General features: G+C 46.5%; 1 protein-coding gene across 2 annotated transcripts; it reads right to left on the bottom strand.

The window, feature by feature from the left end:
* Nucleotides 1-13,766: 13,766 nt before the first annotated feature.
* LOC137434101 (GTP-binding protein Rheb) lies at nt 13,767-67,630 on the bottom strand. Of its 2 annotated transcripts, none has more exons than XM_068126775.2 (8): nt 67,421-67,630; nt 54,510-54,581; nt 47,514-47,581; nt 43,851-43,933; nt 43,489-43,545; nt 39,710-39,757; nt 17,661-17,742; nt 13,767-15,078 (listed from the first exon to the last, which is right to left on the bottom strand). In XM_068126775.2, exons 1-8 carry the CDS (start codon nt 67,470-67,472, stop codon nt 14,986-14,988), a joined length of 555 nt encoding a protein of 184 aa, XP_067982876.1. In that variant the 5' UTR covers nt 67,473-67,630; the 3' UTR covers nt 13,767-14,985. The 2 variants fall into 2 exon arrangements, with proteins under 2 accessions (XP_067982876.1, XP_067982877.1); XM_068126776.2 differs by lacking the exon at nt 67,421-67,630 and adding an exon at nt 59,880-60,016.
* Nucleotides 67,631-72,089: the final 4,459 nt, after the last annotated feature.

The raw sequence follows: 72,089 nt of genomic DNA, 5'->3' as shown, positions 1-72,089 counted from the left end.
AGATGCCATGGTCTTGTCGGGAATGACTTGTGATGGTATGAAAATGTTTATTGGTCGTGCTCTGTCGTGCATATGGGAATGCTCCACTTGGGTCTCTGTGACTTGATATGTGCTATGGAGGGCAGGTAGCCCGTGAAATTGGAGCTGGACCAGGTGACAACCACTGGGAGACGTGGTCAATTATATCGGGGTTTGGATTTGGTTCAGTGGAATTGTCCATAAGGAAGGCCTGCTCGGTTTTGTCTTCTTCTCTCCCCACCCAAAGGAAACCATCTTGAACAATGCAGGGGCTAAAAATTGAAAAATGTTGTATGCAGAAATTTTGTACATACATCACTTTTGAAGATTGCAACAAAGCGGGTAGAATGGTGAGGATTAAAGGTAAAGTGAGTTGCGACTCGCCTCCCACAGTCGCATTAGGTGTGTGATGGTTAGCGTGAAGGCCAGCATCTTGGGTTCCTGATGGAGAACCTTGACAAGAGCCAAAGCTTCCAGGGAGGGGGCTATATTACGTGAAAGTGGGGGGTGGACGTGGTGAGGTGGTGAGAGGGAAACAGGGATCCATTGTTAGTTCGTGTTACGAATATTATGGACCATGTGACCCATAGCATTGATTCCTCTTGTAATAGATATTTGTGTAGAGGTGTCATATTGTAAAACATGCAGAGAGGAGGCAGTGAGTGTTAACTTTTAGACAGTACAGAATAAGCTTATTGGTTGTGTAAAACCTCCTGTTTTTGAGCGAAGCCAGGTGAGGACTTGGGGAGAAGACACTGAAAAGTGCTATGCACTTTTAAAGGCAACATGGCGGACTATTTGGGCAGACACATTGCAGACCATGGTGGCGAGGTCGGCTGTAGAACCCTGGCTCAAGGCAGAACACTGTGATGAGGCAGGAGGATGGTGATGAGGAGAGAGATTTTGCCTCTACCATGGTCAGATCCCAACTCCAACTCAAATTATAACCCAAAACTACCACTCCAACTCCAAAACAAGAACTAGAACAGAACTGTAATACCAGAACTGTAATACCAGAACTAGAACAGAATTGTAATACAGAACTAGAACAGAACTGTAATACCAGAACTAGAACAGAATTGTAATACAGAACTAGAACAGAACTGTAATACCAGAACTGTAATACCAGAACTAGAACAGAATTGTCATACCAGAACTAGAACAGAATTGTCATACCAGAAATAGAACAGAACGATAATACCAGAACTAGAACAGAATTGTAATACCAGAACTAGAACAGAACTATAATACCAGAACTAGAACAGAACTTCCGCACGAGGGCGTGAGGTTACCTACCTCGTAAACTTTGGCAACGCACTATTGGGCGACGCGTCACGCTCGTTGGATGTCTGTCTCTGTGGGCATGCCATGTTTTGGGCCATCACACCACACGGGGAGGTCCCAATAATGTCTTACGCCTTACTCCAAGGCTCCGCAGCTGATCTCACCGCCATGGCCTGCCGTCCACTTGCAAAACAGTCCGTGCGGTTTCCTCCTAAAGTGCAATGTCCTTTTCACCTGTGCCTCTATGCCCAATACCTCACTGGGCCTTACTCAAAAACTGGTCTTGCACAACAAACTTATGCCACACCATATTCATGTTAACACTCACTGCCTCTTCAGTGCAAGTTTTACAAGATGACTTACTCTGACGTTTTCCCTGTTACAAGACTAATTCCTTAGTATCTCTCCCGGGTTACTCCCTCCTCCGGTATGATAGACCTGAGCCTCGTCCGGGAGGTGGGGTTGCTATCTTTATCAAAAACTCTCTTCCTCACTCGCCCTGCACTGCACTCTCTCCACCTCACCCCCAGGAATACCTCTGGCTACGGCTTCCCCTTCGCTCCCACCTCTTGTTCATATGTGTGTTGTACCGTCCACCAAACAGTGATGGCTCCATCTACATCTCGCTGTCTGATAATATGGACCTACTTCTATCTACTCATCCCAACTCTCTCTTCCTCATATGTGGTGATTTCAATTGTCACCATGCCAGTTGGCTGGGTGTGGGTACCTCTCTCACCAGCCATGGCTCATCAGCAAAGGACTTCTGCGACTCACTGGGACTGACACAATCTGTCAATTTCCCGACCCGGATCTCAATCAACAGAGCATCTTCTCTTCTGGACTTGGTCATGACTAACTTCCCTGAAAATGTCTGCTGCTCTTCTTCTACTCCAATCGGCTCATCTGACCATGTGCTTGTTAAAGTGGACATCTCTGACCATCCTCAGGGAGCCTGCTCAGCGTCGACGAGTCTGGCATTTCACTCAGGCCAACTGGCACGGTCTTCAAGCAGCCATCAATCATCTGGACTGGTCTCCCATCTCTACCACCTCTGACATCAACTCATCCTGGGAATTCTTCCAAAGTAAATTGCTCTCTCTCATGCACAGATTTATCCCATCTCGTCTTCAGTTGTCATACCCTTCCTCCCGTCCATGGTACACGGAATCTTGTGGTGAGGCTGTTGCCCAGAAACAACTTGCCTTCGTCTCCTGGAAAGCAAATCCAACGGAAGGAAATTTCATTTCCTTTCACAAAGCCCAAAACAAGTGTGTCCACCCTCAGGAGAGCCAGGAAACAATATCTCTCCGTTCTCAAGACCGAACTCTCTTATCTGTCTCCCTCTTCCAAATCCTGGTGGCGTCTGGTCAAATCTTTTTTTTTCTTTTTTTTTGTATACAAGATCGAGGCTCGTGAAAGAGCTAACATTAATCACACAAAAAGACAAACCGACACACGAAACAAAAAACAAGGGGAGCGGCAGACAAGATGGGGAGGGAGGGGGAAGGACACAAACACAACATTTGAGAGCAGGGACATCGGGAGGACTTGGGGGGAGGTGGGAGAGGAATAAAACATATGAACACTGCAAGGACTCTGGGGTGAATTACCGGGGGTAGAAAAGATCAAGGTTTTCGATGGGGGAAGATAAGAGATGGTGGTGAACAGCTGTTTTAAAGACCTGGAGGGAGGGGTGGGATTGAAGGGAGTGGGGGAGTTTGTTCCAGAGGCGGGAGAAAAGGGGAATGAAAGAGTGAAGGTGAGCAGAGAGCCTAGACTTTGGCAGTTTAACCATAAGAGGGTTGCAGGCAGATCTTGTGCGACCTGAAGGAATATTGGGGGGACAGAGCACAGAGAGAGCTGGGGGAGCAAGGCCGGAGAGGAGTCGGTAGAAGACAGAAAGACCACCAACCTGCCTGCGGTGAGTGAGTGAAAGGCCCTCGGAGTTGACTACATCGCAGGAGATTCCAATGATTCTGAAAGCTTTGGCCTCAACAGCGTGAAGCCGAGCAAGGTGTGAGGCAGGAGCACCAGCCCAGAGGGGGGAACAGTATTACATTGAGCTGTGGATGAAAGCCTTGTATGTGGTGAGGAGCTCAGGTGTGCCAAGGAAGGACTTCGCACGATGGAGGATGCCCAGTCGGCGACTGGCTTTGGAGGCCAGCTTGGAAATGTGGTTTTCCCAAGAAAGATCATGGCAGATAGTGAGACCCAAAAGCTTGAGCGACAGAACTTCTTGGAGAGGATTGTTGAGAAAGTAGATGGGAGGGTTGTCCAGTCGGTCCTTTCGGAGAGACATTGTAAGTGTGTGAGATTTGTCAGGATTGAAAGACATGTTACACTTGTTTGACCAGTCTGTGATTTTGTCCAGGTCTGCAGAGAGTGAGGAGGCTGCAGACTGCCGATCTGAGGGATGAGGAATGGAGCGGCAGATAGTGGAGTCATCAGCAAAGACATAGAGAGGATTTTCCAGAGAGTCGGAGAGATCATTGATGAAGACCAGAAATAGCACAGGGCCCAGAACACTACCTTGGGGAACTCCAACCAGAACAGGAAGGGAAGATGAGAGAAATCCATTCAGGGCCACACGTTGCCTACGACCAGAGAGGAAATCCGCAAGCCATGAGTGGAGATTTCCCTGAATACCATAGGAGGTGAGTTTGGTGAGCAGAGCTGGGTGCCAGACCGTATCGAAGGCACGTGATATGTCAAGTGAGACAGCTCTGATTTCCTGTTTGGCATTGAGGACCTCCATCCATTGTTGAGACAGCAGAAGCAACATGTCCAGAGTAGAATGACCTGGTCTGAATCCAAATTGATGATCAGAGATCAAGCCATTGGAGAAGAGGAAGGATTTGATATCTGAAGCAATGATGGATTCCATGACTTTGCTGATAATTGGGAGCAGGCTGATTGGTCTGTAGTTGCAAGGATCTGTTTTTGCACCTTTTTGTGTAAAGCGGTAATGTTTGCTGATTTCCAAGATGCTGGCAGATGACCTTGAGCAAAAGAGAGGGTGAAAAGAACAGAGAGAGGGTGAGATAGAGCGGCAGAGCAGGATTTTAGGACCCGAGGGCTGATGCCATCTGGTCCAGTTGCAGAATCAGAGTCGATGTTTGATAAAAACTTCTCCACCTTGTCAGGAGAGAAGGACACAGAGTCCAGGAGCAGTTGGGTTCGACTGGGAAAGGTGGGAACAGAGAGAGATGGGTTTGGGACACAAGATTTTGAGGCAAACACAGAGTTGAGGCATTCGGCTTTGTCACGTGCGGTGTCAACTGTGTAGCCATTTGAGGTAAGGGAGGGGATGGAGGGGGAACAAACACCAGAAACGGATTTGACCAGACGCCACCAGGATTTGGAGGAAGGAGACAGGTTTGAGAGTTCAATCTTGAGTGTGGAGAGATAGTGCTTCCTGGCACTCCTGAGGGTAGAAACACACTTGTTTCGAGCTTGGTGGAAGGAACTGAGATTGCCTTCAGTTGGATTTGCCTTCCAAGATGCAAAGGCAAGTTGTTTCAGGGCAACTGCCTCACCACAAGATTCAGTGTACCATGGACGGGAGGAAGGGTAAGACAACTGAAGACAAGATGGGATAAATCTGTGCATGAGAGAGAGAGCAGTTTGCTTTGGAAGAATTGATGTCAGAGGCATTAGAGATGGGAGACCAGTCCAGTTGATTGATGGCTGCTTGCAGACCGTGCCAGTCGGCCTGAGTGAAATGCCAGACTCGCCGACGCTGAGGAGGCTCTCTGAGAATGGCCAGAGAGATGTCCACTTGAACAAGCACATGATCAGAAGAACCGATTGGAGCAGAAGAAGAGCAGCAGACATTTGCAGGGAAGTTAGTCATAACCAAGTCCAGAAGAGAAGATACTCCATTGACTGAGATCCGGGTCGGGAAATTGACAGATTGTGTCAGTCCCAATGAGTCGCAGAAGTCCTTTGCTGAGGTGCCATGGCTGGTGAGAGATGAACCCACACCCAGCCAGCTGGCATGATGACAGTTGAAGTCGCCACATATGAGGAAGAGAGAGTTTGGATGAGTTGATAGAAGTTGGTCCATGTTGTCCGACAGAGAAATGTAAATAGAGTCATCACTGTTTGGAGGATGGTACAGAACACATATGAACAAAAGGTAGGAGCGGAGAGGAAGCCGTAGCCAGAGGTACTCCTGTGGGAGGGATGGAGAGAGGGCAGTGCAGGGAGAGTGAGGAAGAGAGTTTTTTTATAAAGATAGCCACCCCACCACCAGGACGAGGCTCAGGTCTATCGTACCGGAGGAGGGAGTAACCAGGAAGAGATATTAAGGAATCAGAGACATCTTGAAGGAGGAAAGTTTCTGTTGAGCAGATCAAGTCTGGATTTTCAGAAGCAACCTGAATGGAGAGATCAATCAGGTTTGAGCGAAGGCCCCGGATGTTTGAGGTCCATACCGTTAGTGAGGAGAGAGGGGGAGCATCGGGTGCAGGAAAGGGGAGGGGAGGGGTAGGGTCAGATGAAGGGTGAGAGGGGGATGTAGGAAGAGCAGTTGATAGTGTGTCAGAGATTACAGAAGAGTTACAAGAAAGGGAAGGATGAGGAGGACAAAAGGTTTGATGGTGATGGAATGAGGCACAGTGAGAGTTTGTTTGAGGGGGGGCAGAGGAAAGTAGAAGGTTGGGGGAGGTGGAGGTATGACATAGAAGGGAGACGAAGTGGGGAGGAGGCAGCTTTGAGAAGGAGGTGGGAGGAGGGAGAATTTGGGAGGGATGGTTGGGGGGGAGATTTGAAGGGGAGGGGCAAGGGTCCGGTATGAGGTCCGGTTGACTTCCGCTTCCGGTCCGGTATGAAGAGGACGCAGGCGTCACATGCTCGCCACTTCTTCGACTGGGCCACTGTCAGTTGCTTTCTTTTTTGGTGGTCGTGCGGATTTTTTGGCCATTGAGTCTGCCCTCTGCATAGCCCCGGCTCTGCTCCCTGCTTCGCCTGCCCGGCTCCTTCGCCTGCTCGCTGCTTCCTCGGGCACGCTGTCGTGGGTTGTGACCATCGCAGCGGTTTGGTGGCGGTTTCCCGCCGTGATCTAGATTTGTAGCGGCGGCGGTCGATTTCCGCTGCATTTGCCGCTTTGCCGTGATCAACCTTGGCCTCGTGATCGTCTCTTTGCTCCTGCCTGCCCTCTGCTTGGTCACGGCTCTGCTCCTGGCTTCACCTACCTGGCTCCTTCGTTTCCTCGGGCCCGCTCTCGTGGGTTGGGACCATTGTTTCACCTCCTCAACCTTGGCCTCGTCTCGTCTCTCTGCCCCTGCCTGGCATGGCTCTGCGGTACTCTGCCGCAAGGCTCCTTCTGCGCAATACCCGCTCCACCCCATCATGCATCTCTGCCATCAAATCAAATGGACTCCTCCGACGACCCAGGTACATTCACCGTGGCTCCGGTCGTAAGTTTGTTTATTTGCAATCAGGTCACTCCATCCCCGTCCTCTGGTCGGCTCAGCGCACTCTCACTCTTCGTCCCAGCGCACCTGGTCACAGCAACGCACACGATCGCACCTCCTGCCTACGAACCCTGGCTAAATCACCTGAATTCATCCCTGCTGTTCAAAACAACATCAAGCTCACCCTGTTCAACACCCGGTCCCTCAACAACAAATGCCTCATCCTGAACGAATACATCCTGGATAACAAACTGGACTTTCTCTGTCTCACCGAAACCTGGCAACAACCTCTGGACTACTACACACTCAACCTCACCACACCCAATGGATATTCCTACGTCAATAAACCACGCTCGGAGGGCCGAGGTGGTGGAATTGCCGTTATCCACCGTCAAGACATCAAGACCAACCTCATCTCCATCTCATCTGCTCCATCATTTGAACACCTGGCTTTTAAACTGTCTGGTCGCACGCAGTCAGTCATGGCTGTCGTCTACCGCCTGCCCAAACCCCACCCATCATTCCTGTCTGACTTCTCCTACTTTCTGACCCAGCTATGTTCCCTCTCCCCCTCAATCCTCCTCCTTGGTGATTTCAATATCCACATGGACTCCACTGACTCCACAATAACCACTGACTTCACTGATTTACTCACCTGCTTTAACCTCACTCAGCATGTCGACTTTCCTACCCATATCCGTGGTCACATTTTGGACCTTGTCTGCTCCACTGGATTAAATTTGCACCATCTCTCTGGCTCCGACCTCACCCTCGCTGACCACTTAGCCATCACTCTGACCATCAACATCCCCGCCCCAACACCAAGGCATTATTGCACTATCAACTTCCGTAAGCTAAACGCTCTTTCACCTACCTCATTCTCATCCACCCTCTCTGAAAAAATGTCCACTTCTCCCTTCATTGACCTCCACACCCCTTCCGACCTCACTGACTACTACAACCACACTCTCTCCTCCTGCCTTGACCAGCTTGCGCCTGTAAAAACCAAAACAGTTTCTTTCACCCATTCTGCTCCCTGGTTTACCCCTGAACTCCGCCTGATGAAAACTCGTGCTCGCCAACTTGAAAGACTCCGCAATAAAACGGGTCTCACAGTTCACTCCCAAGCCTACAAGGACCAACTACAACACTACAAAGATGCCCTCTCCCGCGCCCGCTCCGCCTACTACTCTCAAATTATCCACTCTGGCTCCGGAAACCCAAAAGCACTCTTCTCGACAATAAACAAACTCCTCCGCCCCCTGAACACCACCACCCAGTCATTCACAATAGACAACTGCATCTCCTTCTTCTCTTTCTTCCAACGCAAAATTGACGACATCTACAACAGCTTGACCACCGCCGCACCCGCTCCCCCTCCAACCACCTGCCCCCCCTTGTCCTGCCATCCCCTGTCTCGGTTCTCCCCAATCTCCCCTACTGACCTCTCTGAACTCCTCATAGGAATGAAAACTGCCACCTGCACTCTTGACCCCATCCCCTCCAGCTTTGTCAAGGCCTCCCTCCCTGCTCTCTCTCCACTTATCATTGCAACAATAAACTCCTCCCTGTCTACAGGCATCGTCCCACCTTCCCTCAAAATTGCTGCTGTTACCCCCATTCTAAAAAAACCTGGTCTAAACCCTGACACCCTAAATAACTTCAGACCCATCTCCAACCTACCCTTTCTGTCAAAAGTTTTGGAACGCGCTGTAGCCACTCAACTCAAACATCATCTCTCTGCCAATAACCTGTATGAAACATTCCAATCCGGATTCCGCTCCAACCACAGTACTGAAACTGCTCTCCTCAAAATCACCAACGACCTTCTCCTCTCCTCTGACGCTGGCAACCTCAACATTCTCGTCCTCCTCGACCTCAGCGCTGCCTTTGACACCATCGATCACACCATCCTCCTCACCCGACTTGAATCCACCTTTAACGTTACCGGCACTGCCCTCTCTTGGATTAAATCATACCTCTCTGACAGACGACAGTTCATCTCCATCAATAACTGCAAATCCCCCACTGCTCCCCTCCCCCAAGGTGTCCCCCAATGTTCAGTTCTTGGCCCCCTCCTCTTCATCCTTTACCTGTCCCCCCTCGGTCACTTACTCCGCCGTCATGGTCTCCAATTCCACTGCTTCGCCGATGACATCCAGCTTTTCATCTCCACCAAGTCCGTCTCCACCGACACCCACTCTATCCTGACAAACTGCATCACTGAAATAAAATCCTGGCTTCAAATCAACTTCCTCAAGCTTAACTGTGATAAATCTGAAATAATCATCATTGGCCCAAAAACGCTCACAAAATCCACCCATAACTTTGCCCTCAACATCGACAGTATCCCAGTATCCACCTCCCCTCACATCCAGAATCTTGGCGTCATCTTTGACCAAACCCTTTCCTTCGACAAATACACGAAACAGATCACAAAGTCAGCGTTCTTTCACCTGAAAAACATTGCCCGTCTCCGCTCATCCCTCTCCTCCACGGCTGCAGAAACCCTCATCCACGCCTTCATCACCTCCCGTCTGGACTACTGCAATAGGCTCCTCTATGGTTCACCCTCAAAAATCACCAATAAACTCCAATACATTCAGAACTTCGCTGCCCGTCTACTCACCCATTCCCGGACCCGTGACCACATCACCCCCGTCCTTTACAAGCTTCACTGGCTCCCCATCCCCCAGAGAATCCAGTACAAAATCCTCCTCTTGACATACAAAGCCCTCCATAACCTGGCCCCATCCTACCTGGCTGACCTCCTCTCCAGACACACTCCCACCCGCAACCTCCGCTCTGCTGGTACCAACCTCCTGACCCCCTCCATCCGGACCAAATTCAGATCCTGGGGGGACAGGGCCTTCTCCATCGCTGCTCCCACCCTCTGGAACTCACTACCTCACACCATCAGAGACTCCTCCTCACTCACCACATTCAAAACATCACTAAAGACCCACCTGTTCAACACTGCATTCAACATTCAACCCACAGCATTTAACCCCTGACTATCTCTTCTCCTTCTCCCTCCTTTTGCTTTAAATATTTCCCTATTGATTCTTGTCTTTTTGCAATTGTTGTTTTCATGTGCATGCCTTATGTTTTGTTTATGTTTTCCACTCTGTCAAAGCGCCTTTGGGCTTCTGGAAAAGCGCTATACAAAATAAATGAATTATTATTATTATTATTAAGGGGGGAGTTTAGAAAGTGGATGATTAATGAAAGATGAACATATATAACAAATTGGGTTTGTTGTGATTTTCAAGTTAGCGATTCGTTTAAGAACGATGGAGGAGGGATGGAATGAATGAGAATTTAGAGCATGGAGTGATTTGGAATCAAAAGAGATTGAATATTTTTTTGAAATGGAATGAGTTGAAGAGGAAATTGAAAGGAGCCTTTTAAATAAGAAGAAAAACAGCGTGTTGTAATAAACCACTGAATAAAACACTGAAGGGGATAGTTGAAACATATTTAAACAGAACTGTGAAGAACAATCTTATATTCACAAAAATACCAATGGGGAGAGGAAGCCTAGAGCGACGACCACGAGTCACTTGAACAGGGCAAAAGGTGGAAGGCAAGGGGAAAATGGGGGCGGGGCGAGACAGCGCACGTGGGCAGAGGCAAAAGCACACGAGGAGAAAGGGAAATAAAAGTTTTTTTTTGTTTGTTTTTTTGTTTGTTTTGGGGGGGGGGGGGGTGTGGGGGTTACAACGTTAGACAAATAGTAGATGTTTGGTGAAGCTTGGTGGAGAAGGGGAAATCAAAAAAGCTAGCAAAACAGCGAAGGAAGGAACAACCTTCGACGGGGGAAGCCTTAGGCTGTAAGGCCTTGCTCGCGACGCGGCAAACAAACGATTAATATATGAAAGATAAACACCGAGAAACTTCCAAGGGGGACACTATAAGTTCACACACCGAACGATAAATACAGTTTCGACAAAATACAATTGTGAACAGACTTAACTTTGAAAAACGTGGAGACCGTGTGGACCATTGAAAACCCCTGCCACCGTCTCCAAGATCTCGCCAATTTCTGGTGTTTGTTCCCCCTCCATCCCCTCCCTTACCTCAAACGGCTACACAGCTGACTCCGCACGTGAAAAAGCTGAATGCCTCAACTCTGTGTTTGCCTCTAAATCTTGTGTCCCAAACCCATCCCTCTCTGTACCCACCGTACCCATTCGTACCCAGCTGCTCCTGGACTCCGTGTCCTTTCCTCCTGACAAGGTGGAAAAATTTCTGTCAACCCTCGACTGATTCTGCAACTGGACCTGACGGCATCAGCCCACGGGTCCTAAAATCCTGTTCTTCCGCTCTTTCACTCCCTCTCTCTGTTCTCTTCACCCTCTCTTTTGCTCAAGGTCAACTGTCCTCATGCTTGGAAATCAGCCAACATCACTGCTTTGCACAAAAAAAGGTGCAAAAACAGATCCTAGCAACTACAGACCAATCAGCCTTCTCCCAATTATCAGCAAAGTCATGGCATCCATCATTGCTTTGGATATGAAATCTTTCCTCTTCTCCAATGGCTTGATCTCTGATCATCAATTTGGTTTCAGACCAGGTCACTCTACTCTGGACATGCTGCTTCTGCTCTCTCAACAATGGATGGAGGTCCTCAATGCCAAACAGGCAATTAGAGCTGTCTCCCTCGACACATCACGTGCCTTCGATACGGTCTGGCACCCCGCTCTGCTCACCAAACTCTCCTCCTTTGGTATCCATGGAAATCTCCACGCATGGCTGACGGACTTCCTCTCTAGTCGTAGTCAACGTGTGGCCCTGAATGGGTTTCTCTCATCTCCTCTTCCTGTTCAGGCTGGAGTTCCCCAAGGCAGTGTTCTGGGCCCTGTGATTTTTCTGGTCTTCATCAATGATCTCTCTGACTCTCTTGAAAATCCTCTCTATCTCTTTGCTGATGACTCCACTCTCTGCCGTTCCATTCCTCATCCCTCAGATCGGCAGTCTGCAGCCTCCTCACTCTCTGCAGACCTGGACAAAATCACAGACTGGGCAAACAAGTGGAACATGTCCTTCAATCCTGACAAATCTCACACTCTTACGATGTCTCTCCGAAAAGACCGACTGGACAACCCTCCCATCTACTTTCTGAATAATCCCCTCCAAGAAGTTCTGTCACTCAAGCTTTTGGGTCTCACTATCTGCCATGATCTTTCCTGGGAAAACGACATTTCCAAGCTGGCCTCCAAAGCCAGTTGCCGTCTGGGCATCCTCCGTCGTGCGAAGTCCTTCCTTGGCACACCTGAGCTCCTCACCACATACAAGGCTTTCATCCGCAGCTCAATGGAGTACTGCTCTCCCCTCTGGGCTGGTGCTCCTGCCTCACATCTAGCTCGTCTTCACGCTGTTGAAACCAAAGCGTTCAGAATCATTGGAATCTCCCGCGATGACGCTATCTCCGAGGGCCTTTCACTTACTCACCGCAGGCAGGTTGGTGGTCTTTCCGTCTTCTACCGACTCCTCTCCGGCCTGGCTCCCCCAGCTCTCTCTGGGCTCTGTCCCCCAAATATTCCTACAGGTCGCACAAGATCTGCCTGCAACCCTCTTATGGTTAAACTGCCAAAATCAAGACGCTCTGCTCACCTTCACTCCTTCATTCCTCTTTTCTCCCACCTCTGGAACAAACTCCCTCACTCTCTTCAATCCCACTCCTCCCTCCAGGTCTTTAAAACGGCTGTTTACCACCATCTCTTATCTTCCCCAATCCAAAACCTTGATCTTTTCTACCCCTGCTAATTTCACCCCAAATCCACTTTTTTGAGGTGACTTTTGACTTCTTTCCTGGAAGTCCTTGGTGTCCTTGCGTTTTATACCTATCCTGCCTCCCCCCAGGCCCTCTCCCTCCCACACATCTCCCGATGTCCCTGCTCTCAAATGTTGTGTTTGTGTGCTTCCTCCCCTTCTCTCCCCATCTTGTCGACCACTCCCCTTTTTATATACTTTGTTTGCTTGCTTGTTTGATTTTTTTGTTTGATAAATGTTAGCTCTTTCACGAGCCTCGACTCTGTATACAAAAAAAATAAAAAAATAAATCTAAGCTACATGGTCAGACGGTCCATGCTATTCTTACCACAATCTGTATATGGTGGTCACCCTGCCCCCCCCCTCCCTTTTCCATGTAACAATACGAAAAGTGATAATACTTGAAGAAGGGGATGGGGGAAACAAATGCCCCATCAAATTTAATATTGATCATTTTAGATGCAAGAAAGTACAAATACATTAATTGTTAGATGTCGAGAATGTTTAGAGTTACAAATGCCATGAAGAAGTAGAAACTAAATTGTGGTATGTCAACCACAGAATAGCTATTTTGATATCAGGTAATGTGACATTTTCTTAAAGAATCAGCTGCATGGACAGGCATTTGAGACTCTGAAAGGATGAGAGGTGTTTGTCATTATGAAAACATTACCCCCATCCCTGATCCCAAAGGATCACACAAAAGTGGCACAGTGAATCTCATTTTCAAGCTGTAGTGGAATGTGGAGGAGTTAGTGCAGTGGTGTAACAATTAAGATTACAGCGGATGAGAATTCGAGGCTGTCAAATAACTTGGGGAAGTAGCACAAACATCGTTTGTGCTACTTCCCAAAGTTATTTGACAGCCTCGAATTCTCATCCTCTGTAATCTTAATTGTTGACATGTTCCCTCCACAACGCTCCTGCGGTATCAAGGTATTCTGACCAACTAAGTTGTCGATTCGGTAGGGAATGCCTGTCGGAATAATAGCTTAAGGAATAATGGAGCAGTCTTTTAGTTCGCACAGAAGAGTTACTGGAAGAATGTGTGTGCATCCGAGAAGATCTGGAGAGGGTCGGATCGCCATACTTCGAGTCTGCACATGACGTGGCCAAATTAATATTCTGTCATGCGATTAAAAAGCACAACATATGCCCTTTACAGCTAAGGATCGACGATTCATGAGACGAAATACTCGTACAAGGAATAAATAGATTAAGCTGTTGCCTAACACCGTGGGCTAAATAAGGCATTACGCTTGTATGCAATGAAGGTTGACTTGAGTTTATTTTACTTAACGAGTCAAACTTTAGCAAAAATCAAAATAACCAAAAGAGATTCGTACATCAAAAGTCAAGTCGTGTTCTCAGGACACACTAAAAGTTAAATTGAACACGATGGTAAGAATGCCTAAAACATAAACAGTGGTATACAGGAAGTGACGTGTGTTTAACACTCACCATTGTTGGCGATCAGTTTTCTTTGTTTGCTTGAGTGCTCTTTATTAGTCCAGACATTGCTCTTCCATGAACCTTGTTTTGACGAATAATAATAAAAAACAGGCCACTGTGGATAACGTCTTTTCATTTGTCCAGACCAAGAGAAGGCTGGATTGTAATTGGCATTAGTCATCAAAATCAATTCAATGAGCATGTCGTTTGTGTGCTCAAAGACCAATTAAATAACATAACATGAAAGAAAACAAGAAATAAACACGACACCATTGGAATGATCATTTACGAGGAAAGTTTAAAGATGATAAATTGACACTATTTAAAAAAAAAATTTAAAAAAAATCTGGAAATCTCAGCTTCTTCTTCACAGCAAATATGGAAAAGAAACGATTATTTTACAAAGCACTTTGCACAAAAACAGTTAGGTTCTCTCAAGTATGTGCTGGGAAAAAAGAAAAGGGATTTTGTTTGAAAATAAACCAGGTACAAATTAAAAACAACAAAATAAATAATAACATTGGCACTTCGATTTGGAATTTTTTTCCCCATTCCCACCACTGTCAAGATCACAATGGTGCGAAAGCATTGGAGGTTTATTTACAGATATAAACAAATCATTTGACAATCATACAAATGTAAACACATCAAGGTGTTTACACTGCACATGGTGAAGGTGGCTACATTCGTAGGAAACCTCAATATGCCCCGGCAGAACAATTAAGGCTAAGGCATCTTCCCTCTCTCTGTATATACTTTATTTTTACACAAATAACCTTATTAAAAAAACAAAAAAACCCAAGATTAAAACCATATCACCATCAGTATCGTTCAAGTAAATTAAACAGTAAGTAGCAAAGTTTATCCGTAAGATAAAAGGCCACAAATGATTTGAGGTTCCATTTCTAAAATTTGTCTTTTTCATCTCCAACTCCAACCTCTCTGCCTTCCTTTAATGCACAAAACCAAAGCACAACCACCTGGTAGGTCATGCCACAGCAACACGGCCAAGGAGCCTTCCGTTTGCACGCAAGGTTCACATGAGCTTGCACGAGCTCTTTTCTTTGGGCATGCTGCCATCCGCTCGGTCTATCTCCAAGATCATTCGCTTGAACATTTCCACCACAGTCTGCGGGACACACAGGACGCATGGGGAACAGGTGCCAAATGTGACTGAGAACGTACGGATTTTATTTACACTCCCGATATCAAAAAAATTTTTTTTTTTTCTATACAAAGTCGAGGCTCATGTAAGAACCAACAAATAAAACACAAAAACAAACAGAGACACATAAAACATAATAAAGGGAGGGGGAGAGAGAGGGAAGCATACAAGCACAACAACAACAGTAGAGAACAGGGACAACAGAAGATCTGTGGAAGGGAGAGAGCTGGGAGGGGGAGGGGGGGGGGGTGGGCGGGGAGGGAAGGGAGGGAGAGGGAAGGGAGAGGTACAAGGTATAAAACAAATGGACACCATTAAATTAAATAAATATTTAAATAAATAAAGATTAAATTAATAATTTACCATAAGTTAGTCGAGTTATACCATGTTAATCATAACAGTCAACACTCGTTAAGATGTTTTGATAAAATAAAACGCGTACATGAACTATAAACCTAACACACAGGCACCAAAGCCATCGATACTGGTCGCCATAACAGGTAATTTCCTCGAGTGAATCTCGTACCTGTGGGTGCATCATTGTTAACTTTATGGGAGGCCATGGATAAAATGGGGAATGGTGAACATGATTGTACAATATTGGGAGATATGAAGGGAAGGTTTGAAGTCTGATTCACCAAAGTGGGGTGAAATCCCATCCAAATCTCCTCCAAACCTCCTGTGCAAATCAATGGAAAGATTGCCAAGTGTGATCATGAAGATCAGTAAACGACCTGAAACTGCAGACGGTGCTAAAGGTGAACGGCTAATGATAACGTTATCTTTTCTTGGATATCGACGTGACATACGAGTCAATAGGAAGATTGTCCGAGTACAAATTTCCAATCCAGGAAATGTGGACGCATAGTCTGTAGCAATTTGTCAACATCCAGGTAGCACCACAATATCATAGCAACAATGATCTCATTCACTCATAAAACCATCTGGATTTTCAACTGAGTTATTAATCTTTTTATTTGCTATACAAAAGAAAGATTCATGGAAGAGCAGGGTGATGGTGGAGGTGAAAAGGCAACGTATTGACATAAGGATAGCGGGACCACACTTGGACAAGCCAATCGAGGGAACAAATTAATGAACAGGTAAAAGAGGTGACAGAGAGGAGAGGAAACACAGTAGCCTGTAAGTAAGAGGCTTTGTGTTTGGAAGGGTCAATGGGGAGAGAAAGGATAATGGGTAGGGATGGGGATGACATGAGATTGTGGTGCACCACGTGCTTCACACCCTGGAGGAAGGATGGGATTGAACAGCTTTGGGAAGATGGTTCCATGAATGGGAGGAAATCAGAAGAGGAAGAATTTTCATGACATGCTGCCAACAACCAACCACCTCGACACACACATTCTGTTCCCACACAACTCTGACAACTACATTTTCGTTCTCACTTCTAATATGCATTTAAATCTCAGTCTTAACCGATTCCAACACACAAAAGGTGGAAATATTTCAATTGCTGGTGTTACGGATCCGTCACTTCCGTCTTTGTTGTTATTATATACTTGTAGGATTTTTAGTGTCAGGTAATTTTGTTGTTAAGATTTTTGTGTGAAATGGAGATGACTTTAGTAAAAGGTAAAAATAAATGTTTGTGGAGGAAAAAGGAAAACGCGGCAAAGAACCGGAAGGTGGATGAGGAGGAGAACGGCCATGATGGAGATACAGCCGTGAATCATGTCAAGGCTGCGAGCGGACTTTTTTGATACTGGTCGCGAATGAGTTGAGGCTCCCCGGGAAAGGGATTTCCCGCGACAGTCATATATTGCGAGTGCAATTAAACCTGCGTCTCAGGTTTTATCACCAAGTGTGAGTCTTCGTTGGAGAAATCAAGCACCTCAATTACGGGCCTTTACGCCATTTTGTCCTAGAAGAAGAAGAGGCTGTCCGCTTGGTGCATCTTGTTTTGCCGTTGGGATTTCCATATCGACCTCATCGTGTTGATTGCCGTTGGTTTACCTATCGGCTCAATTCCCATATCGACCTCTCACCTCGTAACTCATCCACAATCGCGCCGATACCTGCCTATTGATTTGCCATTCTGCACGACCTCGATCTCCAACCAGCATGGGGATCTGTGCACGGACTACGGGGAATGTTACATTCCACTCACGTTTGGCATATCGTGAGTTCATTGCTTTAAGAGCATTGGGGAATGATGGTACCATCATATGTATTGTTCATTTGATGCAAGTGACATTTTCATTGTACTTTCTTTAATAGTGTTATTATTGTGTATGTGAGAGTTCTTAATGCAATCACTTGTTTTGTTCTACAATTGCGTTGGTGTGGTTTTACCATGGTTTATTAGAAAACGCAAAATAACAAATCTTTCTGCCGTGTTCCCGCTCCAGACTCTGAGGTGCACCCTAACCGGGGTTTGGGGAGGTAATACGTAACACTGGGAACTCCAAGTTATTTGGAAAAGCAAAGGACATTATTTTATAAGAACAGCAAAAATAAAACAACTACTGTCATAAACCAAGCATTTCAAGAGTTACAAAGTATCATCATGAAAACTTTGAACTTGCCTGATTCTCCTTGGCAGTAGATTCCATAAAAACCGCATTCCAAGAATTGGCAAGGCATTTTCCTTTCTCATGGCTGATGACCCTGCCAGGAATATAAACATTTCCAGCACGTTTCCTCCTCTTCATCACATTCACGACTCCTCCATATGCATGGTCTAAGTCTCTAAGATGCTTCCCTGACACGGCTTTCAAAATGGAAAATTAAAACACAAAAGCAAGTCCACTTGTGGGTATTCAAAATACTAGGGCATCAAAATATACCACCAGCTCACCCCCACTCCAACCCCCCAAAGCACCCCTCCCCCTCCTAACACCCAATGAGATCTTGCAAAAAAATCTCATATTTACAGTGAATTTGTATTCAAATGGAGAAACCTTCTCTGTTAACAGCGTTTCTCATTGAAGGTGTTCAGTTTCTCTCATTCTACATTCATGCTCAAAATGTCGAACAAAAAACAAACAAATCATATGTATGTTCTACATTCAAAATACACAACTCGGACCTTCAACAAATCTCAATTTCAAAACAGAAAATATGGGAATCCAGGAGAATAAGAACACTTTATTGTAACAAAATGTATTTCTGTGTTTGTAGCACACGCACATTCCATTTGTGGGTTCGATGAAACAGGAATTTTTTAAAATATCGCAGAGAATGTAATGTTGAACAAGCAAATGGAAGATTATTAACACCATCAGAGACAAATTTCTTCCTCTTCGAGTATTGGAATGTTCATAAGCGTGGGAAATTCAATGTGCCATAAAACCTCGTTTCGCTAAACTGACTTATGACCTTAATTGGCTAACTGGGTGTGCTTCACCTGTTTAGAAAAGTTGGAATACAGGAACAAACGTAGTGTGAAAGGAAACCAATGTGCCAAACACATGATGGGCAAGAAACACTAGCATGGCTTCTCGCATGCCGGGGAGCGTTCATGAAGAATTGAGTAATCTATATAAAATATACAATGATATTCGGTCAGAAGAACAACACTCTCAGACATCAGGTTGTACAAAAACACAATACCAATGTTGCTTCAACAACAATAAAAAGCTCATTTTACAAGATATTACCCAAATAGTGTGTTTTTAACATTTAACCAGTGGACAAACACAGGGCAATATCCTTTTACGGGGCAATTAGGACATTTGTACAAGGCTATAAACTCTAAGTCAGTAACGAGTCGTTAAATACATCTTTTGTATGCAACACAAGGCTGCGGGGTAGCATCATTGGCTGAGGGCATGGCTGTGCCGCTGATGCAGTCACCGCTGTAGGTTATGGGAGTAATGTGCAATTTGTTCAGGGTGATGGCAAAAACTCGCCAACTCTTCACGAAGGACATCGTGGGATCTTTAACGTCCACAGACTAATGATGGCAGGTAGAACTCCAGTTTATAGTCCATCTGAGAGACGGCACACACATCGAAGAATCAACTTGCCTGTGAAACATCAGGGTGACAGTTTATAGCTGGGTCGGGATTCAAACCCAGGCTAGACAACTTGAAGGTGAGTGTGCGTACCTCTAGGAGAGGAAACCCTGCTAGGAAACAATGCATGAGAAAACTGAAGCCCAAAGCTAATAAGAATCCAACAAACAAATATAAAATTTAAGACAAAGACCAAGAGGGTGCTGAAAACAAACAAAATAGTTAATGATTGCAAGGAAGATTAAAAATAAAAAATAAAAAAACAGTTTTGAAAATATCTCCAACATATTGTTATGAATTTTGGGGTAGAGTGATATGTAGATCAGGTAGATCTGTGTAGTATCATGCTCTGACTGTCCTTAAGAAGAAGAACCATCTCGAAGTACACAAGCAGGGACCTGTCTAGCCCGGATGTCGGATTAAGTGTATCTTTGTGATCATACAAGGATGATCCTTGTACTAACTAGAGTAGGGATTATGCTAATTCCCCTGTGTGTGAGACCTGTGATTTATCCATTGTCCCATATGGCATGACACCAATAGACACTAGGTAGGCCGAATAGCAGCACACACACTAATTAAATTTCCCCCCGACAATAAAATTCGCCGGAGGCCAGTTCGGGGCGCTGCCGAAAGAACCGCAGCCAGCTCCATCACCGACTTGCATAGCAACACTCATCGCTCAGGCAGGCCGAGAGCCACGCCCTGAAGGACTCGTGATTGGTCAAGGTAGGGGCAAGAAGCTGGCCACTGATTGGTGGAAGGAAGACACAAGGCAGGACGAAGGCCGCCGATTGGCAGAAGAAGGAAGGACTGGTGATTGGCCAGGGGTGGGGCAAGAAGCTTCCCTCGGATTGGTGGAAGGAAGGGAGCAAGAAGCGAGATACTGATTGGCCACCGAGCAATGGCATGAGAGAGAAGTGACGCGGCCATTGGTGAAAAGTGCCGGTGACGTCACGAGACGAGCGATAAAAGGACTTGCCAGCCGGCATTTTTTTTTCCTCGTTTTGGATCGCTTCTCGTGTTGGATTTCCTCTCTTGTTCTGGATCCCTCTTGCCCTGGACTTCCCTTGCATTCTTGACCCTGGACCCTTGCTTTTTGGGCGACGACGGACGTTGGAGAGATGGTGGAGCGCTGACGATTCTCCTCCCCTGTGTTCACGTGCGAGTGACGAGCGTACAAGCGAGGCTTGCCGCTGCAGCGTACCCTGGCCGAGCAGCAGGGGAACAAGGACGCGGCGAGGCCTGGCTCGCGCTAACGACTGGGCGGCCTTCCTCCCGCCAACACCACAGCGGAGTTGAGATAAGCCCACACACACACACGACCCCATTATTTTCAGTTAAATTCTCCCTTGTGTGTTTTAGAAGTCTGGTGTGGGAGTGCTCCATTTTAGAAACATTAGTCAGTAACCGGCGTGTTTTCTTGTTCCCGGCATTCCGTTGTAAATAAACCCTTGTATTATTTTCCCCTGTATATTCTAAACCCGTTCCCGCTTGAGTTAAATTCCTACAGGATTGAAGGAAAGCGCTGCCGTGCTTTTACCGTCAGGTAAAAGCTTCCCGCTTCTTCTTCTCGCTTCTTCCCACGCGTAGATATAAAATCCGTATTTGATCGTCGCCTCGAAGTTAACGCTCAATTTGCCATCTGTGGCTAACTCTTGGTCTTAACTGAGAGCAGTCACACGACAATATTATCCATGGACTCGGGGGCAAAAAAAAAAAAAAATTTGTATTTATATAACACTTTTTGCCAATGGATACAAAGCAAAATGTATCAAGTTCCCCCTGAAAAAGATAAACTAAAAGATTTCTGGAAATGAATTTTTGCCAAAGATCAAACAGAACAACAAGAAGGCGGAATGGATCCAAAACTTGGAAAAGAAAAAGCAAAATCTAAAGAAATGCCCCCATTGATTAATTGGTGAAGAGATTTAAAAAACAACTTGCAAACATTCAACCTTTAAAATTCCTGGCCTGGATGGCATTCCAAACTTTTGTTTAATGCAACTAAGTGCTCTCCTCAATCACTACACCCGAGCATTCAACTAACTTATCCATGAAGAAAAGGTAATGGATGAATGGATCACAGAAGGTAACATCTTCCTCATCTGAAACCTGAAGAAATCCAACTATCACAAATATCGACCAATAACACCCATATATCCAACGGGAATAATCACAGAAATTATGTTCCACCTCCCAGAGATGTCAACAAGCCACTTGAGCAGGCTCAAGAAAGTCTCTAGTCTTTGAGGGCAAGTCTGAAATCGAGTCTCAAGTCACCGTAGCATTACTTCAGTTTTCAACTCCGGTCAACTACCAGATAGGATGAATATAGGACGCATGCTGATGCTTTAAAAGGAAAAAAACATTTTTACCTCGGCCACCAAAGCCTGGTGTTGGCTTAGCGGTTAGGGTGCCGGCTTGGGATCCTCGGTTCGAATCCCGGTCGATCGCTGAATTAACGCCAGGGGGGTTGACTCAGCCTGTCATCCTTCCGAGGTCGGCAAATTGAGTACCAGCTTGCTGGGATGAATGATCCCGGTGTGTACCCCGGTTTAGAATAGGTACACCGTATCCCTGCGCATCGTAAGAGGCGACTAAGGGTTGGCGCCAGGAAGGGCATCCGGCCATAAAAACATTGCCTCAAACAGGGAACCATGATTGTCATGGGGCCCGCAAGGCTACCCCCTGCTCTAGCGGGGAAAATGGCCTTAAAACAATCATTCATATATTCATTCATTCATTCATTCCACCAAAGGTGGATGGAGGTTATGTGTTCACCCCTGTCTGTCTGTTTGTTTGTAAACAAGATATCTCAAAAAGTTGTGGACGGATTTGGACGAAATTTGCAGAGAGATAGTGTATGTGACACGGACAAAATGATTACATTTTGGTGAAGATCCGGATTCGGATCCGGCTAGTAGAATTTTTTAAAAGTGATTCTTCACCATTGGGAGATAGGGCCAAAAATGACATATAGCAGGATATCTCAAAAATTGTGGACGGATTTGGACAAAACTTGGTGGAGAGGTAGTGTGTGTGACAAGGAAGAATCGATTCAATTTTGGTGAAGATATGGATCTAGATAGAAAAATGTAAGTGATTCTTCACCATTGAGGGATGGGGCCAAAAATGATATATATCAGGATGTCTCAAAAAGTTATGGACGAGTTCCGACATGGACGAGTTATGACAAAACTCGGCGCTGATTAGATTTTGGTTCAGGTCTGGATCCAGATACGACCCATCAGTGGGATAAAAACCATAAAACCATAAAACCGGCCATAAAAACATTGCCTCAAACAGGGAACCATGATTGTCATGGGGCCCGCAAGGCTAACCCCCGCTCTAGCGGGGAAAATGGCCTTAAAACGATCATTCATTCATTCAGTCGATACAAAACATAAACTGTTCACCTGGCGGAGGTATGCTCTCTACTGAGTGGCATTCTTTATTTTGTAATTAAAATGCCATGCCAAAGAAGGCATCCGACCTTTGTTCATAAAAGATACTCGCACCCAGATAAAATTTTTTTTATAATAATCTCGTTCAAAGTAGTCCCCTTGGGCTGCCACACACTTCTCCCAACGGTTCTGCCACTGTCGGAAGCAGCGCTGGAACGCCTCTTTTGGGATGGCGCGCAGCTGGTCCGTCGCATTCCGCATGATGTCTTCTCTGGAGTCGAAGAAGACGGTCAGCATGACTTTGACATTGCTGCGGACCTGCCTTGCTTTTTTTGGCCTCGGGGATGTTGGATGCTTCCATTGTGATGACTGCAACTTGGTTTCTGGGTCGTACCCATAAACCCAGGACTCATCGCCAGTGATCACTGTGTTGAGGAAGCTGGGATCGCTGTTCACAGTCTCCAGCATGTCCTGTGCGATCTCCAAACGGAGTTGCTTCTACTCAATCGTTAGCAGCTTTGGTTACGAACTTCGCTGAGATTCTCCTGAAGCCCAAATCCTCCTTCATAATGGAATGAATGGTGTTGAATCTTGCGGATCGTTTCCACTTGGGAATCGCCAAGCTTTACACAAAATTTGATGCAGTAGGGTTGTTCAAGTTTTTCCGCCATTTTGTCAAAAACGAAAATCTGACGGCGCTCACTTACATTTCCTCACTCATCGGCGGTCTGCCGTCGAATGACAGCTTCTGCAGGTGGGAAAAAATTCACGCGTGCGCATTAGGATCGCCTACATACATGCACCAATCAACGCCTCCCTAGCTTCTTTTTTTTTACGCACGAAAAATAAAGGTCGCGATAGCAGATAAACGCGATAGCTGAGTTCGCGATAGCCGAGGGTTGAGTGTATATATATATGTGTGTGTGTGTGTGTGTGTGTGTGTGTGTGTGTGTGTGTGTGTGTGTGTGTGTGTGTGTGTGTGTGTGTGTGTGTGTGTGTGTGTGTATGTATGTATATATATATATATATATATTATATTATATATATATATATATATATATATATATATATATATATATATATATATATATATATATATATATATATATACAGTGAAACCTTGACTTACGAGTTTAATTCGTTCTGTGACCGAGCTCGTAACTCAATTTGCTCGTTTCTCAAATTAAATTTCCCCATTAAAATGAATTGAAATGCTATTAATCCGTTCCAGCCCCCCAAAAACCACACCAATTTTTTTTGAAATATATATTTAAAAATATCTCGCGCTTTATATTTCACCTGTATGCAGCATACAAGTTGGCAGGATGGCCTTTGGAGGTACGCACACTTGACTCTAAACTGTCCAGCCTGGGTTTGAATCCCGACCCAGCTATAACCTGTCATGTCGGTGTTTCACAGGCAGGGTGATTCATCAATGTGTGTACCGCTAAACTGGGCGCCCCGTTTGCGTCCCATTAGTTGTTGGATGTTAAGGATCTCACCGTGTCTTCCACAAAGAGAAGGCGAGCTATCGCCGGCACTCTGAACAAGTTGTGGCCTGGCATGCTCTTCTCCTCTGCCGTTATATACGTCCTCCTCGGCATCTTTTTCCAGAAGAGCCCTGTCTCGTCACAGTTGAAGATTTGCTGGGGGATGTATCCTTCGGCTTCTATCAGTTCGGCAAAAGTTATAATAAAATCTTCAGCTGCCTTCACATCCGAGCTTGCTGCCTCACCATGCCTGACGACGGAGTGAATGCCGGTCCTCTTCTTAAAATTATCAAACCATCCCCGACTGGCTTTGAATGACTCTTCCGATGCCTCGTCCGTTGATGTTCCCACCGTCTGCTGCACCAAATCCCCGTAAATGTCTCGTGCCTTCTCACAGATGATGCTCTCGGTCACGGTATCTCCTGCGAGCTGCTTCTCCGTCAACCACACAAACAACAACTTCTCCATATCTTCATGGACAGAGGTCCGGAGCTTTGAAATAATCTTAACGCCCTTGGCTGGCGTTATAGCCTTTATCGACTCCTTCTGCTTCAAAATCGTACATATCGTAGAAGTACTACGATCGTACTGCCTCGCCAAGTCGACAACACGCACACCTCGCTCATGTTTTTTGACGATTACGTGTTTTATATCCAAGCTCGCTCGATCGTAACTCAGATCTCGGCTCGCATCACAAAGCAAAAAATCGACCGGGGGCGACGGCTCGTATCTCGGAAAACTCGTAAGTTGGTGCACTCGTAAGTCAAGGTTTCAAAAAAAAAAAAAAAAAAAAAAAAAAATATATATATATATATATATATATATATATTTAAACCTTGACTTACGAGTGACTTTTATATATATATATATATATATATATATATATATATATATATATATATATATATATATATATATATATATATATATATATATTGTTACGGACACGACTTAGATGTTGCTTGACCAAGCGGAATGGCCGCCGTGTTCGCACAGTTTACCCGATTACACTCGAACGTTGGCCGAATCGCGCTATGCTAAATCAATGAAGGAAAGGACACAACGGCTGGGATTAATGCAACGACACAAGGGGTACAGTTCTCAAGACCTCCGGAGGAGGATATAATATTGGTGATGCAGAAACGGGTAGATTACACGGTAAGAGGTAAAGCACAGCAAGATGGGCACTTAGACACAGTCTTATCTATCCCCGACAGACTACAGACAAACGGGACAAGACGGACTTACACGGGGATTGATGGCAAGGAAGGGCAGGCAGTCGATAGCTCAAGGTGCACCTTGGCTCAGGGGCAGAATCAAACGCGGTCCGGTCCAGAGATGCGGGGAGGTATTCAGCGCTTGGAGGTGGCGTCTTCTCTCTCCGTGGTGTGGGCGCATCTCACGTCACCCCCCTCTTCCTGCGCATGTCCAGCGGGGAGTGACACGCCCTCGGCTCGTTAGCTCCGCCCCAGATGGAATCGGTCCGCCGCTTTTATTGGGTGCGGGGGGTTACCGGGCTCCGCCCTTGACGAGGAGCTGACAGCGAGCCCCTGCGTGGTAACCCCGTCGGAGCACATGTTCAATGGCGGCTAACCAAGCCGGAGTGAGGACGCACACTCCCCGCGCCGCCGCCGCTGTTATTGTTGTTGTACCATGAGGAAGAGCTGCGGAGAGGTATTGGGAGGTCCTAAACTTTCTAACGGTGCCATACAATCACATTCTGGTGCAACGGAGAGTCAGAATTAATGGAAACGAGTCCTTAACTGACATAGACTAAGAATAACTAGCAAGATGTCCTATAGTTGTCTACGTGAGATGCGGTGAACCTGGATGCGACATTTAATGGGGGAAATAGGGGAAGATCGGGGCTACAGAATGTTGTTTACAGACAATGGGACTAGGGAATGGGGGATTGGGGATAGTTGGGAAGTATTGGGGAAATAGGGGAATATTTACAAGCGGATATGGATGGAGGCCAAATCCCATATCCGCAACATTGCACCCTTCTCTACCTCGGGGCGTCCCGACCCGATAAATTTTTACCTACGTTAGTGTGGCACTCAGATGTAGTTCCCTCTACTATTAACTCAACCCTGAGTGCGACAGTTTTACAGATGTTCACAAATGAGTAAATATGTCCCCCTGCGACGTTGCACCCTTCTCCTCACAGAAACACACCCACAGGATAACCGAATCGCGGAAAGAATCCTCAAACTAAACATACAGCCGGTAGGGAGCATTATTTACACAAGACTACACTGATATTTACACTACGATCCAGGACCTGTTTTTGGAGGAACACATGCAGATGTTATGCATAGAGAGAGCACGCATGCCAGCATCGATACACCAACCCACGAGTGCCCTGTGGCCTTACGGCCTTTAATAATGTGCAGAGCACCCCATCCAAGCACAAAAAGCACCACCCCATCATGTACAGTCAGCACCATCCGGTGCACCAATAAAGTGTTCAATGTCACCGGTGGTGTCGCAGCCGGCCGATGTTCTGCCGCTGGTCTTGCCTTCATGTGGTGTACTTGGCCTTCTGGCTTCTTTAAAAATAAAGAAAGGCGCCAACCGCGTCCATTTCTGAATTGTGGCCGTCAGGGGGGCCAACTAAAAGTGGTTCACCTGTATGGCATAGGTGCCACGTTGACCCATAGGTCCATCCACGGGTGGTGCTTGCCCGCAAAAGAACTGCGGTCCATGGTGGGCGGCCACAAAAATTGCGGTCCATATGGTGTATCGATCCAGGCAGCAAGCAGCGAAAGTACAGGCCCACAACTGCGGAGCCAGCACCTCTCTCTCCTCTCTCTCTGCCCCAAAGCCAGATCCTCGGAGGTGGGAGACAAAAGAAGACAATTGAGTAAGGTGGTAAGGGCGCAAAAGTGCACGCAATACAAGGTAATGCACACTGGGGGCACATGGGAACCAGGTGAGACAGGTACGTTCCTACTGTACGCCCCCCCCCCCACCAGGTAACCTACCTTGCCCCTCCCTTACCCCTCCCTGTATCCACAAAACACAACACTACCCATAAACATCTACTTTACAAATCAACAAACGTCCCTACTGTCTTCCCCGTTCCTCCCATAAACCAAATTCGTCTTCTCTCCCTCCTAACCAATCAAATTTGCCATTTCCAACTCTCATCAAAATTTGCCATCTCCAACTCAACATCAAAATTTGCCATCACCAATTCATCATCAGTCCCTCCTAAGGAGGGAGAGATGGAATCACCCCAATGTCTCATCCACGTCGTGATGCGTCTCACAAATCCACACAGCAATTCTCATTTCCTGCACACAGAACAAAGAAAACACAGGTGTGGAGTCATCATCATCACCTCAGGTAAGTGGCTGCGTATGGTGCGACAGGTTCATCAATCCTAACTATTTCCTAAATGACTTTAACAACTTTACATTACCCGGGGTCTTTCTCCTGCCAAACCATTGGCCCACTTACACTATGGGTTCTAAAAACCAATTCCCATTGCCCAATCTGTGGTGCCTCTCAATTTGGGGTCTCACTCCCCCGATTCATCTCCCGGTGCTCTCGCACAATTTCTGGGCGGTGACGTGTAGCTCTCCCAGCAGGTCTACCCACCTGCACACCTCCACCACCGTAGTTGCCACCCGAGCTTACCTGCTCCTCACCCTAACCTAACTAACTGGGGAAGGCCCCCTCGCACTCTCACCCCCTCAGTGCCCTCTCTGGCACGGGCTGCCCGATCCACACCCGGGATCCTCAGGCACCCACTGACACTAACGGCTCCCAGAGCCCACCTGCGGCCTCACCTGGCCAACATCCTCACAGTGGTGGAGTGCCCAAACCAACTACACACACTAACAGGCTACACGCCCAGCCATTTCCACAACACTAATGCACCCATCCACAATACCATTCTGCAACCGCACCACAAATGCCAATATCCAACCACAATTTACCTATACCCTCTACCTAACACTTACACTACCCGCCCCGGGTACTCGTGAAAGGGGTCCACTCTTCCCCCATCCACACCTTCGCACCATGCACACCACTCCGTACCACTTACTCCATGTACTCCACACACCTGTACTTGCACACCTGTGCTCTCATACTTGGTGCCGCCTGCACCCTTCTCTCCCCAAGCGCATTCGCGCTGATCCACACACTCACTACTCCACACACTGCTCCACACACCTGTTCAGTTGCACACCTGTGCAATCACACCTGTTCAATTCTCAACCACACGGCATCATCTCAGCTAACTACTCCCCTCTGAAACTTGCGCTTCCCAGTCGTCCCTTTAAACTATTGCGCTCCCTCGTCATTATAATCCACACTAATCTACCTGCGTCCCCACTACAGGTATCAGTCACTAACTAACCTTAACGTCACCTAATGTCATCTTCGCTAGATCCCTATCACTATAACCTAACCCACCCGGGCTAGTTTTCACTGCCATCACCCCATAAACTATAGCGCATTTGCCCCACCATGGGAAGGGTGGCAGGGATGCCACCCTTACCCACCGGGCCCATCGCTCATCAATCCCCCAGTCCTCTGGCACTAATAAGCCCCCCTTATTCAGAGGTACTGGGTCCCGCCTCGGCATCTAAAGCCGAGGCAATCCACGGGGGCGCCTGCTCGCCGGTGTAAGGCCTTATCCGGTCGGCGTGGACGATCCGAGGGAGGGCTCGTGGCCCCATTTTGATTTTTACTACCACGTCACAGACTTGCGACAGGACGACCCCCGGGCCTTGCCAGGGAGAGGTGAGTTTCGGGCACCTACCCTTCCTCCTCCGGGGATTGAAGAACCAAATCTTCATCCCCGGAGTGTACTGACTCCCCTGGCTCCGGTGGTCGTACCTGCGCTTCATCTTTTCCCCCGCCAGATGGAGTTGGCGGCGGGCGAAGGCATGGACTAGCTCCATGCCTTCCTCTAGGTGACGTGCGTACCCCTCCCTCGGCGGGTTAACCACTGTGTCTGGCACGGGACCGCATAGCAAGTCGGCGGGAGCCCGTAACTCCCGCCCATACATAAGCAACGCTGGACTGCATGCGGTGGCCCCGTGCTGGCTGGTTCGGTAGGCCATGAGCAAATAAGGGAGATGTTCGTCCCAGTCATCCTGACGGGTGGCGGTGAACAGTGCCAGTTGTTGGATTAAAGTTCGGTTGAATCTTTCCACCATCCCGTCAGATTGAGGTCTTAAAGGCGTTGTTCTGGTTTTCCGAATTGACAGGAGACTGCACACATCTTTTAGCAATTTGCTCTCAAAATTTCGTCCCTGGTCGGTGTGCAACTCCTGTGGAATCCCATGCCGGCACACAAATCCTTCCACGAAGGCCTGCGCTACCACCCCTGCTATTTGGTTGGGGAGGGCGTAGGCCTCCGGCCACTTGGTGAAGTAGTCCATCACAACGAGGATGTACTTATTACCTAGGCGGGTGCGGGGTAGTGGGCCTAGGATATCCATGGCCACCCGCTCTAGGGGGGCCCCCACCTGGTGTAATTGAAGGGGGGCCCTCATCCTCCGCGCTGGTCCCTTTTTGGCAGTACAGGCGTCGCATCTCCGACACCAGTCCTGTATGTCGCGCCCCATATTCACCCAATAAAACCTCCGGCGTACCTGCGATGTCGTCTTTGTCCTGCCCAAATGGCCGCCGGGGCGGGTACCATGCACCTGTTGCAATATATCGGTCTTAAATTTATTTGGGACTACCACCAGCCAGGAAGTTTTATCAGAGGGAACCTCCACCCACTTGCGATACAAGATGTTATCCTTCAATTCCAGGGTTTTCCACTGAGGCCCAATATGCCTTGGTCTGCGCCCCGAGGGGGGTGACCTCTTCCCCCTTTGGTCTTTGCCCCAATTTGACCCAAATGAACACTGGCCCCAGGACAGCATCCTCCTGCTGGGCCGTGCTCCATGCCAAAGTTCCGAATTCCTCATCTGCGGTTAGTGGCAAAATTGGCCCTCTCACCCGGGTTGCCCGGACAACGAGGGTCGGGTCCGAATCGCCCAATTGTTCCCTCTCCTCGTGTCTCGCACAAAATTTGCAGTTTTCCCCCAGACAAGGACGCCGAGAGAGTGCGTCCGCATTACCATGGGCCTTCCCGGCCCTATGGGCCACATCAAAATCGTACTGCTGCAACTTTTCCAACCACCTTGCAATTTGGCCCTCTGGTTCCTTGAACCGAAGGAGCCATTGCAAGGAGGAATGGTCAGTTCTAACCAAAAATTTCCGCCCGTACAAGTACGGGTGGAAATGGTTCATGGCAGCCAGCATAGCCAATAACTATTTGCGAGTGACGCAATAATTTCGCTCGGGCCTACTTAAGGCCCGACTATAGTAACCAATCACTCTCTCCACGCCCTCCTGTGTCTGAGACAAAACTGCGCCCAATCCTTCCTGGCTCGCATCCGTGTCCAGGGTAAATGCCCCGTTGCTAGTGGGGTAAGCTAGAAGGGGTGCGGATGTTAGACACCCCTTCAATTTTTGGAAGGCCTCGTGGCACTCCCGTGTCCAATTAAATCGCGTCCCCTTCTCCGTAAGCCGGTGGAGGGGACGGGCCAACTCCGCAAATTTCGCCACAAAGCGCCGGTAGTAGGAGCAGAGTCCCAAAAATCCCCGCACCTCTTTGATGGTACGTGGTGCGGGCCACTCCTCTACCGCTTTAATTTTGTCTGGGTCCGTTTTTACCCCCTCGCAACCGATGACGTGGCCTAAATAGGCCACCTCCTTGGCAAACAAGGTGCACTTACTCGGGTTCAGCTTCAACCCTGCCTGTCTGAGGCACCCGAACACCTGGTCCAAATTAGCTACTGCCTGGGGGAACGTTTTGGCACGTACTAGGACGTCATCCAGGTACACCAGGCATGATTGCCATGGCATGCCGCCTAGTACATGTTCCATCAATCTTTCAAAGGTGGCGGGGGCGTTACACAAACCAAACGGCATCACAGTAAACTGATACAGTCCCTTACCTGTGGAGAATGCCGTTTTCTCCTTCCCTGCCCTATCCATCTCCACCTGCCAATACCCACTCTTGAGGTCCAAAGTTGAGAACCAATTTGAGCCCGCAACGGCATCGAGGGTGTCATCAATCCTTGGCAGGGGATATGAGTCCTTGAGTGTCACGTTGTTTAGCTGGCGATAGTCCACGCAGAACCGCGTGGTCCCATCCTTCTTTTTGACCAGCACAACAGGTGACATCCAAGGACTTCCCGAGGGCTCGATCACGCCTGCGTCGAGCATTTTTTCAACCTGCTCGTCAGCTTCCGCCCTCTTGCTCCAAGGGAGCCGTCGGGCGGCCTGACGAATAGGCCGGGCCTCACCGGTGTGGATCTGATGTTTCACCAGGCCCGTACGTCCAATATCCTCGGTGGACAGGGAGAAGAGGTCCAAATGGGACCCAACCAGTTTGTGTAAGGCCTCCCTCTGGGTACCTCCCAACTCTACGCTACTACGATTTACCATCTCGCAAATGGGATCGGGCCAATTCCTACTTCTTATTGAAGGCTCCCCCCGGGGTTGGCTCGGCTGGACGTTCTCGCCCCTCACTGTCGCGACTTCCTCAACTGGGGTGCAGCCAGCTACCCTCGTGCCCCTTACTATAGTGCGTGGTTCTGTACTTATATTTATTACTCGGACGGCCACTACCGGTCCGTCCGTTTTTACAAGGGTGCGGCCCACGATTAAACCCGGTATGGACTGCGCTGCCACCGGTTCGACCAGGCCGCAGGACTCCTGCCATGTCGGGCGAGCTGCCCACCGGGCCGGCACTATCGCCTCGGCCCTTGGGGGAATGGTCACGGCCTCGGAAGCCTCCAGCTCCGCTCTCTCGGCCGTGCTCACTCCCCCTAACGGCAGCTCTTCTACTCCCACCTGCAGGATCCCCCGGCACAAGTCGATTTTACAACCGCTGGCAGTCAACAAATCCAACCCTATTAAACATGGGTCGCACACCTCCGCCACCCAAACATCTATCTCCCTCCTTACCGACCCTAACTTGAGGGTCACAGAACCACACCCTATTATCGGGGCCGTTACCCCGGTAGCAAGTTGCAAACTATAATTTTGCAGGCGCTGGATCTTATCCCAGCCACCTGCGTTCGAATCAAGGACCACAGGGCTGATGATCGTGGCGCTAGCTCCTGTGTCCACTACGGCGTCTACCCCCACGCCGGCAATTTTGCATCTGATTGTCAGGCTACCGGTTCCAATTTGGCCACAATAAATGACCTGTCGCGTCAATGAGGGCTCTCCTCCATCCTCTTCTGCCGAACACCGCCCTACGTGCCCGACACCTTCTAGTTTCCCGGGGTCTGGCGGGGGGGGGGTGTCTGGGGTCGGCTAACCCGCTCCCCCCTGGGCGGAGTTGAGGACCTCAACCGCCGGGGATCATCCCGGCGCGTGGCTCGACAGTGCCGCGCCAGGTGACCCAGACGGTTGCAAGTATAGCACCTCACCTGATAAGGTGCTTGTCTCCGGAATTCCAAATTCCCCCCCCTGAAGGTCCGAATTGGATTACCCGCTCGTGGTCCACCGCGGGCCACCTCCGGGGCCGCCTGCCATGGTCCAGGTCCCGCCAGGCGCTGGTCCACCAGCCTCCGGACCATGCCCGCCAGGTCAGGACTCACGTCGGGGGCGGGCCCCCTAAGGGGTCCGCCCTCCATCGGGGGTCCCACCTGGCGGACCGCCATTGCGTGACGCTCGCTCCCCCGGCCCGGGCCAGGGGCCTCGCTGCTTCCCAACGGGCCGCAGCGTCAGCCGCCTGGCTCAGAGTCTGCGGGCGCCACATGGCGAGCTGTTGCCGGAGCTCAATATCCGGGAGGGCCTGGATAAAATGGTCCAGCGCCAGGCTTTCCCGGGAATCCGCTGCCATGCTAGCATGTGCGATCCCCACTGCGCGGCGAATGTCGTGGGCAAGTTCCCCGATGGCTTCCTGGGGCTTGCGTTTTCGCAGCGCGAGCTGAGCTTTAACAAGCTCGCTCTGCTGTTCAATGCCGAATCGATTAATTAGGGCGTCGCGGAGGGCTGGCAGGGTGAGAGCACCCGCTGGTAATGCCGTCAGCACCTCCGCCGCCGCGCCGCGCAATGCGGCCACCAGGTGTACTCCACCTTCGTCCTCACCCCAACCGTTGCCCTTACACACACAGTCGAACTGCGCCAGGTACGCGCGTAGATCACTCTTGCCGTCATACCGCGCGAGTGGGACCTTGTGGGACCACCTCGTATGCGAGTCGTTGCCCGCCTGCCGGACCCCGTGCGTCGCCCCTTGCGGGGTCAGCGCGGGGCCGAACCCCCACAGTACATTACCCCCAAGGGGCTCTCGTGCCTCCCCTGTCCCTCTAACAACTACCCCTGTTGGTGTCGATGCATGGGTCACACTTCCGCAACCCGCTACCCATTCCATACCACCACAACCTTGCTCACCCACACCTCGCACCTCTCGTTCCATACCCTCCGGACCAGCCATACACCTCACTCTTGGCCTCTCACGAACATCCGGGTCTATCTCGACCCCCAAGCTTATTAAATCACCTGGCGCATCATACGCACGACCATATTGGTCACCACTTACACCGGGTCCTCTTTCTCTTCGCTTCTCCTCCATCACCTGCGAATCCCTCATCCGGTTAATGAGCACATCATCACGATCCGAACACAGACTTTGGACCAATTCTTTTACTTCCTCCTTTATCTCTTTCTTATCCTCTCTCCGTCGCTTCTTAATTTCGCTCACCCCTTCTTCCACTTCTTCTAATTTCTGCTTCACCTCCTTCATCTCCTCGTGCGCCCCTTTAGGTTCTTCCTCTAACTCCACTTTATTTTTTTATATGTGCTCCCGCACCTCCCGCTCTTTAACCTCCATCACCTCTACCACCTTGTCCATTTTCCTCGTCCGGTCCTCATGTACCGTCTGACACTCTTTTTTAATTACCCCTACGTCCTTTTTCATCTCCTTCTGTGTCGATTTTAAACCCTCTATTACCGCTGTGTTCTTCTTTACCTGGTCCCCCAACTCCTTTTGTCCCACTGTCAGTTATTCTACTCCCAGCGTCAACTCCTCTATACCACCTTGCAATTTTACAGTCCCCTTTCTCACCTCCTTCTCCATGCGCTCCTTACAGTGCCTCACCTCCTCGCGCACTCCTCCGACCTCCTCACTCACACCTCTTCTGATCTCCTCTCCCATCACTTGCATCTCCTGCCCAGATGCCACCCTCATCTGCTCCATTTCCTCCCTGTGAGCATCCAATTTAGTTTCTACCCCCATTCTGACCCCCTCTATCTGCTGCCCCATTTGTTTAACTTCCCTTTCCGCTTGGTCCCTCATGTCCCTCAATTTGCCTTCCATACTGTTTTCTAACCCCTCTAACCCCTTTTTCATCCCTTCCATTTGATTCTCCTGAACGGCCATTCTGTTTTCTACCCCCATTAACCCCTCCTGTATTTCCCCTAATCTATTGTCTAATCCCTCTATTCTACTCCCTAACCCTCCGATCTGGGCCCCCATCCTTTGTTCTAACCGTTGGCTATTGGCCCCCATGTCCTCCCTCAATTTCTCGCTATTGGACCCCATGTCCTCCCTCAATTTCTCGCTATTGGACCCCATGTCCTCCCTCAATTTCTCGCTATTGGACCCCATTTGGCCCTCCAATCGCTCACCCTGAGCATCCATCCGGTTCCCCATTTGTCCCATACTGCTTTTCAAACCTCTAATTTGGTCTCCCAATTGCTCACTATTCTTTTCCATAAGGGCCTTCATTTGCATCATAAAAAGGTTCAAATCCACCGGTGGCGCTACTACGGTCGCGGGCGCGGTCGCCGTGGCCATGTGTGAGGCGCCATTTTGCGCGCCCGTAACCTCGTGCGCGACGACGCTATTTTGCGAACCTGCCACCCTCACTGCTTCGCTCTCCTCTTGTCCCTCAATTTGGTCCTGGATCGAACCTGCCTCACTCTCCTCTACCGGAACCCAGCCGTCTTGATCTGCCATAGCGCGACTTTCAAAATTCGGGTTTTTATTTTTGTAAAACACAATCAAATTTCGCCGTTAATAATTTCGAGCGCGTGAAACGCGCTTCGGGTCCGATCTCACTCCTCGACACCAATTGTTACGGACACGACTTAGATGTTGCTTGACCGAGCGGAATGGCCGCCGTGTTTGCACAGTTTACCCGATTACACTCGAACGTTGGCCGAATCGCGCTATGCTAAATCAATGAAGGAAAGGACACAACGGCTGGGATTAATGCAACGACACAAGGGGTACAGTTCTCAAGACCTCCGGAGGAGGATATAATATTGGTGATGCAGAAACGGGTAGATTACACGGTAAGAGGTAAAGCACAGCAAGATGGGCACTTAGACACAGTCTTATCTATCCCCGACAGACTACAGACAAACGGGACAAGACGGACTTACACGGGGATTGATGGCAAGGAAGGGCAGGCAGTCGATAGCTCAAGGTGCACCTTGGCTCAGGGGCAGAATCAAACGCGGTCCGGTCCAGAGATGCGGGGAGGTATTCAGCGCTTGGAGGTGGCGTCTTCTCTCTCCGTGGTGTGGGCGCATCTCACGTCACCTCCCTCTTCCTGCGCATGTCCAGCGGGGAGTGACACGCCCTCGGCTCGTTAGCTCCGCCCCAGATGGAATCGGTCCGCCGCTTTTATTGGGTGCGGGGGGTTACCGGGCTCCGCCCTTGACGAGGAGCTGACAGCGAGCCCCTGCGTGGTAACCCCGTCGGAGCACATGTTCAATGGCGGCTAACCAAGCCGGAGTGAGGACGCACACTCCCCGCGCCGCCGCCGCTGTTATTGTTGTTGTTGTTGTACCATGAGGAAGAGCTGCGGGGAGGTATTGGGAGGTCCTAAACTTTCTAACGGTGCCATACAATCACATTCTGGTGCAACGAAGAGTCAGAATTAATGGAAACGAGTCCTTAACTGACATAGACTAAGAATAACTAGCAAGATGTCCTATAGTTGTCTACGTGAGATGCGGTGAACCTGGATGCGACATTTAATGGGGGAAATAGGGGAAGATCGGGGCTACAGAATGTTGTTTACAGACAATGGGACTAGGGAATGGGGGATTGGGGATAGTTGGGAAGTATTGGGGAAATAGGGGAATATTTACAAGCGGATATGGATGGAGGCCAAATCCCATATCCGCAACAATATATATATATATATATATATATATATATATATATATATATATATATATATATCAGTCACTATGCGACCTTCATATCATCAGTGGAGAACCGCCAGCAAGGTGTCCCATACAGCTGCTGCTGCACCTTGCTGGGAGCGATACGCACCGCCTGCCACGCGGTGACGTTATCTCTGGTATCCACTCATCATATGGAGTCGACCTGGTTGCGGTTGGGAGTTACTAATAATGGTATCTGTAATCTGGTTCTCCAACCTAATGAGCGGACAACATGACGTCATCGCCATGCACGTCCGCCTTGCCTGCAAAGTTCCAGAGGAACCATCTAGCAGTGCGTCATTACGGATTATAAATACAGATACTGTCACAAGTGCATGCAAAACTCACAGTTACCGACCTGGTTTCGCCCTTGTTGGGGCTTCATCAGGGCAACGCAGTGAGGCTTTCCATACACTTGTAACTCTGTGACCCTTTCGGTTTTTATATCAGTCACTATGCGACCTTCATATCATCAGTGGAGAACCGGCAGCAAGGCGTCCCATACAGCTGCTGCTGCACCTTGCTGGGAGCGATACGCACCGCCTGCCACGCGGTGACGTTATCTCTGGTATCCACTCATCATATGGAGTCGACCTGGTTGCGGTTGGGAGTTACTAATAATGGTATCTGTAATCTGGTTCTCCAACCTAATGAGCGGACAACATGACGTCATCGCCATGCACGTCCGCCTTGCCTGCAAAGTTCCAGAGGAACCATCTCGCAGTGCGTCATTACGGATTATAAATACAGATACTGTCACAAGTGCATGCAAAACTCACAGTTACCGACCTGGTTTCGCCCTTGTTGGGGCTTCATCAGGGCAACGCAGTGAGGCTTTCCATACACTTGTAACTCTGTGACCCTTTCGGTTTTTATATCAGTCACTATGCGACCTTCATATCATCAGTGGAGAACCGCCAGCAAGGTGTCCCATACAGCTGCTGCTGCACCTTGCTGAGAGCGATACACACCGCCTGCCACGCGGTGACGTTATCTCTGGTATCCACTCATCATATGGAGTCGACCTGGTTGCGGTTGGGAGTTACTAATAATGGTATCTGTAATCTGGTTCTCCAACCTAATGAGCGGACAACATGACGTCATCGCCATGCACGTCCGCCTTGCCTGCAAAGTTCCAGAGGAACCATCTAGCAGTGCGTCATTACGGATTATAAATACAGATACTGTCACAAGTGCATGCAAAACTCACAGTTACCGACCTGGTTTCGCCCTTGTTGGGGCTTCATCAGGGCAACGCAGTGAGGCTTTCCATACACTTGTAACTCTGTGACCCTTTCGGTTTTTATATCAATCCGGTTTATATCCGGTTTCGGCACCAGATTACAGATACCATTATTAGTAACTCCCAACCGCAACCAGGTCGACTCCATATGATGAGTGGATACCAGAGATAACGTCACCGCGTGGCAGGCGGTGCGTATCGCTCCCAGCAAGGTGCAGCAGCAGCTGTATGGGACACCTTGCTGGCGGTTCTCCACTGGTGATATGAAGGTCGCATAGTGACTGATATAAAAACCGAAAGGGTCACAGAGTTACAAGTGTATGGAAAGCCTCACTGCGTTGCCCTGATGAAGCCCCAACAAGGGCGAAACCAGGTCGGTAACTGTGAGTTTTGCATGCACTTGTGACAGTATCTGTATTTATAATCCGTAATGACGCACTGCTAGATGGTTCCTCTGGAACTTTGCAGGCAAGGCGGACGTGCATGGCGATGACGTCATGTTGTCCGCTCATTAGGTTGGAGAACCAGATTACAGATACCATTATATATATATATATATATATATATATATATATATATATATATATATATATATATATATATATATATATATATATATATATATATATATTGTTGCGGATCTCGACGCCGGCCTTCTCCCCTTACCAAGGGGGGATTAGTCCCCTTGTCTTCGACTGGCCGACGGGACCCGGGACCTATGACGTCCTTCCCGGACAGCGCAAATTCGGGTATTAGGACCAAGAATTCGCTATTACCTAATTACTCGCTCTGCCCTGAAACGAGGAAATAAGCCCCGCACGAATCATGCGTGTTGAGACGCCGAGCGGTGCGTACACGTGATCCGTGCCATTTAGTTGGTGACCCCGGTTCTAGCGATCTTATTCGTGCCACGCTTAGTCAAGGGATAAATCACAAAAGCGGTCGAATGGGAAAAAGGAAGAACAGGTTTATATACACTATTCACAATGGTTCAGAGAAAAGAGTACACAGTGCAGCTTTAAAACAGTCTTAACTTACGACCCAGGACAAACAGGCCCGTCACACACACACTCACACGGGGCTTGCAGCTTCAGGATAATGGTCCGCGTCCAAGGATGGCTCTCATGCAGCTCCCTCCGGTCTCCGGCTCGTCCCTTGCAGATGGTAAGTATAGGGGCAGGAGCTCTCCGCGTGTCGTTGGGCACACAAGGGTTAATACGGGGCGATTTGATAGGAAGCGGACTTCGGCGGTTAGCGGTGATCACTGGCGGCTATTGCCGCGTTTACTCACGTGGCTGAGGTAGGCGCTATTCGCCACCGGCGCGTCTGGTTGCAGCCGTGTACTCAACGCCTCTTCTTCCTCTCCTCGGGCGTGTGTGTTATACTGCGCGAGTTACAGTTCAATGCCTCCAAAGCGAGTGATGCGAGTCAAGTTCTCTCCACACGAGTCTTTTCACCAATACCGTGTGCCCGCGAGTTCTCTCAGTCCTCCAGCCCTAGTCCTCCGGTAGCAAGTCCTTTTCTCTGCGAGACCTATGCAGTCCCGCCGGTAAGTCCTTTCAAGGGCTTTGTGCAATGACTTATATAGGCACGCCCTGCGAACCTTCTAGAACTCACCAGACGCGCCTCTCACGCCATGCCGTTAGAGCCCTGGTTGGCTGGTGGCTCTTACCGTCATCGCCTCTGACGCTCCGCCTTGACGCCGCCCCACCCTGACCCCGCGCTCCTCCTTCTTAGTGAGCGAGCAAAGGGCAGCAAATGCTGCAGGCAGCCAAAGCATAAGAAATGCTGCGGGCAGCCAAAGCGTAACAAATGCTGCGGGCAGCCAAAGCATAACAAATGCTGCGGGCCGCCAAAGCGTAACAAATGAGTGGGTCAGCCAAATGGGGCGTGGGATCAATTTTGCCCATTGAGGTGGAATTGGAGGGTAGACGCAAAAATGAACGGGACCGAAACTCATGTCTTTACACAACGCAGGTATCACTAGGGGAAATGGCCTTTACTTACACATACTATGACATAACTAATACTACAGGTGGCCTACGTGTTGCTCGTGGACTAACTATGGGGGGGCAACCCTTTAACCGTTAATGATCAATATGTGCAAATCTCAAAACCGTAGCAATAAATAAATAAATAAATAAATATATTTAAAAAAAAATATATATATATATATATATATATATCTTTAAAACAACAGTTGTCAAAATAATTTTAGAAGACACTGAAAGCTTGGGTATGGTTGAATTCACACCGATTGCCTACCTTTCCATCGGCAGGTCCTTCTTGTTCCCCACAAGAACCAATGGTACCCTGAGGAGAGTAAGGAAAACTTTTTTTAATCAAAATAACATGATGGAGAACACACTGAAGTGAAATGGACATGCAATTTAACTGACTATCAACAGAGGGCAGCATACTGATAGGCTAACAGAGGGGCAGTGAGTACAACAACAACAACAACAACAACATGCATTTTAAGGCCATTTTCCCTGCTAGAGTGGGGGTTAGCCTTGCGGTCCCCATGACAATCTTCTCCATTTTGCCCTATTTTCTGCATCTCTCCTTGTTAACCCCCTTGCCCGCATTTCTTATTCCACCATCTTTAGCCAAGTCTTTCTCGGTCTTCCCCGTCCTCTACTTCCTTCTACATTAATTTCCATCACTCTTCTCAACCAGTCACTTTCATCCTTCCTCAACACATGACCAAACCATCTCAACCTGTTCCTCTTCACAGCATCAATCACAGGCAATATTCCCATCATCTTTCGCAATTCATCATTTGTCTTCCTCTCTCTCAACGATACTCCGCACATCCATCGAACCATTCGCATTTCCACCCTTCGTTGCTGCTCTACGTTCATTACCCATGTCTCGCTCCCATAAATCATAACACTTCTCACACATGCAGCATACACCTTTCCCTTCAGCTTCAGCGACACTCTCCTCCTCATCAGCATGCCACTCAGTTCCCGAAACTTCTTCCATGCACATCTCACTCGAGCAACCGTTGCCGAGTCTGATCCACCTTCTCCATTCAGCATGTCTCCGAGGTAGCAAAATGTTTCACACCTTCCAGCTTCACGCAGTCTCCAAGATCCAACTCAACATTTCCTCCATCTGCAGCTCCCTCTGTGCCCACCTTACATTTGAATGTAGCTGCCACACTGGTAAATGATCCTCTCAGACCACTACATTTTTGATGAACCCACTCAGCGCACATTGTACATTGAATGGAGTTCACTCCAACACCCTTCCTGCACACAGCACACGGCCACTTCCCAGTTCTTTCCACCTCACCACATGCTTTACCACTTGCCATCACCTTCGTCTTTCCAATATTCACCTTCAGACCTTTTGTCTCCATACATTCCTTCCACTTGTTCATCTTTTCCTTCAGTCCATCTATACTTTCCGCAATCAACACCAGATCATCTGCATACAACAACTCCCACGGTAAACCCTCCTTTACGTTCTGAGCCAGCACCTCCATCACAGCTACAAATAGTAGTGGACTTAGTACCGACCCCTGATGCACTCCCACCTTCACCTCAAACTCACCACTGTTCCCGTCCTTCGTCCTTACAGCTGTGCGCGCTCTTTTGTACATTGCCCTCACTACTCTGATCAACCATTCCTCCACTCCTAACTTCCTCAATGCCCATGTCAATACTTTGCGTGGAACCCTATCGAATGCTTTCTCCAGATCAACAAACCCAAAAAACAACTTCTTCCTCTTCTCCATGTACTTCTCCTGCAACTGCCTCACAATGAAAAGCGCATCTGTCGTTCCTCTTCCTGGCATAAATCCAAACTGCATTTCGTCAATCTTCACTTTCTTCCTTATCCTCCTCTCCAACACCCTTTCCAATACCTTCATTCCATGCTCCAATAACTTTATCGCTCGGTACGAGCCACACTCCAGAGGGTCACCTTTCCCCTTGTATAGAGGGACGAGGGTACTCAGTTCCCAATCCACTGGAATGCGGCCTTCTTTCACCACCAGATTACAGGTCTCTGTCATTCTCTTCACACCCCAACTTCCTGCTGCCTTCAACATATCTCCCACAACTCCCGTCGGCCCTCCCGCTTTTCCACTCTTCATTGCTTTTATCGCTTCCTCAACTTCCTTCTCAGTTATCTTCTCTGCCGGTCCTAAAACTGGGTTACTCTCGATGTTGCCATCCCATTCATTCTCTGTATTCAACAGCATTTCCATATATCTTTTCCATCTTCCTTTAATTCCATCTGGGTCGACAACGATTTGTCCCACTTCATCCTTCAAGCAACTCACCCCCATCACATCACACCTCTCTTTCGCTATGTGCTTTGCAATCCTGAATACTGCTTTCTGACCCTCTTCCGAATCCAAGCGTTCTCCGAACATTTTCCTACATGCCTCCTGCGCCTTTGCTACCTCTTTCTTTGCAGCCTTCCTGGCTGCCTTATAACTTTCATGCTCTGCTGTTTCTGCTCCCGTACCCTTTGCCTTCTGCCACTCCTTGAACTTCTTCTTCTTCTCGTCAATCCTCTTTCCAACTTCATCATCCCACCACCATGTTTCCGAGTGCCTCGGTGGTCCTTTTGTCCATCCACATACCTCACCAACGGTGTCCAACACCAACTTCTGTCCTGGAAGTCCTTGGTGTCCTTGTGTTTTATACTTCTCCCTCCACCCCCCCCCCCCTTCCCACGGCTCCTCCCCCCAAGCCCTCTCCCTTCCACACATCTCCCTGCTCTCAAATGTTGTGTTTGTGTGCTTCCCCTTCTCTCCCCATCTTGTTTTCCGCTCCCTCTTTTTGTGCGTTTTGTTTGTCTGGTTGATTTGTTTGTGAAGTAAATGTTAGCTCTTTCACGAGCCTCGATTCAGTATACAAAAAAACAAAACAAAAAAAAAACGGCTCCCAACAGACTAGCTTTCATTGACATCCAACCACTTTCAAGCTCAACCACATCATCCTCGACCCTACTCAGCCTCTCTTTTAATGCCTCCCTTACTGTCACCTCTTTCAGCCTCCACGCCTTCATTCTCGGTTGGTACTTCACCCGCCGAGCTCTCCTTGCACATTTCACCCTTATGTCGCAGACAACCAAGTGGTGCTGTGAAACAGCCTCCTCCCCCGGGATCACCTTTGTGTCCCGGAGGTGCCCCCTATCTCGCCTACGCACCATCAGGTACTCAACGGTTGTCGTCGACCCACCTGACGTGTATGTAACAAGCTTATTATCCTCTTTCTGGAACTGAGTATTACAAATCAACAAATCAGCTCCATCAGCAAACTCCAAAATCCTTTCACCTTCTCCATTTCTCACACCATATCCGTAACCCCCATGAACTCCCTCAAACCCATCCATACTCCTTCCCACATGTCCATTCAGGTCTCCTCCCACCACAACAACTTCCTCATCTTTCACGTTTTCCATCAGCTTCTCTATCGCACACCAGAACTTGTCCTTCTCTTCATCGCTTCGACCAACCTGCGGAGCATATCCCGAGATGACATTCACCAAGAGCTTTCCAATCATCATTTTCACCATCATCAACCTATCACTCACTCTAGTCACACTCACCACACTGTCTACAAACTCCTCAGAAAACAGGACACCAACACCATTCACGCCCTCCAGGCACCCTTGCCACACAAACTTGTATTTCTGTCCCTGCCTACCCTTCACCATTCTCACACCACTTCCCTTCCATCTCGTCTCTTGCACACTTGCAGTGAGTGGAAGGGGGAAAAGGGGCAAGGGTGTCAGCAAGAGCAGAGGACATCAATAGTACATGAAAGAAAAACCATGAAATGGTGTTGATAGATTGGAGGGAAGAACATTGAGACAACAGACGTAGTGATCCAGTTCCACAAATGATCCAATGATCGAAAAAACGAATGGAGGTAAACATCCAATCGAAACATAAGGATGTCATTAGAGATCTTTACATTTGAATATACAAGTAAATATCATCACCGTCAAAATACCGTCAAAAGTAAATAGACTTTACAATGATACCTCAATATCATCAAAATTTGTATTCAGTCACTTACTGGACCTTGCCAACCATGTCAAGCAGCTTTTCATGTATGACCTGCACTACCTCAAAGCTGCAGAGGGATAGACAGGAAGGAGAAGGAAGTTGAGGTGAGAGAGTAATGAGAGAGGCATGATGAATAGAGGATAGTAAAGATAGAATATCAAATTAGAAACACAGACCCAAAGATGATACAAATGTTTAATACGTCATTTCAAACACATCAACACATTGCGAACATTGTGACTTATACTGCTGTCCATCTATTACATGCAAACAAATCAAGTAAGGATGTACGTCGTGAACCAAACACATCTCTCAATGGTGTTTAACAGTAGTACTACACACAGTGTACATTGAACATGGAAGGTTAAATACCTTTTGTTGGAGGTGACCGAATAGACCAGAATGTAGCCATGGATATCCATGGAGTACGATTGTGGAAACATCGAATATTCATCCTGTACAGAAGAACAAGAAGGCACAAACTGGCAGTTGGATACAAGCAGTCGATCAATGGCTGACAATTGAGGAAGAGGTGGGGAGTGGGGGGGGGGCAAGGGAGGGGGGTTTAAACAGTGTACATACGCGCAGGTAGTAAACAGTGGGATGTCTAAAGGGTGAAGAAATGTCCAAGAATACCAGACCACTCTTGGCACCCATAATACAACCTCAGTGGGGCTGCTGGGAATCTCACCCACACCAATGAGTGTGGTGATGTTAATGCAATTAGGCTTTACCCAATCAACCACTGAGCTGCTGTAAACGATATGACGTCACCAAGAAGGTACAAAAGGCCCATGAGCTGGGCGAGGCCAAAAATGGAGGGAGATAAAATATTAGCAGCAAGACAATGTTTTTCTCGACCGATTGTACAACTGAAACTGAAGTATTCAATACAAAAGGTGCAATTTATCCTAAATACTCTACTTTGTTTACTCTGTGATGTGTCAACAAAGGAAAACGTTAATAAAACAAATATACAATCCTGATTAAAATGAACAACACAAGTACAGGATCACAATTCAAAGCAAATGTGTGATCCCAGACATTGACCACGGGAACAGGTGCAATACTGTATGGGGACCATAGAAACAGGTAAGATCCCTGGCATGGAATCCAGGAACAGGTGCGATTCTGTACAAGGAATCCGACTTCTTTCCTGGAAGTCTTGGCAGTGTCCATATGTTTTATACCTCTCCCACCCCCCCCCCCCCTTCCCATGCCTCCCCCCAAAGCCCTCTCCCTCCCACAGTTCTCTCGATGTCTCCATGTCTCTCGGTCCCTGCTCTCAAATGTTGTGTTTGTGTCCTTCCCCCTCTCTCCCCATCTTGTCTACCGCTCCCGATGTTATTTGTTTTGTGTGTCTGTTTGTCTTTCTGTGTGATTAATGTTCGCTCTTTCACGAGCCTCGATCTTGTATACAAAAAAAAAAAAAAAAAAAAAAAGAACACAGAAACAGGTATCATCCCAGATGTGGACCCCACCCGGCACCATAGTAAAGGCCCACTGTATCTTTCAGGTTTCAAATGTTTTTGCCCAGAGGGCGACTGAATTGAAATATTTTACACGATTTGAACTGATTGTGATATAAACGTATTACCAGTTTAATATTTATTTCATTATCTTATTTACGATAGCAACCATCACTCTTAATTCGTCTTAAAATGCAAAGGGAATAATATTAAAGCACAAAATTTCATCCAAAACTCTCAACCGCTGCATTGGCCTTCCACAAATATTTGAGGACACAGCATCACGCAGAGGTTAAGGCCAATGTTTGGACGAAACAGGCAACTGAGAAGGGGAAATGGAGCAACTTCTGCCGCTTCTGCTGTGTTTTTAAAACGCGTGTGACATTGTGAGCCGAAGGTATGGAGGAATCCGATTGGCTAATCACTGTGCTGGACCAAGAGAGGAATGGACCTTGCATCCTTCGGAAAAAAACACAAGCGAGATTTTCCATCAGCTATGTTTGTGAGTGCCTTGATTATGCTTATGAAAATTAAAGTAAACTCAAAACATTCGCTCCTTATTGAACGTAATATAGCCCCTCCCTCTGGCAGGGGTCAGTAAAAGTACGTGGTACACGTGTACAGTGCAAAATTGCATGTCATCAACACAGCTGACTTGTGATAACCTCTACCACCACCACCACCACCACCACCACCACCACCGGGTGGTGCTATACACTGCATATTTACATGGAGAATTTACGTCATCGCCACCCCCTCCCCCCACTCCTCTCAGCCCCCGCGACTACGAATGTTTAATTGCCTAAAACCTTGCAGCGCACACAACCACCAAGTATACACTCATTCCATCCAACAGTTTAGGAGTGCATACAAGTCAAACAAGAAGGATGTCGTGCATAGCACAACACTTGCAAGATCCAAATAAACAATAGTTGCCATGGAAACAGCAATTTCGAAAATTTGACTTATCAAGTGTTTCACATGATTGAGTGTTATGATAATGGGTAAAAAATTTGGCCGATACATTTTTCTAATTGCAACCTAATCGCGAGCTGTTTCACATGTTTTGGATGGCATAATTCTTGACCTTTGACTAAATGTAACCACACATGTACAAATAAGCAGTGCAAGTTTCAATTTTTATCTTAATTATTGAGGTATGGTAATAATAAATTCACAAAAAGTCCCATTTGATAATAATGCGGTGAAATTGTTGGCATGGAAACCATTGACATGTCAAAACAGCTGTCGATAGTTCTGATTTTTGGTGAACCAATGCCGTTGACCCCCAATATGCAAATCCTGTTCAAATTTCAAGTCATAAAATGAAAATTGATGATTTTATGTAGCCTTCAGCTTTGACCTTTTGACCTCAAACAAATAGGCTTCTGTAACCAATATGCAAGCCCTGTTCAAATTTAAAGTCAATCAGATGGAATTTGATGATTTTATGCGATCTTGACCTTTGACCCTTTTAGCCTTTGACCTCAAAAACAATATGCTTCTAGATTTTGACTGATTAACCAATTCAGTGACATAATATGCAAATTCTGTTCAAACTAGCAGAGTACCCTGACTTCGGGTGGGTGGAAATTGCACATTACTTGTTGAAAAAGTATAGTCCGTATATTGCAAGAAGACTATAGATGTTTGTGTGGTGTCTGTCTAAAGGGGTCCAACAGGTCTAAGGGGAGTAAATGTCAAAGGGGTGTAAGTGGTTCAGAGTCTAAAATGGCCTGCAAGGGTCTTAAGAGGTCTAAATATCAAAAGGGTATTTTTTTCAAGAGTAGTTAGGGTCTAAATGGGTATAATGTGTCTAAAGGACGAAGTGTTATTAGGTTCAAGTGGTCTAAAGGGTGTAAATTCCTTCAAGAGTCTAGGGAGGCAAAAGGGTCTTAAAACATCTCAAGGGGTTTAAAATAGTATTAAGGGGTCTCAAAGGATCTAAGGTGTTTAAATGGGTCAAGGGGTCGAACCAGGATCTAAGCGGTATGGAGTGTGTGGAGAGGGAGGGGGGGGGGGGCGGTCTAAAGGGTCTAAACTTGTATAAAAGGTCTCAGGGGTCGAAAGGGCATGTTCCAACAATAGTTACAGTTATAAAGGGCCTAACGAGCTCTACAATTGTCTTGGAGATCTTATGGGTCGAGACGTCTAAGGCCTTTATGGGGTCTAATGTGGTCTGTGGGGTATTAGGGGTCTAAAGGGTCTTGGGGTTCCATACTGTCTAAAGGGTCTTCTGTATCTTAGGGTTCTATAGGGTCTGCAGGATATTAGGGATTTAAAGGGTCGAATGAGGTCTGTAGGGTCTGAGGGTTCTGACTGAGTCTTTGGTTTCTTAGCGGGACTATAGGGTCTTACTGGTGTCCATGGGGTCTAAGTGGTGTCTATGGGGTCTTATTGGGCTCTTAGTGGGGAATGTAGGTTCTTAGGTGGTCTATAGGTTATTAGGGGATCTATAAGGTTCTCACATGGTCTATGTGGTCTATCAGGTTTACAATGTCTTAACCAGCTCAATCCAAAAAGCAATGGCTGAAAGCTGTCCGAAACTCCCCACAGAACACTTCACCTGGCCTGCTGTGTCAACCAGCTTCAGGTGGAACTCCTGACCATTCACGTTCAACGTCTTGGTAAAGGCTGAAAATGACAAGAACAGAACAGTCATGGAATTCAGTTCACATGTACACATACACAAGTGGCCATTTAAATGTACAATCACTCATGACGTGTTGGGTTGTGCAAATGAGGCATTCACCTTCGCTCCCTGGTATAATTGATGTTATGTTATGTTGTCTTGTGCCAAACAGCATACAGGCTGCCTTGGTCACATTCAATAAAAGGTATTTTATAAAGTTTGGATCATTTTGACTTCGGAAATATAAACAGCAGATGGTATCGAGAGGAGGGAGCAGTGAGGGCAGGGCCTTAATGACAGTTTCTCAGTGTCTGGCAAAAATGAGGTGACCATCCTTCACTTGCTCAACCCTTTGATCACTCATTTATATGAAAACACCCACCTTTTGTCTCTTTCACGCGACAATCCTGTTCGAACAACAATTACACGGATATACCCTCCACGTATCAGTCTAGGTGCACTCCACAGCCATGGACTATTCAAGTCTATGACAAATGAAGACACGTTTCTGCAATATACAGGTTTGGAAACAATATTGTAGACTGTGGAAGAAGGATATAAAACGCAAATACTACCAGAACGCCATTGTTTTGTTTTAACAAAAATGAAATGGACTTAATTACTAAAACACATCTAATTCTTAACCACATCTGTTAAGTTCATCTTAAACCACATCTGTCTTAACCACATTAATTCTTAACCACATTCTTAACCACATCTGTGGGTTTTGAATGGGGAGGGAGAGGAATAGGGCAAGAGTGAAGGTGTGTCTGTGTGTGTGTATGTTTGTGTATGTGTGTGCGGTGTGTGTGCGTTCGCATGATAATGTAAAGCGCCATGAGGGTCGTTTACTCTGCTTGATGGGGCTATATAAGACTCCTTTATTGTTCCCCGTCGCACAGCGTAGCGAAAGGGGGACTATGGCTTTCCCCTCCGTCAGTGTGTCCGTCCGTCCGTCAGTGCGTGCGTGTGCGTGCGGGCGTGCGTGTTTGCGTGCGGGCGTGCGTAAGCGAAGGACCGCATTCAAATTTGGTGTGTGGGTCCAACCCACGTCAAAATCCAAGATGGCCGCCGCCATGTATGTCAACCTTGTGAGATGAATATCTTGAAAAATAAGCGAAGTACCAACTTCTAATTTGGTGTGTGGGTGTATCTAGGCATAAGGAAGAACGCTATTGTAAATTGGGTCGCCACGTCAAAATCCAAGATGGCCGCCACCATATATATGTCTGAACTTTGTGAGTGAAATATCTTGAAAAATAAGTGAAGTACCAACTTCTAATCTGGTGTGTGGGTGTATCTAGGCATAAGGAAGAACGCCATTGAAAATTGGGTCGCCACGTCAAAATCCAAGATGGCCGCCTCCATGTATGTCTGAACCTTGAGTGAAATATCATATCATAGCATGTTTTCTGCATCTTCCACTTTGTCAACTCACATCACTTCACCGACGGGGGACCTAGGCGTAACGCTTGTTATTATTATTATTATGATTATTTGTGTGCAAGAAAGTCTCTAAAAGTGCAAGTCACACTACGTCCAAGAACAGTCAGGTGAATTCAGAAAATGTTGCTTTCCAGGAGCAAAATACCAGTTAACAAGTGTGTACAAATACAGGTTATGGCTGGTGAAAGTCCACATGGAAACTGCATTAAGACCGACTTTCACGAGGAACTATACGCAAGGCCAAAGAGGGTATGTGAAATTGGCACTGTCAAAAATAGAAAAGGTCGAGACCGTCAAAACCCTCCTGATGGGGTGGAGGGAGAAGTATAAAACACAAGGACACCAAGGACTTCCAGGACAGAAGTTGGTGTTGGACACCGTTGGTGAGGTATGTGGATGGACAAAAGGACCACCGAGGCACTCGGAAACATGGTGGTGGGATGATGAAGTTGGAAAGAGGATTGACGAGAAGAAGAAGAAGTTCAAGGAGTGGCAGAAGGCAAAGGGTACGGGAGCAGAAACAGCAGAGCATGAAAGTTATAAGGCAGCCAGGAAGGCTGCAAAGAAAGAGGTAGCAAAGGCGCAGGAGGCATGTAGGAAAATGTTCGGAGAACGCTTGGATTCGGAAGAGGGTCAGAAAGCAGTATTCAGGATTGCAAAGCACATAGCGAAAGAGAGGTGTGATGTGATGGGGGTGAGTTGCTTGAAGGATGAAGTGGGACAAATCGTTGTCGACCCAGATGGAATTAAAGGAAGATGGAAAAGATATATGGAAATGCTGTTGAATACAGAGAATGAATGGATGGCAACATAGAGAGTAACCCAGTTTTCGGACCGGCAGAGAAGATAACTGAGAAGGAAGTTGAGGAAGCGATAAAAGCAATGAAGAGTGGAAAAGTGGGAGGGCCGACGGGAGTTGTGGGAGATATGTTGAAGGCAGCAGGAAGTTGGGGTGTGAAGAGAATGACAGAGATCTGTAATCTGGTGGTGAAAGAAGGCCGCATTCCAGTGGATTGGGAACTGAGTACCCTCGTCCCTCTATACAAGGGGAAAGGTGACCCTCTGGAGTGTGGCTCGTACCGAGCGATAAAGTTATTGGAGCATGGAATGAAGGTATTGGAAAGGGTGTTGGAGAGGAGGATAAGGAAGAAAGTGAAGATCGACGAAATGCAGTTTTGATTTATGCCAGGAAGAGGAACGACAGATGCGCTTTTCATTGTGAGGCAGTTGCAGGAGAAGTACATGGAGAAGAGGAAGAAGTTGTTTTTTGGGTTTGTTGATCTGGAGAAAGCATTCGATAGGGTTCCACGCAAAGTATTGACATGGGCATTGAGGAAGTTAGGAGTGGAGGAATGGTTGATCAGAGTAGTGATGGCAATGTACAAAAGAGCGCGCACAGCTGTAAGGACGAAGGACGGGAACAGTGGTGAGTTTGAGGTGAAGGTGGGAGTGCATCAGGGGTCGGTACTAAGTCCACTACTATTTGTAGCTGTGATGGAAGTGCTGGCTCAGAACGTAAAGGAGGGTTTACTGTGGGAGTTGTTGTATGCATATGATCTGGTGTTGATTGCGGAAAGTATGGATGGACTGAAGGAAAAGATGAACAAGTGGAAGGAATGTATGGAGACAAAAGGTCTGAAGGTGAATATCGGAAAGACGAAGGTGATGGCAAGTGGTAAAGCATGTGGTGAGGTGGAAAGAACTGGGAAGTGGCCGTGTGCTGTGTGCAGGAAGGGTGTCGGAGTGAACTCCATTCAATGTACAATGTGCGCTGAGTGGGTTCATCAAAAATGTAGTGGTCTGAGAGGGTCATTTACCAGTGTGGCAGCTACATTCAAATGTAAGGTGTGCACAGAGGGAGCTGCAGATGGAGGAAATGTTGAGTTGGATCTTGGAGACGGCGTGAAGCTGGAAGGTGTGAAAACATTTTGCTACATCGGAGACATGCTGAATGGAGAATTGTCAGGTTCACAATGTTTTTTTCGTTCAAAATCATGGTAGATTAGCAAACCTATACATTTTTGGAAACGTTATTACATGGAAAATCTGAAAATCAATGTTTACATTTGCCAATTCCGACCAATTCGATTCGACCAATTCGACCATTCGACCATTCGCATCGATCGACCATTCGACCATTCGACCAATTCAATCGATTCGATTCGATTCATCAAATTCGATTCGATCGACCATTCGACCAATTCGATTTGCCAATCAATTTGACCGACCTTTGCTTGTGTGGAACGGACTGTGAAAACGATGCGGACTATATTGTCGGATACGACACACAGGACAGTGATGACGAACTCTAAATGGCATATTCTGTAATCGTGTATGTTTGATGCCATTGACTGCCTGTGTATATTTTGTCATTGACTGCCTGTGTAGATGTGAAGATATACTGACTGCATGTGTATATATGATTTTGCTGACTGCCTGTGTATGTTTGGTGATATTAATTATTGTGACACATTTTTATGTTATTAACTGCCTGTACAAAATGATAACATGTATTTGATTATGCAACTTATCGCGAATATAAAGACAGTATTTTGCAATTCAAAACCTTTGATTCGTGTCTTACCATTCCCCATAGCACTAATTTGATACTTTCATTGGATTCCTTGTCCCTGAAAATATATGTTTAGTATATTTTTAAAAGTTTTTAGGGTAATTAGCTCGGCAGAAATAGAACAAAATATGTATTTTACAGTGGCCATTTTGAAAATCCAAAATGGCCACCATACAGGTATCTCTCCAAATGTAAACATTGATTTTTAGTTTCCTTATGCTATAACCTTTCCAAAAATGTATAGGTTTGCTAATATACCATGATTTTGAACGAAATATAATTTATTGACATAGTGAACCTGACTAGAAGGTGGATCAGACTCGGCAACGGTTGCTCGAGTGAGATGTGCATGGAAGAAGTTTCGGGAACTGAGTGGCGTGCTGATAGGAGGAGAGTGTCGCTGAAGCTGAAGGGAAAGGTGTATGCTGCATGTGTGAGAAGTGTTATGATTTATGGGAGCGAGACATGGGTAATGAACGTAGAGCAGCAACGAAGGCTGGAAAGGGTGGAAATGCGAATGGTTCGATGGATGTGCGGAGTATCGTTGAGAGAGAGGAAGACAAATGATGAATTGCGAAAGATGATGGGAATATTGCCTGTGATTGATGCTGTGAAGAGGAACAGGTTGAGATGGTTTGGTCATGTGTTGAGGAAGGATGAGAGTGACTGGTTGAGAAGAGTGATGGAAATTAATGTAGAAGGAAGTAGAGGACGGGGAAGACCGAGAAAGATTTGGCTGAAGATGGTGGAAGAAGAAATGCGGGCAAGGGGGTTAACAAGGAGAGATGCAGAAAATAGGGCAAAATGGAGAAGATTGTCATGGGGAGCGCAAGGCTAACCCCCGCTCTAGCAGGGAAAATGGCCTTAAAATGCATGTTGTATCCTTTCACACTATAGTAGCTTTTAAGCATATCATTTTGTACTAATTTATTTGATGGGGCGGTCATTTTTTCCCCATGCTATCACTACATATGGAGTATGTACTATGATACTCCACGATACTAAAAAATACATTCACAATCTATTTAAAATTTATCGTTACATGGTAATCATGTATGTACTGTATCTCACTTGTGTGTTTTTAATAAAGTGAATGAACACACAAACACATTCTACAAACAAGCCAAACAAATGTTGTAAACTCAGTTTGCATGAACGTCAGATGATTTGTGCTTAGTTACATTGCAATGATCAACGTCAAGCCGTATTGTGAAATCCATCCACATGGATTTGTTACCTTTCACACATTGTTCTGAGCCACATTTTCCAGATACTTGACCTCGGTAAGTTTTTTAAAACAAACACGGGGATTTCCCAATGCTTTGACCAAGGCATCGAGCCTCTGTAATGCACTGCTGCACCTACTTGAAAATCTTTCTCCATCAAACAACTAGATAGATCTCCAACTGCATAGTTTTTGCTGGAAGGTAAATCTTCTTAGCTGCGACGAGCAGCTCTATGAAAGGACTGCGTTGTTGTTCTTGTTGTTGGGGTGCCTTTTTGAATAGCGCATGCGCATACACTCGGACTTCCCCTACCGACCAAGCCCGTTTCAAATTATCCCTCCCCAACACAGAATTAACATTAATAAATAACATTAATGAATTAACATTAACATTAACAGAAATAACATTCACGTCCATACATTATATGTAATCAGTTGATGAAGCATGTTGAGTCGCAAAACAAAGGACAAGACCAGATCTGAAAGACAAAAAGACGCTAGTGCATGCGTATAATTTAATGACTGGTCGAATTTGGTCGCGCATATTGCAACGGATATCCTCGTGATTCTACACGTCGCAGCTGGTGACCACACTGTGGTCATTTTCCTCTTGTTTTATTACCTATGCCACCGAAGGTGAATAGAGTGTATGTTTTCACCCTTGTCTGTCTGTTTGTCTATTAGCTGGATATCTCAAGTTGTGGAAGTATTCGGACAAAATTCGGTGGACAGGTTGGGTGCATGACAAGGATTAATTAATTCGATTTTGGTAAAGATCCCGATCCTGATACGAGAATGTTAAGTGATTCTTCACCATTGAGAGCTAGGGACAAAACAATATACAGCACAATATTTCAAAAAGTTGGACTAATTCAGACAAAACTTGCTCGGCAGGTTGGGTATGTGATAAGGAAGAATTGTTTCGCTTTTGGTGAAGATCCGAATCCGGATACAAGAATGATTTTTTATTTAACTTTATAAGCGATTCTTCACCATTGAGAGATGGGGCCAAAATCGACGATATGCAGAACAGCATGGTATCTCAAAAAGTTATGGACGAGTTGTAACAAAACTTGGTGGATGAGTTGGTTCGGTGACAATAACAAGCTGATTAGATTTTGGTTCAGGTCTGCATCCAGATCAGGCCTATCAGTGGGATACAAAACGTAAACTCTTCAGTCTGGTGAAGTTATGCACTTCTACCGAGTGCTGCTACGGTTAGGGGTTTTTTTTGTTTTTTTTTCATCATTATTTCATTTCAATGTTGTATTTATGAATGACGAAAAAGAATATTAATTTAGGATCATTTATTAACACAATTAGACATGACAAGACCTCAAAATGGATCTGTGCAGTACATATAGATCAAGGAAAAAAGCAACTCTACCAATCTAGGCTGCATTGCACTTCCTAGCACTACATCAGATCACTACCCACATCATACGATACATTTTTTAAAAGGGAGGGAAACAACCAACCACAATGCAGATGTACAAATGTTTTTCTTTATGTGAGTTGGCGTATGATTAATTGAAAACAAATGGAGGAGGTGAGGGGCTGGGCAGAAGCATACACTACACAGAGTAAGTACAGTGATATTCTGACATCACAATATGCTACAAAAGGCCTCAAGTCCAGAGTTGGTTTAAGTTAATGGCATGCAATCAATTATAGGAACAGAACTTACTGTTTTCAATTGTTGGGTCATAAGAGTCGACAAACTGGCCTTCCACAAACTGTATAGCCAGGGATGATTTTCCTGAAAAGAAAACAGCACAAAGACAATGAAACCTCTTGACATTATGGAACGAGGCATCATGGCATGCCGATCAACAAATGTATTACCTTGTGACAAAGGTAAAAAAAAAAAAATAGAGATCAAAGACAACATGTGTTGTCATTTGACAGGGTATTGACATTCCAGACAAACTATTTATTGGGGAATCTTGCTATAATTCACCAAATGTCCGTCCGTCCGTTCGAAGGTACCACAAAAACGGCTCAACCGATTGCAACGATATTTTGGGTGGGTATTCCTGGGACCCCTGGGAGTAAAATAGGCTATATTGTTTTTCCAATTTTTCCAATTTTACAGTTTTTCCAAACACAATGGAATAATATTTACCGATATGAACAGTGATGTGGCTTTTGTTGAAATTCTACAAATACTGTTTATTATACGTACCAGGAGAGAGTAGATCGACTCCTGACGAACTCTTCCGATATAAACGTGCGGCTCCGAAGTAACATAGCAGGGTGTGCAAAGCGACTGAGAAACAGGTGTGGCGGCCGCTTCCATGTTACAGATTTGGCACGCACTCTTCACACATGAACGTGCGACTGAGAAAGACGTGCAGCGGCCGCTTCCGTTTTGCAGAATTCAATCTTTTTTTCAAAATGGGCGCCATGTACTGTTTAGATTTTGATGATTTGTGTGTGATATGATTCAACGGATGTTTATATGAATCGTTTAAAATAAAAAGCCCTCAATTTCTGATATTTTGCCTTTTCATTTGGGCTTCTCAATTGAAGCCCCGCCCATAGGGCGGGTACCGTTGCGAGTATAGAATAATATAACACATTCAGACTTGTTCCTGCCAAGAACCCAAGAAGGACAGAGATAATACTACAACGCACTCGGTTAAGCGAATACCTCACCAGGCTGAACATTTTACATTTTGTATCCCACTGATAGGCCAGATCTGAACTAAAATATAATAGGCTTGTTATTGTCAACTAACCAACCCATCCCTCAAGTTTAATCATAACTCGTCCACAACTTCTTTAAATATCATGTTATATATCACTTTTCACCCAATCTCTCAATTGTGAAGAATCACTTAGATTTTAGAACATTAAATAATTCTCATATCCAAATCCATATCGATTCGGTCTTCTCACACAACCAACCTATCCACCAAGTTTCGTCCTAATCCGTCCACAACCTTTTGAGATATCCTGCTATTTATCGTTTTTGGCCCTATCCCCCAATGGTGAAGAATCACTTAAAAATTCTACGAGCCGGATCCAGATCCGGATCTTCAGCAAAATCTAATAATTTCGTCCTTGTCACATACCCAACCTCTCCACCAAATTTCCTCAAATTTTTGAGATATCTTGTTCACACACAAACAGACAGACAGGGGTGAAAACAAAACCTCCATTACCTTCGGTGGCAGAGGTAACCAGCAACACTTTTTCCTTTTCCTTGAGATGACAACCAAGCTTCCTCCTAACTATGAAGTATTACTAAAATGACTGTCAAACCAAACTTCTTAAACCAGTGTCAAAAAAACGACTGCAATACCAAAGTTCTGAACGAGCATCACTAAAACGACCATCACATCAAACTTCTTAAATAGCATCACTAAAACGAGTACAATACCAAATTTCTTAACTAGTATCAGTAAAACGACTACAATATCAAACTTCTGAACTAGGATCACGAAAACAACTATAACATCAAACATTTTAACGAGCATCAGTAAAACGAATATAATATCAAATTTCTTAACTAGTATCAGTAAAACGACTACTTATCAAACTTATTAAGTTGTATCACTAAAACGACTATATCAGACTTCTCAACAAGTATCAGTAAAACGACAATAATATCAAACGTCTTAACTAGTATCAGTAAAACGACAACAAACTTCTTAACTAGTATCACTAAAATGACTATAATATCAAACTTCTGAACTAGCATCACTAAAACGACAACAAACTTCTTAACTCGTATCACTAAAATGACTATAATATCAAACTTCTTAACTCGTATTACTAAAACAACTACAATACCAAATTTCTTAACTAGTACCACTAAAACGACTATAATACCAAACTTCTTAACTAGTATCACTAAAACGATTATAATATCAAACTTAACTAGCACCACTAAAACAACGATATCAAACTTTTTAACTAGTATCACTAGAACGACTACAATATCAAACTTAACTAGTACCACTAAAACGACGATAATGCCAAACTTCTTAACTAGTATCACTAAAACGACTATAATATCAAACTTAACTAGCACCACTAAAACAACGATAACAAACTTTCTAACTAGTATCACTTAAACGACTACAATACCAAATTTCTTAACTAGTACCGCTAAAACGACTATAATATCAAACTTCTTAACTAGCACCACTAAAACAACTATAACATCAAACTTCTTAACTATCATCACTAAAACGACTATAATATCAAACTTAACTAGTACCATTAAAACAACTACAACATCAAACTTTTTAACTAGTATCACTAAAACGACTATAATATCAAACTTCTTAACTCATATTACTAAAACGACTGCAATACCAAAATTTTAAACTAGTATTACTAAAACGACTGTCATACCACAAAACATAGAGACGAAGACTTCACCCATAAATTACGTGAGATACATCATTGTGTGGAAAATGCAATATGGGAGCTAAATGTGCATGACGTTCCAATGTATGGGAACACTGAGCCTTGTTTTCTTTGTTGGAATCCAAACCGTCCCAAGTCCATTTCCAAATGAATGTCGTAATTCAAAACGCGGGATTTCAACGATTAAATTACTCTCCCTTCAGAAACAATGACAGATTTGTATTTCATAACAAAGCTGCACGGAATGACACAAATATCGAGGAATAAAAGAACAGGTGAGTAAAATAAATAAATACCTTGGGGCTTGTTGTGAAATGCTGCTTTGAATTACAAAACAAGTGGTAGACAGAAGAAGCAAATGAAGAACAGAAAGAATGACCCACAGACATACTCCATTCTTTATTCCATGATTAAACCAAATGTTGGCTTCACGGTTAAGATGGCTCCCTTGGGATCTTAGGGTCCTGAGTTTGGGATCTTAGGGTCCTGAGATTGAGACCCTGTCATGCCGTTGAATCAATACTAGGTAGGTTGACTCAGCCCATCATCATTCTGTCAGGAAAATGAGTACCAGATGATTACTTCTAATAGGGGGCACTGCATCAGCGGCACAGCTACGCCTCCAGAAAATGATGCAGCCAAGCAGCAACAGGCTGCAAATGAACCACGACCACCATTGCGTGATTCAGAGATTCCTTGCACATTGGAATCAATATCAGAATTCTCATGGAATGTCCCAGAATGTCGATGAATAAACACAAACAAAGCATCCACCTTATTTATCCAGCATGCGGAAAACATATTTTTGTCCCCCGTCGCACCGCGGAGCGAAAGGGGGACTATGGTTTTCCCCTCCGTCAGTGTGTGCGTCCGTCCGTCCGTGCGTGCGTCCGTCCATCCGTGCGATGTCCCTGCTCTGAAATGTTGTGTTTATGTGCTTCCCCTTCTCTCCCCATCTTGTCTACCGCTCCCCTTTTTATATACTTTGTTTGTTTGTCTGTTTGATTTGTTTGTGTGATAAATGTTAGCTTTCACGAGCCTCGATTATGCATACAAAAAAAAAAAAAAGTGGCACAATATTTTGCAGTTGGAGGGGAGGGGATTGAGGGTCATCATACATGGACACATGTTGAATGGTACCAGATGTATTTGATTTTACATGCAAATGTGTATTCAGTTACTGTAAGCAACTGCATCTTCCAGAATGCCACTTGATATCATTGTGATCATGAACTCGAAATAACCTGCGCTTTTCACCAATATTGCTAAATAGAGAGGGGGAGAGAGAAATTGTAAAAAAGGAATTGACTTTTCTGGCACTACAAAATGGGCCTGTGGACCTAATGTCAATTGTGAATAAATTAATTTTTACATTTAAAGGTACCTTGATTTCGACTGTCAGAGATGAGAGATTCAGTAGCGAGAACACAAAACCAATGAACTCACTTTCCCAGATGCAAGAACCCTGAATAATATTTTATGATTCATGAATAATAATAAAAATAATAATAATAATAATAACTGCTTTATTTTAAACTCGGTGAAAATCAATCCTGAGTTATGGATGGACCTGAATCAAACATGGCTGACTGAGCAGGACACAAAATACGTTTTTGGATTTACGGAGATCATGGTTCCGTCGTTCAGTAATCAAACGCGACCTGTAAGCTGTGAAGAGCGTGATGGTCAAAGCTCGTGATCTGTTGCCATACCAGATTACAATGTGACATTTACTAGTGAGTGTTAAAATATCATCCTTGTAGTTTTGAGACAAAATTCACATGATTGGCGAATACGTATTTCGGGAATTTACTTTTTCCGGGTTGAGCACCCTTTTGCCAAGTCAAGTACGATTAAAAAAAAACCGAACATTCCTCGGGATCCCATGTCCATCTCATGAATGACACCACGCTGCGACACAACAAACCATTCAATCACAATCAAAAACGATACAACGCACTAATGCGTGATAATCCGACGTAATACGCAGTATTGAATGAATGAATGAATGGGTAACAAAATGCCGTCTGAAAATCATGTGACACAGCTCGGCCAATAAAGTCGCAAAGTGGCGAGATCAAAAGATGGCCAGACACACTTTATATACGGCATTGGTATGGCGGCTCGGTCTCAGGTCCTTGTCTACTGGATAGCGATACCAGTTTGTAACGCCTTCAATTTCAATATGGACCTTCCCAAATAACGTACAAGAAGCTACTTATGCAAACCTGACACGGCATCAAACTGTAATCTCCCCGCCAGGACCTTACATTCTAGAACACGGCATTGTGCCTTTCCCTGCCCTCCTTGGGTGCATCCGCATCAAACGATAAACGTGACACCAACGAGCAAGTCTTCTTCTTTCAGATACAGCACAAGGCTGTGGGGGTCGTGTCTGGCTGAGGGCAGTGCGGCTGCATCGCTGATGCAATTTTCCCTGAAGGTTAAAGCAGGAATTTGTTAAGACAGGTCCACTACTCTTTGCAAAGGACACGATGAGGTCTTTAACATCCATCAACTAATGCAGACAGATGGGACACAAAGTTGAACGTCCATCCATCCGACAGATGACACATGCATCGATGAAACATCGTACGTGTGAAACACCGCGATGACAGTATATAGCTGGGAAAGGATTCGAACCCAGGCAAGACAGCTTAGAGGTGAGTGTTAGTACCTCTAGGCCATCCTGTCAGCCCAACTATGGAGTAGACGTCCATAATCCCCACTGATGGACCATGCTGTGTGTGCGCGCAATCGTCCACAATGAGCGCTTCACATGATGCGTTCTTCACAAGTATTTATTATTTTTTTTGCACGATAATGATTTGATAATTGTGATGAAGTACAAGATCACCTCAAAATCAATGCCTCCTTCTGTAACACAAAAAAAAAGAAAAAAAAAGTACATTATCAAACTGGAGGAAATGCAAACATTGAGGTATTTGACAATTTTTAAACTGCAAAGTGAACCGTGTTTCTGTAAAAAAAGAAAATAAAGTTTTTCCAGGAAAAAAAATAATAATAATAAAATAAAAAATAAAAACTTTCATTTAAAACTACAACAGCACTCGGTAGAGCACATACTAACTTACTCGAGTGAAATATCACCTGTGCAGGTAAACGTTTTTGGCCGTTACTGCAGGTGCTAGCAACTCGGAAAATTACTAGTCCAATCAAGATTTGGATTTAAGTGGCAAAACAAGTATCGGTGTCGAGCCGTGCCAAACCTCTATTAAGACTTGGTCAATTTTACAAATGGACAATGTGTACGTTAATTAGCTGTGATGAAGGGCAAACCCACAACTCGTTCACACGATGGTTAACATTCACTGAACTTTAGTTCGATAATTATTTTGTTATTTTGTCCGCAGATGCAGACAAACACGAGTCTTCACAAAGACGGGTATGCCCGTAGTATGTTTCATTAACACTCCAGCACTCAAACACCTCATCCCACCTGCATGCGATATCCATACACAGCTCTGATTGACACTCGAGCACTCAAACGCCTCATCCCACCTGTATATGAGATCCATACGCAGCTCTGAATAACACTCCAGCAAGCACCCCCATCCCACCAGCGTATCACATTTGGACCTGTTCTAGTAACACATTTGGACCTGTTCTAGTATCACACTTGGACCTGTTCTAGTATCACACTTGGACCTGTTCTAGTATCACACTTGGACCTGTTCTAGTATCACACTTGGACCTGTTCTAGTATCACACTTGGACCTGTTCTAGTATCACACTTGGACCTGTTCTAGTATCACACTTGGACCTGTTCTAGTATCACACTTGGACCTGTTCTAGTATCACACTTGGACCTGTTCTAGTATCACACTTGGACCTGTTCTAGTATCACACTTGGACCTGTTCTAGTATCACACTTGGACCTGTCCTAGTATCACACTTGGACCTGTCCTAGTATCACACTTGGACCTGTCCTAGTATCACACTTGGACCTGTCCTAGTATCACACTTGGACCTGTCCTAGTATCACACTTGGACCTGTCCTAGTATCACACTTGGACCTGTTCTAGTATCACACTTGGACCTGTTCTAGTATCACACTTGGACCTGTTCTAGTATCACACTTGGACCTGTTCTAGTATCACACTTGGACCTGTTCTAGTATCACACTTGGACCTGTTCTAGTATCACACTTGGACCTGTTCTAGTATCACACTTGGACCTGTTCTAGTATCACACTTGGACCTGTTCTAGTATCACACTTGGACCTGTTCTAGTATCACACTTGGACCTGTTCTAGTATCACACTTGGACCTGTTCTAGTATCACACTTGGACCTGTTCTAGTAACACACTTGGACCTGTTCTAGTATCACACTTGGACCTGTTCTAGTATCACACTTGGACCTGTTCTAGTATCACACTTGGACCTGTTCTAGTATCACACTTGGACCTGTTCTAGTATCACAATTGGACCTGTTCTAGTATCACACTTGGACCTGTTCTAGTATCACACTTGGACCTGTTCTAGTATCACACTTGGACCTGTTCTAGTATCACACTTGGACCTGTTCTAGTATCACACTTGGACCTGTTCTAGGATCACATTTGGACCTGTTCTGGTATCACACTTGGACCTGTTCTGGTATCACACTTGGACCTGTTCTGGTATCACACTTGGACCTGTTCTGGTATCACACTTGGACCTGTTCTAATATCACATTTGGACCTGTTCTAGTATCACACTTGGACCTGTTCTAGTATCACACTTGGACCTGTTCTAGTATCACACTTGGACCTGTTCTAGTATCACACTTGGACCTGTTCTAGTATCACACTTGGACCTGTTCTAATATCACACTTGGACCTGTTCTAGTATCACACTTGGACCTGTTCTAGTATCACACTTGGACCTGTTCTAGTATCACACTTGGACCTGTTCTAGTATCACACTTGGACCTGTTCTAGTATCACACTTGGACCTGTTCTAGTATCACACTTGGACCTGTTCTAGTATCACACTTGGACCTGTTCTAGTATCACACTTGGACCTGTTCTAGTATCACACTTGGACCTGTTCTAGTATCACACTTGGACCTGTTCTAGTATCACACTTGGACCTGTTCTAGTATCACACTTGGACCTGTTCTAGTATCACACTTGGACCTAGTATCACACTTGGACCTGTTCTAGTATCACATTTGGACCTGTTCTAGTATCACATTTGGACCTGTTCTAGTATCACATTTGGACCTGTTCTAGTATCACACTTGGACCTGTTATAGTATCACACTTGGACCTGTTCTAGTATCACACTTGGACCTGTTCTAGTATCACACTTGGACCTGTTCTCGTATCACACTTGGACCTGTTCTAGTATCACACTTGGACCTGTTCTAGTATCACATTTGGACCTGTTCTAGTATCACACTTGGACCTGTTCTAGTATCACACTTGGACCTGTTCTATTATCACATTTGGACCTGTTCTAGTATCACATTTGGACCTGTTCTAGTATCACATTCGGACCTGTTCTAGAATCACATTTGGACCGTTGATATTCCTGCTGGCAGGCTTACCTGCTTAATCACTCGGACCCCTACAACTCGTGCACAATACAAGAGTCACACTTGGGATTGAGGCTCGGAACAGTGATCACTTCATTGATTTCCAGTACATGAATGTATCTATAAAAATAAAACACAGTTTGTGTGTGTGTAATGTTACCGATAGACTCCTAAACAGAGAGGCTTACGTGCTTGATATTTGGCATAGACATGCCCATTGAGCCTGGGACGAACATGGCCGAACTCAAAATATTTGGCGATCCATATTTTTTATTCATATTAACCTCAGCGCATTTCAGCGAAGTACCCGCTAATCTCAGCCGGTTCCAGAGCAGCTCGCTGATTCGCTCAGAGCGATCACGTGATGTTCCATTCCCGCCGCCAGACTGATTCGCTCAGAGCGATCACGTGATGTTCCATCCCGTCACACGTCACACGTTTTTTCACCTTTTATGCGATCGTGTTTTGTATCGATTTTGTGCGATATGAATTAAATGTCTTTGAAACAGCTGTGAAACGTCTTTCCACAACCCTTCCGTAACCGATTGGAGCAGTTTATTGCCGCACAAAACGAGATCCGCGAAGCGAGTTGGTCGAGTCGTGCTGACCAAGATGGCGACACGGCGGCTTCACTTTTCACGGAGTATGAGCGTTCTATATATTTTCAATTCAGTGCGCCCGTGATTTGTGGCATAGACATGACCATTGGGCCTTCACGGTGTAATTTGTGCGAGGCTTTTGTCCGAGTGAGCTTGAGTCGAGAGGGCGAATGTACGGGTTGGGAATGTACGGGTCTCCCTTCCCCCGCCAGGCAACGCCGGTACTGGAGGACGTCACAGGATCGGTGAGTCTCCAAAATCCGCTTCGTGCTGTTGCGAATATGCAGGACTATGTCCGATTGTTGTGCTGCTCTCCGACCATGAGAACTGCAACGTCATTGTTGACTGGCCATCCCCTTCCCTCCCCCTTCCCCCTCTGTCCCCCCCTCCCTTCCCCCTCCACCCTACCCCTCCCCTCCATTTTCCCCCTCTTCCTCCCTTTTCCCCCTCTTCCTCCCTTTTCCCCCTCTTCCTCCCTTTTCCCCCTCTTCCTCCCTTTTCCCCCTCCTCCTCCCTTTTCCCCCTCCCCCTCCCCCTCCCCTCCCCTCCACCCTCTCCCTTTTCCCCCTCCCCTCCCCCACCCTTCTCCCCTCCCCCCCTCTTCTCCCCTCCCCCCCGTTCCCCTCCCCTCCCCTCCCCCGCCCGGCAATGCCGGGTCCCCCTCCTCCCCCCTTCCCCCTCACACCCCCACCCCCCTCTCATCCCTCACCCTCCCATCCCTCACCCTCCCCATCCCCCCCTCTTCCCTCCCCCCTCCCCCATTCCCCCCTCCCATTATTCCACGAATCCTTTTATTCTTCTTCTTTGTAAAGCGTTTTGAGATGTTTCAAATGAAAAGTGACATTTAACAAATCGATCGAATCAAATTGATTATCGCATTTTTCGTCTGTCTGTCTGTCGTGCCACGTACGAGACCATTGTTGTTACATTGTGACCATATTCACGTTGGTGGGATGTTCCGCACTCGTCAACTCCAAGCTGCGACTTTTCAAAACACGGCCCAGGATGTACTCCATACAGAGAGACATCCGGCCTCGTTTTACTTTGGCTCGCCATGCCAGGCCCCTCGTGCCAGCTTCTGCCACCGAGAGCAACGCCCACCTTTCTGGGTAGTTGTACATTCACAGATTCACACACGAGTCGTTTTCCATTCATGTGCCGCTTGTTGCAATCACCATTTTCTATCCCATCTCGATTCCTGGTTTTCTTTAAATACTCCTGTTATTTACTTGGATACATTTTCTCATAATCCTACTTTGTTCTTCTTCGCACTGTGATTAACATTCGCACGTAGCTCTGGGTTTGCAGCCACTGCACATGGGCTTTGCATGTTCATCAAATCCTTAATCTCTGGAAGCAACAAACTACAGGTCATTGGTCGAGTCTTTCAGCAGCACAATTACTCCCACCTCGTGTGGTTGGTCAGGGAAGGTTTTTGCCTCGAGTCTTTCACGATTCGGCTGTCCCGGCCTGACGTTCTAAAATCGGGATTTGGGATTTGTTCATGGTGCCAGCGATACATTCTCGAAGGACGCCGTGGGATATTCAACGTCCACAGGCTAATGCTTGCGGATGGGACGTCCGGCTTAACCTCCATCCGAGGGACGGCACGCACATCGGTGAATCTACCTGCCTGCGAGACACCAGGATGACAGTTTATAGCTCGGTCGGGATTCAAACCCAGGATGTATGGCTCCGTGCGGAATGTGTGTACTTCTAGGCCATCCTATCAGCCACACTGTAGGTCCATCTTTCCCTCTAAAACTAAATCTTCATGACAGCATCAGCAGAAGTCATGTCAATCATAACGTTGCCTCACCACACCTCGAATTCAATTCAAATATACTGGATTGCGTTTAGTGTGACGACGACGTACTACTATTGCAAGTAGGGACGCATCATTATATATTCCACGACAGAGCATCAACCCACAATCATGTCAAGCTTGATGAATAAATCATTAACTACATTGGTATCATTCCCATCACACTGAACTTCCAGAGGCCTGGTGGAGCTGTGGATTAAAAGCCTTGTTGAATTATCCCCACTGGCATGGATTCGATTCCCAAGCCTGCTCAGCAGAACTTTCGCATCGCACAAGAGTGGTGAGAGCTGCACACGTTTGCTTCCGAGCCACAAAAACATTTCCAACTTGATGTTCTATCAAGAGTAAGGACCTGCACCACCACTACCACCCTTGAGGCCTGAAAAAGCACCATTACCACTCTTGAGTCCTGCACAATCGCTACCACTCCAGGCCTGCACAATCGCCACCAGCACTACCTCTCTTGAGGCCTGCACAATCACCACCACTACCTCTCTCTCGAGGCCTGCACAATCACCACCACCACCACTCTTGAGGCGTGCACAACCAGCACTACCTCTCTTAACACCTGCACAATCACCACCACTACCTCTCTTAATACCTGCACAATCACCACCACTACCTCTCTTGAGGCCTGCACAATCACCACCACTACCTCTCTCGAGGCCTGCACCATCACCACCACTCTTGAGGCGTGCACAACCAGCACTACCTCTCTTAACACCTGCACAATCACCACCACTACCTCTCTTAATACCTGCACAATCACCACCACTACCTCTCTTGAGGCCTGCACAACCAGCACTACCTCTCTTAATACCTACACTATCACCACTACCTCACTTAATACCTACACAATCACCATCACTACCTCTCTTAATACCTGCACAATCACCACCACTACCTGTCTTAATACCTGCACATTCACCACCATGACCTCTCTTAATACCTGCACAATCACCACCACTACCTCTCTTGAGGCCTGCACAACCAGCATTACCTCTCTTAATACCTGCACAATCACCACCACTACCTCTCTTGAGGCCTGCACAACCAGCACTACCTCTCTTAATACCTGCACAATCACCACCACTACCTCTCTTGAGGCCTGCACAACCAGCACTACCTCTCTTAATACCTGCACAATCACCACTACCTCTCTTGAGGCCTGCACAACCAGCACTATCTCTCTCAATACCTGCACTATCACCACCACTAACTCTCCTAATACCCGCACAATCACCACCACTACCTCTTTTAATACCTGCACAATCACCACCACTACCTCTTTTAATACCTGCACAATCACCACCACGACCTCTCAATACCTGCACAATCACCACCACTACCTCTCTTAATACCTGCACAATCACCACCACTACCTCTCAATACCTGCACAATCAACACCACTACCTCTCTTAATACCTGCACAAACACCCCCCACTACCTCTCTTAATACCTGCACAATCACCACCATTACCACTCTTGAGGCCTGCACAACCAGCACTACCTCTCTTAATACCTGCACTATCACCACCACTACCTCTCTTAATACCTGCACAAACACCCCCACTACCTCTCTTAATACCTGCACAATCACCACCATTACCACTCTTGAGGCCCGCACAACCAGCACTACCATTAATTGGCCAATATTCAATAATACATCAAACCCGTCATCGGGTGCTGCCCGAGCAACCTTGAAACAGGAAATGATTTCGAATTCGGCCAGTATACCAGAACACAACGGCCTACCCTTTTCGAAGGGTGACTATCATTGACGTCCACACGTCTAATACTAGCACTAGCAGATGTAACACTAACAGCCGGCTTAACTTCGCCCCCGAAGAAGGCGTACCCGAGGTTGCAATTCACCAGGGCGGAAGCTTATAGACAAACTGGCAACGCACCACCAGGTAGCGCACCGATAGGGCGTGTGTTACCTGTGAGCGATAAACCCAGTTACAATATTTAAATGTTTGTAGTTCAAGTCGCTGGAATACATGACAGAACGCTTTACGCCATGACGTCACCGACAGGGGTAACTCCACGTGCTTTCAAACCGACAGCTCAGTCTGACCAAGAACAGAAGTGCGGACGAGTCGGCCATTAAAAGCACCTTTAAACAACGGTGGTTCAGACGTTCAGTATCTAACTGCCCGAGACTCGAAGTGAACCTGTACTGTACAGGTTCGTGGGGCACATTCCTCCCGCGTTCCCAACACCAACAAAACCACCAACCCCTCTCTCACCCACAGAGCGATAACCCAGGATGGCGATCTTGCGAAACTTGGGCTGAGGCATCGTCCACACAAAAAGCGCGCCCTCTCTAACTGTTTGTATTTAATTTAATATCTGTGTACAGTACTTCGATATGATGGTCAACCTCTCCGTCGAGCCGATCAGAAACACGCCACCAGCAGGGTCGCTTGGCTGGGACTGCGCATGCGCAGTCTGGTTACAATTTTTCCACAGAAAGAAAAATCGACGACATTCGACTTTTTCTTTAAAATCGCTGTCCTGAAACGATGTAGAACTATAATACCTAAAAAGGTATGATATACGTTTTAGCTATTTATGTATTTTACACATAATGAAAACAATACACCGCTCAAAATGCTTCGGTTAAACGCCTGCGTCAACACAAATAGCACGTGGAAGACTCCCGAGGAAATGAGAGCATAAAATAGTAAAAAAATAAATAATTTAACAAGTGAAATTACAGTTCGTTCAATATGGCACGAGAATCTGTGTATAACGTCGTGGGAATAAACGTTTCATATTTAAAATCACACGTCACGATTCAACTGCTGCTCGGCGCATCGCAATCACAATCCATTTTTATGAAGGTAAATGGAACCCACCTGTAGCAAGGCAAAGTGGAGGTTTTCAGTAAAGTGGCGAATGCGCCACAATGGGGGAATCGGCTTTATCAAAAGGGATCCCGTACACAGTACCAACAGCACTTCGTGCTCCGCAAACGAAACTCATAAAACGAAACCCATCCCGTACAGTAGTCCGTACCATACTCATATAGGCTAAGTAATTCGTACTTCGTACAATAAGCTATATCTATATAAGCAATTACAATACCCCGGCCGTAACCCTGCACACGTACACCTGCATTGTACACAGTAAACGACGGTACAGTATGGGGTGGTATTGGGTAGTGTGGGGTAGTATGGTGTAGTGTGTGAGGTAATGTGGGGTAGTATGGCATAGTGAGGGGTAGTGTGGGGAGTGTTGTGATTGTGTAGTGTAGTGTGGGGAGTGTTGTGATTGTGTAGTGTAGTGTGGGGAGTGTTGTGATTGTGTAGTGTAGTGTGGGGAGTGTTGTGATTGTGTAGTGTAGTGTGGGGAGTGTTGTGATTGGTAGTGTAGTGTGGGGAGTGTTGTGATTGTGTAGTGTAGTGTGGGGAGTGTTGTGATTGTGTAGTGTAGTGTGGGGAGTGTTGTGGTTGTGTAGCGTTGTGTGAGGAGTGTTGTGATTGTGTAGTGTGGGGAGTGTTGTGATTGTGTCGTGTAGTGTGGGGATTGTTGTGGTTGTGTAGCGTAGTGTGGGGAGTGTTGTGATTGTGTAGCGTAGTGTGGGGAGTGTTGTGATTGGTAGTGTAGTGTGGGGAGTGTTGTGATTGTGTAGTGTAGTGTGGGGAGTGTTGTGGTTGTGTAGCGTAGTGTGAGGAGTGTTGTGGTTGTGTAGCGTTGTGTGAGGAGTGTTGTGATTGTGTAGTGTAGTGTGGGGAGTGTTGTGATTGTGTAGAGTAGTGTGGGGATTGTTGTGGTTGTGTAGCGTAGTGTGGGGAGTGTTGTGATTGTGTAGCGTAGTGTGAGGAGTGTTGTGGTTGTGTAGCGTAGTGTGAGGAGTGTTGTGATTGTGTAGTGTAGTGTGGGGAGTGTTGTGATTGTGTAGTGTAGTGTGGGGAGTGTTGTGGTTGGGTATGGTAGTGTGGGGAGTGTTGTGATTGTGTAGTGTAGTGTAGTGTGGGGAGTATTGTGGTTGTGTAGCGTAGTGTGGGGAGTGTTGTGGTTGTGTAGCGTAGTGTGGGGAGTGTTGTGGTTGTGTAACATATTGTGGGGAGTGATGTGGTTGTGTAGCGTAGTGTGGGGAGTGATGTGGGTGTGTAGCGTAGTGTGGGGAGTGTTGTGGTTGTGTATGGTAGTGTGAGGAGTGTTGTGGTTGTGTATGGTAGTGTGGGGAGTGTTGTGGTTGTGTATGGTAGTGTGAGGAGTGTTGTGGTTGTGTATGGTAGTGTGGGGAGTGTTGTCGTTGTGTAGCGTATTGTGGGGAGTGTTGTGGTTGTGTAGCGTAGTATGGGGAGTGTTGTGATTGTGTAGCGTAGTGTGAGGAGTGTTGTGGTTGTGTATGGTAGTGTGAGGAGTGTTGTGGTTGTGTATGGTAGTGTGGGGAGTGTTGTGATTGTGTAGTGTAGTGTGGGGAGTGTTGTGATTGTGTAGCGTAGTATGGGGAGTGTTGTGATTGTGTAGCGTAGTGTGAGGAGTGTTGTGGTTGTGTATGGTAGTGTGAGGAGTGTTGTGGTTGTGTATGGTAGTGTGGGGAGTGTTGTGGTTGTGTAGCGTAGTGTGGGGAGTGTTGTGATTGTGTAGCGTAGTGTGAGTGTTGTGGTTGTGTAGCGTAGTGTGAGGAGTGTTGTGGTTGTGTATGGTAGTGTGGGGAGTGTTGTGGTTGTGTAACGTAGTGTGGGGAGTGTTGTTGTTGTGTAGCGTAGTGTGGGGAGTGATGTGGTTGTGTAGCGTATTGTGGGGAGTGTTGTGGTTGTGTAGTGTAGTGTGGGGAGTGTTGTGATTGTCTAGTGTAGTGTGGGGAGTGTTGTGGTTGTGTAGCGTAGTGTGGGGAGTGTTGTGGCTGTACAACAAAATATTTTTCTACCTTGTGTGGAGGTTGACATGTCGGGCCCTGTATTTAAACTTAAACATTTTAAAGGTTCTGGATGTTTTTCTCTGCCAATCTGGATAGTGACTTCTAGTTTTGCATCCATCATTTTCTACATGAACAGACGGTGCAGGCCGAATCAATTCACCATGCTTGTTCCTAACATAAAGATGCGCTCCAAGCAAACGTTCGGTTAGTGGGGCGTGGTTTAAAACCAGGAACAACCAATCAACTCTGAGTACATGGGACGAAGCACGATGATGAAGAAGAAGAGGGTTGTTTTACGCGGACTCTCTCCTCTCGAGGGGATTGGAGCTAAAAAGGCACAATAATATGGAGCAGGTGAATACTGTACTTCACTGTTCTTTGGTTTCCTTTGGGACTATCAGCAGAGTTCTTCTTCACCACCCGCTCGCTAGCTCTCTGAGATCGCTGACAATATTGTGGAAGTGGCAGCACCAACATCTTCCATTGCTGCTGCTACACTCCAGCCACTTCGTGCAGCATTTGATCATTCAGTCATCCAGGAGGTGCCAGCTTGTGCCAGCTCCAGGCACAAGTGCAGGTGCTCACTTGTCACCTGCAGGAAGAGCGCGGTTTTTCTCACAATCGGGCCCAAATCAAACAGCGTGGCAGTAGCCGGAGTAATTATAGCCGTCCTCGTCATGGGTGTTGTTGGCGTTATGGTACAGCAGCCCAGAAATGTGTGCTGCCATGAAGCCCATTTCTACCACGCAGGGAAATGGCGGGACTAGCAGCTAGGGGCAACAAGCTCTGCCGGTCACTGTGGGAGTCGCCTTTTCGACATGGCTAACAGGAACACTGGCACACGCTGCCAAGTTGATACTGAGGTCGAAGTGAGCATGTTGCCTCGCACGACAGAAAGTAAGACTCGGTATAACAACACGGCACCACAACTTCAAGCAGTTAACCATTCACCTATCGCCACCTTTGGAGAGATATCTCTTACGCTTGATCTGGGCCTGCTCCGAGTTTTTCGCTGAGTATTCATCATCGCTTAGCTGCCTACGGCTACACCTATTGTCGAAGCTGATTTTCTCAACCAGTTTGGTTTGTTGGTGGGTGTAAAATACCGTCAGCTTATTGACACCACGACCAACCTTACTGTGCAAGGGATTGGTTCACAAGAATCCACCGTCAGTCCAGTGCATGTGAAGAGTACCAACTCCTCATGATTTACTACCCTCTTTCATGAATACCCCAGCACAACTCGACCAGTGTACAGCAATACGGTAGTCAGACACTATCACACATCACATAGAGACTTGAGGCTCACCTGCAGCAGCGAGATCTCACCACCTAACACTTGATAGTCAATCTATTGCTAAGGCAGAGTTTGATCATATGCTTGAGCTTGATATTATCCGCCCCTCGAGCAGTAACTGGTCCTCCCCCTTACACATGGTCCCGAAGAAGACACCAGGAAACTGGCAGCCTTGTGGAGATTATCGGGCACTCAACAGATCCACTGTGCCTGATCGCTATCCTGTGCCACACCTCCAAGACCTCTCTCCTTCTTTGCAAGGTGCTCAAGTTCTCTCTAAAGTACATCTGGTTAGAGAATTCCATCAGATACCTGGCGAGCCTGATGATATCTGTAAGACAGCCATTACCATACTGTTTGGATTCTTAAAATTTGTTCGTATGCCATTTGGTCTACGTAATGCAGCTCAGACATTTCAATGTTTCATTGACAACGTCACGCAGGGATTGCCTTTCGTCTATGCCTATATTGACGTCCTCTTCGTGGCTAGCTCCACACAAGATGACTGCTATTGGACTGGTTGGCTAAATATGGTGGGTTGATCAACCCAGCCAAGTGTCAGTTGGGTGTATCTACACTCACTTTCCTGGACTATGCAGTGGATGAGCAGGGAATGTGCCCTCTACCGGACAAAGTGAAGAGCATACAGGATTTCCCAGTACCAACATCGCTCTGCAGTTTGAGAGAATTCTTAGGCCTGGCAAACTTCTACCGCCGTTTCATTCTCAACTGCGTTGACATGCTT

The sequence above is a fragment of the Myxine glutinosa genome, chromosome 10 (assembly GCF_964187855.1).
Source record: "Myxine glutinosa chromosome 10, kmMyxGlut1.1, whole genome shotgun sequence".
NCBI classification, from domain to species: domain Eukaryota; kingdom Metazoa; phylum Chordata; class Myxini; order Myxiniformes; family Myxinidae; genus Myxine; species Myxine glutinosa.
The sequence above is the reverse complement of the archived record's forward strand: the minus strand, read 5'-3'. Positions and strand labels throughout refer to the sequence as shown.

Coding starts and splice junctions, on each gene's coding strand:
- LOC137434101 (XM_068126775.2), bottom strand. CDS start 67,472: ATGCCTCAGCCCAAGTTTCGCAAGATCGCCATCCTGGGTTATCGCTCT. Junction 43,934..47,513: donor TGGTTGACACAGCAGGCCAG/GTGAAGTGTTCT, acceptor TCTTCTGTACAG/GATGAATATTCGATGTTTCC. Junction 17,743..39,709: donor AAGGACCTGCCGATGGAAAG/GTAGGCAATCGG, acceptor TATTCCTGGCAG/GGTCATCAGCCATGAGAAAG.